This window comes from Oncorhynchus clarkii, chromosome 7 (genome assembly GCF_045791955.1).
Source record: "Oncorhynchus clarkii lewisi isolate Uvic-CL-2024 chromosome 7, UVic_Ocla_1.0, whole genome shotgun sequence".
Classification (NCBI taxonomy): domain Eukaryota; kingdom Metazoa; phylum Chordata; class Actinopteri; order Salmoniformes; family Salmonidae; genus Oncorhynchus; species Oncorhynchus clarkii.
The window spans coordinates 44,848,616-44,909,563 of NC_092153.1; the positions used below are offsets into that span (position 1 = coordinate 44,848,616).

Genomic DNA, 60,948 nt, shown 5'->3' on the forward strand with positions numbered 1-60,948 from the left:
GACATTATCAGTGGTCTTGTATGTCTTCCATTTCCTAATAATTACTCCCACAGTTGATTTCTTCAAACCAAGCTGCTTACCTATTGCAGATTCAGTCTTCCCAGCCTGGTGCAGGTCTACAATTTTGTTTTTGGTGTCCTTTGACAGCTCTTTGGTCTTGGCCATAGTGGAGTTCGGAGTGTGACTGTTTGAGGTTGTGGACAGGTGTCTTTTATACTGATAACAAGTTCAAACAGGTGCCATTAATACAGGTAACTAGTGGAGGACAGAGGAGCCTCTTAAAGAACATGCCCCACTTAACATGCCCCACAGTATGTCTCAGCCTCCAGTAGTTATGCTGCAGTAGTTTATGTGTTGGGGGGCTAGGGTCAGTTTGATATATCTGGAGTACTTCTCCTGTCCTATTCGGTGTCCTGTGTGAATTTCAGAGGGCTCTCTCTAATTCTCTCTTTCTCTCTTTCTTTCTCTCTCTCGGAGGACCTGAGCCCTAGGACCATGCCTCAGGACTACCTGACACGATGACTCCTTGCTGTCTCCAGTCCACCTGGCTGTGCTGCTGCTCCAGTTTCAACTGTTCTGCCTTATTATTATTTGACCATGCTGGTCATTTATGAACATTTGAACATCTTGGCCATGTTCTGTTATAATCTCCACCCGGCACAGCCAGAAGAGGACTGGCCACCCCACATAGCCTGGTTCCTCTCTAGGTTTCTTCCTAGGTTTTGGCCTTTCTAGGGAGTTTTTCCTAGCCACCGTGCTTCTACACCTGCATTGCTTGCTGTTTGGGGTTTTAGGCTGGGTTTCTGTACAGCACTTTGAGATATCAGCTGATGTACGAAGGGCTATATAAATACATTTGATTTGATTTGATTTTTTGCCCCACTGTATGTCACAGATCCAAGTAGGCAAGATGAGTTGCACTAGAAGAGACAGAGTACCTTGTGAGTGATGTCAGGCCCCAGATGCCTGAGGGACAGCCTGGGACCCACTGGTCTTTGTACAGAGACAAATCCTGGGATGGTTACTATAGCTCCATGTGCTCTGATATGATAGGCAAGTCTCACTGTCCAAAACAGCCTTCAACACAATACTGGCCAACGCTTTCCATCTGTTCATCTTGGAAGGTTTTCAAAAGACCACATTGTCATCAGCATACCCAAATGTCACTGTTTTGATATAATTTCTTTACATAACAACATTGTGGTAAAACTCAACTGTTATCTCTGAAACCAATTTATTGGAAAAAGGTGCATTGGTCTGGAAATATCTGACATGAGAAACTGGTAGAGAATTATACATGATGTATGATTTCCTTGCATTGTTCATAGTCTCTCTAGTCTATAAGTATAATAGGAAATGTTGAAATATCCAATTATTCCAAATGTAAATAAAAAAAATTCAAACATCCTCATTGTAATCTGATGCAAATACAACATTTAGCACCAGTTTGATGTTGTATAACCCAATTCCTTATCTCCTTAACTCAAACATTTTCCTTCGCTAGTATCTTTTGTCACCCTTGAAATATATTGGCAGACACTTTATTTGCATTAATTAGTCAATTTGAGGAGAAAATAGTTCATTCTTTTCAGGTGAACATTATATTGTATGGTGTTTTGGTAAATAATGGCTCTCAAAAGCTCACAGATATCATAGAGAAAATATGACCAAACAATCTTTTTTGAGAATTATTTATCAATTCCATAACAGCTGCCTTCAGAAAGGCCTAATGACTGAGTCTCATTATACAGTATGTTCCATCCCAAATATTGCTTGCACTTAACCAAACAGAGGAAATGTATTATTTAAAATAATATAGTAAACAAGCCATGGGTTCTATGGCATTTAATGGGTCAGCATTATTAAGACAAAAACAAAACTGCAAGATGTTTAAAATGTCACTTCAGAGTAGACTTTTACTTCCAGGAAGCATACTGTATTCTAGTACTATCTAACTCATGCCAAAAGCACACATATTTGCAGTGAACCAATATCTGTCAAAAAATGTGTATAAGTCCCAGATAATCGCTTCACTTTGCTAATACAAAATGACTCCGCATTTCAAACCTTTAACGAGTGTGAGGACAAGCAGCACAAATGCTCAACAACTATCGGCACAACTGCACTTTACTCAGATCTGGGGCAGTGAAGGAAAAAAACTAATCTCAAATCCAGGAAAAGAAAAAGGGAAAATCTGGGATAGCAGTGAGTTGCTGACGGCATGGCTGAGCTCCAATCGCTCTCTCCTTTTCCTGTGTGTGATTAGCAGGAGTCTGAGATGAGGTGAGAACATTTGGAGAGAGGTGTCACTGGGTCCAGAAATAGGGTAGAGTAAGAGAGGCTCATTAGAACAACAATGTAGCAAGACACCACCCAAGGGACAGAGAACCACTGGCATGATGTATCTTTCTCCATCTCTCAGATGATACTGCCTGGTTTTAATTGGCAGTCACATATTGGCAGTCGCATACTTCACCACGCCATTGTGGTAATATGGTATTGATTATAATTCACGAGGTGTTTTGAACCCACCGTCAACCTATTACATGTCGTATAAATTAATTCTCAATCAAATAACAATTAAGTTGTGTCAAGGCAAGAGGGTAATGTCAGGTTACAATATGTGTGGCTTGTCTGGAAGAAACCCCATTATAATGTACAACTAACTGGAATGGCCAAACATGTCCTTATCGTGTACTCTCTTGCTGTATTTAACAAGCTGTATCTGTCAGTGGAATGTGACGCGTTCTCAGGACTGGGAGACAATATTTCAACAAGTTATTATTCATTATAACATGATTGATCTTTTCTGGGGGGTTCGAATATTTACTGTAACAAAAGGGCAAGCTCCTCAATGTGCATACCCTGAGTATACTACTGATGAAATCACTGTGACACAATTCCCTACTATAACCTCAACCCACTGTGCTGGCATTTCCTTAATTACAAAAAATCCAATCAAATATACTGTAACTGTAACCTTACAGCTTACTTACTGCACAAGCTCTTTCCCAATAATGCAGAGTTAAATAAGAAAACAAAAACACATGAGAAATAAACACACAAGAATGAATCTATATACAAGGAGTACCAATACCATATCAATGTGCAGGGTTGTGAGGTAGTTGAGGTAGATATTTCACGTAGACAGGGGTAAAGTGACTAGGCATCAAGATAGACAATGATAACAGTAAAAAACAAAGTTGCAGCAGCGTGTGTGTGTATGTAGGTGAGTGTCTGTGTGTGTGTGAGAGTGTCCGTGTAAGTGCGTGGCTAGAGACCTGTGAGTGTGCATAAAGTCAGTGCAGATTGTCCAGGCAGCCATTGACCAGCTATTTAACAGTCTTATTGCTCGCAGACAGAAGCTGTCATAGAGCCTGTTGGTCCGAGACCTGATGCTCCGGTACGACTTGTAGTACGATATCAGAAAGAACAGTCCATATCTTGGGCAATTTTATGGGCCTTCCTCTGACACCACCTGGTATAAAGGTCCTGGATGGCAGGGAGCTCAGCCTCTGTAATGTACTGGACCATACACAGTACCCTCTGAAGTTGTCATGCTATATTTGGCTTCTCTTATTGTTTCATTGACCACAGACAGGAATCAGAGAAAGGTCATACCATGTTTTTTGTTCGTGGGAAATTCTACTTGAGAACAAGAACATGAGATTAGTTGTTATCAAGAGCTGTGTCTGTAGCGTACATATTGCAACTGTAGCGTACATATTGCAATGACCACCTTAGCTATTCCTATGTTATTGAATCATTGTGAATTTAGCTGGCAGGGGTGTGCTCTGCAGTCCTACCTCCGCTGTCATTTTAATGTTGTAATTAAGTATTATGTTAAATCCAAATCAAATCTAATCATTATTATGCGCTGAATACATGCGCTGAATACAACAGGTGTAGGTAGACCTTACAGTGAAACGCTTACTTACAAGCCCCTAACCAACAATGTAGTTTAAAAAAATATGAATAAGAATAAGAAATAAAATAAACAAGTAATTAAAGAGCAGCAGTAAAATAACAAAAGCAAGACTATAGGGGATACCAATACAGAGTCAATGTGCAGGGGCACCGGTTAGTCGAGGTAATTGAGGTAATATGTATGTAACGGCAGATTTCCTCTTCGTCTGAAGAGGAGTAAGGGTCGGACCAAGATGCAGCGTGGTAAGTGTTCATGGCGATTTATTAAAAACGAACTGAACACTGAAATACATAACAATAAACGATGTGATGAAAACGAAAACCGAAACAGTACCGTGTGGCGACAAACACTCACATGGAAACAAACACCCACAAACCAACAGTGAAACCCAGGCTACCTAAGTATGATTCTCAATCGGAGACAACTAACGACACCTGCCTCCGATTGAGAACCATACTAGGCTGAACACAAAAACCAACATAGAAAAACAAACATAGACTGCCCACCCCAACTCACGCCCTGACCATACTAAATTAAGACAAAACAAAAAAAATAAAGGTCAGAAAGTGACACCCCACTCCCCGTGTGCCACCCCCCCCCCCCCCCCCAAGAACATTTTGGGGCTGCTTCTCGGGCTTCCAGCCGCGCTGCCGTGCTGCCTCCTCATACCAGCGCCTCTCTGCCTTCGCTGCCTCCAGCTCTGCCTTGGGACGGCGATATTCCAATGGCTGTGCCCAGGGTCCTTTACCGTCCATAATCTCCTCCCAAGTCCAGGAGTCTTGTGTTCGCTGCTGCTGCTGCCCGTTACCACGCCGCTTGGTCCTTTTGTGGTGGATGTTTCTGTAACGGCAGATTTCCACTTCGTCTGAAGAGGAGTAAGGATCGGACCAAGATGCAGCGTGGTAAGTGTTCATGATGATTTATTAAAAACAAACTGAACACTGAAATACAAAATGGTGTAACTGAGTCAGGTTTGTAAGCCTCCTTGCTCGCACACGCTTTTTCAGTTCTGCCCAAAAATGTTCTATAGGATTGAGGTGATGGCCTCTCCAATACCTTGACTTTGTTGTCCTTAGGCCATTTTGCCACAACTTTGGAAGTATGCTTGGGGTCATTGTCCATTTGGAAGACCCATTTGTGACCAAGTTTTAACTTCCTGACTTGAGATGTCTTCAGATATTGCTTCAATATATCCACATAATTTTCCTCTCATGATGCCTTCTATTTTGTATAGTGCACCAGTCCCTCCTGCAGCAAAGCATCCCCACAACATGATGCTGCCACCCCCGTGCTTCACGTTGGGATGGTGTTCTTCGGCTTGCAAGCTTCCCCCTTTTTCCTCCAAACATAACGATGGTCATTATGGCCAAACAGTTATATTTTTGTTTCATCAGACCAGAGGGCATTTCTCCAAAAGGTACGATCTTTGTCCCCATGTGTAGTTGCAAACTGTAGTCTGGCTTTTTTATGGTGGTTTTGTAGCAGTGGCTTCTTCCTTGCTGAGTGGCCTTTCAGGTTATGTCGAGATAGGACTCGTTTTACTGTGGATATAGATACTTTTGTACCTGTTTCCTCCAGCATCTTCACAAGGTCCTTTGCTGTTCTTCTGGGATTGATTTGCAATTTTCGCACCAAAGTACGTTCATCTCTAGGAGACTGAACGCGGCTCCTTCCTGAACGGTATGACGGCTGCGTGGTCCCATGGTATTTATACTTCCGTACTATTGTTTGTACAGATGAACGTGGTACCTTCAGGTGTTTGGAAATTGCTCGCAAGGATGAACCAGATTTGTGGAGGTCTACTATTTTTTTCTGAGGTCTTGGCTGATTTATTTGGATTTTCCCATGATGTCAAGCAAAGAGGCACTGCGTTTGAAGATAGGCCTTGAAATACATCCACAGGTACACCTCCAATTGACTCAAATGATGTCAATTAGCCTATCAGAAGCTTCTAAAGCCATGACATAATTTTCTGGAATTTTCCAAGCTGTTAAAAGACACAGTCAACTTAGTGTATGTAAACTTCTGACCCACTGGATTTGTGATTATAAATGAAATTATAAGTGAAATAATCTGTGAATTATAAGTGCAATAATCTGTCTGTTAACAATTGTTGGAAAAATTACTTGTGACATGCACAAAGTAGATGTCCTAACCAACTTGCCAAAACTATAGTTTGTTAACACGAAGTTTGTGGAGTGATTGAAAAAGGAGTTTTAATGACTCCAACCTAAGTGTATGTAAACTTTCGACAACTGTAATAACAGAGAGTAGCAGCGGCGTAAAATATGCGTTGGGGGGGGGGGGGGGGCATGCAAATAGTCTGGGTAGCCCTTTGGTTAGATGTTCAGGAGTATTCTGGCTTGGTGGTAGAAGCTGTTTAGAAGCCTCTTGGACCTAGACTTGGCGCTCCGGTACCGCTTGCCTTGCGGTAGCAGAGAGAACGGTCTATGACTAGGGTGGCTGGAGTCTTTGACAATTGTTAGGGCCTTCCTCTGACACCGCCTGGTATAGAGGTCCTGGATGGCAGGAAGCTTGGCTCCAGTGATGTACTGGGCCGTACTCACTACCCTCTCTAGTGCCTTGCGGTCGGAGGCCGAGCAGTTTCCGTACCAGGCAGTGATGCTAGTCAGGATGCTCTCGATAGTGTAGCTGTAGAACCTTTTGAGGACCAATGCCAAATATTTTCAGTCTCCTGAGGGGGAATAGGTTTTGTCGTGCCCTCGTCATGGGAGGACCATCTCTGTGTAACACTGGATCATAATTATACTCTGTTTTTTACAGGGACGTGGGAGGGCCATGGTTGCACCAGAAGTCAGATGAGACAGATTGGAGGTTTACATGTGCATACTATAATATGTGATCCAGATTCTTGTAACTATGCCCCCAACTGTGGTTTCCATTGTCAATAGGAAATCATATACAGTATATCACCTATACAGCATATCACAAAGTACACCACTCACATTTTTGTAAATTTTTGAGTATATCTTTTCATGTGACAACACTGAAGAAATGACACTTTGCTACAATGTAAAGTAGTGAGTGTACAGCTTTTATAACAGTGTAAATTTGCTGTCCCCTCAAAATAACTCAACACACAGCCATTAATGTCTAAACTGCTGGCAACAAAAGTGAGTACACCCCTAAGTGAAAATGTCCAAATTGGGCCCAATTAGCCATTTTCCCTCCCCGGTGTCATGTGACTCGTTAGTGTTACAAGGTCTCAGGTGTGAATGGGGAGCAGGTGTGTTAAATATACATAAATGTGAGTGGTGTACTCACTTGTGATATACTGTATATACAGTGCCTTGCGAAAGTATTCGGCCCCCTTGAACTTTGCGACCTTTTGCCACATTTCAGGCTTCAAACATAAAGATATAAAACTGTATTTTTTTGTGAAGAATCAACAACAAGTGGGACACAATCATGAAGTGGAACGACATTTATTGGATATTTCAAACTTTTTTAACAAATCAAAAACTGAAATATTGGGCGTGCAAAATTATTCAGCCCCCTTAGGTTAATACTTTGTAGCGCCACCTTTTGCTGCGATTACAGCTGTAAGTCGCTTGGGGTATGTCTCTATCAGTTTTGCACATCGAGAGACTGACATTTCTTCCCATTCCTCCTTGCAAAACAGCTCGAGCTCAGTGAGGTTGGATGGAGAGCATTTGTGAACAGCAGTTTTCAGTTCTTTCCACAGATTCTCGATTGGATTCAGGTCTGGACTTTGACTTGGCCATTCTAACACCTGGATATGTTTATTTTTGAACCATTCCATTGTAGATTTTGCTTTATGTTTTGGATCATTGTCTTGTTGGAAGACAAATCTCCGTCCCAGTCTCAGGTCTTTTGCAGACTCCATCAGGTTTTCTTCCAGAATGGTCCTGTATTTGGCTCCATCCATCTTCCCATCAATTTTAACCATCTTCCCTGTCCCTGCTGAAGAAAAGCAGGCCCAAACCATGATGCTGCCACCACCATGTTTGACAGTGGGGATGGTGTGTTCAGCTGTGTTGCTTTTACGCCAAACATAACGTTTTGCATTGTTGCCAAAAAGTTCAATTTTGGTTTCATCTGACCAGAGCACCTTCTTCCACATGTTTGGTGTGTCTCCCAGGTGGCTTGTGGCAAACTTTAAACAACACTTTTTATGAATATCTTTAAGAAATGGCTTTCTTCTTGCCACTCTTCCATAAAGGCCAGATTTGTGCAATATACGACTGATTGTTGTCCTATGGACAGAGTCTCCCACCTCAGCTGTAGATCTCTGCAGTTCATCCAGAGTGATCATGGGCCTCTTGGCTGCATCTATGATCAGTCTTCTCCTTGTATGAGCTGAAAGTTTAGAGGGACGGCCAGGTCTTGGTAGATTTGCAGTGGTCTGGTACTCCTTCCATTTCAATATTATCGCTTGCACAGTGCTCCTTGGGCTGTTTAAAGCTTGGGAAATCTTTTTGTATCCAAATCCGGCTTTAAACTTCTTCACAACAGTATCTCGGACCTGCCTGGTGTGTTCCTTGTTCTTCATGATGCTCTCTGCGCTTTTAACGGACCTCTGAGACTATCACAGTGCAAGTGCATTTATACGGAGACTTGATTACACACAGGTGGATTGTATTTATCATCATTAGTCATTTAGGTCAACATTGGATCATTCAGAGATCCTTACTGAACTTCTGGAGAGAGTTTGCTGCACTGAAAGTAAAGGGGCTGAATAATTTTGCACGCCCAATTTTTCAGTTTTTGATTTGTTAAAAAAGTTTGAAATATCCAATAAATGTCGTTCCACTTCATGATTGTGTCCCACTTGTTGTTGATTCTTCACAAAAAAATACAGTTTTATATCTTTATGTTTGAAGCCTGAAATGTGGCAAAAGGTTGCAAAGTTCAAGGTGGCCGAATACTTTCGCAAGGCACTGTATATAATGTTTTGGCAGCTCAACAGCAAGATACAATCCCATTTTTGAATAAGAAAACCGACATTTCTACAAATGTTTCCGTTTGACTGGTCTGGCCCTGGTGAGAGCTATTAACCAGAGGTAACAACACATAGGGGCTTGCCTGCTTGTGTTCACTGGAGTCAGTGTGGCAGAGGGATAATGGTAATTTGCCAGGTGTTGCTCTGGGACAGTTCGTAACCTCTGGGTGTGACTGTAGCATGCCCAGTGAACTTAGCATGGCATCGTACAGTACAGCAGGATTTCTGGAGCCAATGGCAACACAAGAAGCACCAGAATATCTGACATGTTGTTGTCTAATTCTACCTCTGTCATTCTGTCATCTTTCAACCATCATTTGTCATCAGTGTCTTGCTAAATCATTCTCTTTTTGTTTCTTCTCTTTCAAAGATGGAATCATACGCTGGCAAACATAATTGAGGAACAGCATTTTTGGTGAGGTTTTGTGTTTTGTGACTGTTTTAAAATCCCTGGGTATAAGTCAGCTTTAGCCATTTATTTTTGTTAATGAAGTTGTTGACTTCTTAGATGCATATTTAATGGTTGTGAATATAAGTTATTCCAATAAAGGGCCATCCAAAGATTTGTATTCCCAGGTCAAATAGATTTACATAATATAATATGCAAATATACACACACACACGCAACTCTACTCAACTCTAACCCCAACACCAATCAAAACTTTAAAGCTATTACTGACACATCATCAAGATAACAACTGCAATTTAATAGGGAACACATCAAGAATGAACCTGGTTAACAATACTGTACACATTTTGAAGTAAACACACATAATTTTAAGGACTTGTAATAATAAAGTGAAAGAAGAGGACTGTTTGAATGCCTTATGTAACGGTCACCTAAATAGCTCTGACACTCCACAGATGTGTCAGGAGAGGTAGGCAGCCGTTCCAACACTATTTCAACATAACAGCGGTAAGAGCTCTTATCCCTCTCTGCAAGCCCACACTCGGACAGGGGCTGAGGCACTTGGCAAGCACGAGCAACAGCAAGACCAGATACCATAATTAAAAATGGATGTAATAGTTATAGTGTCCAGACATTTTTTTTTTTTTGCGATTTGACTTATTTTTGATAAACTTACCCCAGCGTTGATTTTCTCATCCTCGTTCTTCAGTATGGGGGCTAAAATAAAAAATATACAAAAGCTCCAAAGCATACAAATAAGTAATTTTAGAAATGGACAGTATAGTGACGTAGGTCTTTGGATGTTGTACACATGAAATTATATTCCAATTTCTTTCCTATACAGAGCTGTAAAAAAATGTTTTTATATATATACATGTAACTCCCAATGTTTATTGACTTAATTATTCCTGTCATTCTTAGTTTAGCTAAATGGTATAGTCGTTGTAGAGCTCAACACCTGTTAAATATGTCCGGTGTCAGTAAACGTCGGCAAAAAAGCATAATTAAATTGTTGCCAGCAGCACAGTTACAGTCACCAACGCTTTGGATAACATGAAAACTGTCTAACCAGCTCTGCTAGAATGAGTAAAATGGTCAGAGTGGTCTCATTTGTGTCTGGAAGTAGCTAGCAAGCTAGCCAACGTTAGCGTTGGTGCTTGACTGCCGTTGTAAGGTCAGAAAGCTCAAATCAACCCTACTCCTCGGCCCGAGTGTCCAGTGTGCACTCCAAGAGCGAAACACTCTGAATTTACAAACGGACAATCTGACAATGCGCTGAATTGAATTTAAGAACACACCCGAAGTCGTATAATATCTAACTAGTAATTTATGCTAACTAGCTAGCAAGAGGTTGCATAGCAACAGCATCAACTTATGGTAGACAGGCGAAGAGCTAGTACGCTCAACTGAAATTATAGCGTTTGTTTACAGTATACTAAAATTAGCTAATAGTATGTATTATAAATTGGGTGGTTTGAGCCCTGAATGCTGATTGGCTGACAACTGAGGTATATCACGGGTATGACAAAACATGTATTTTTACTGCTGTAAATATATTGATAACCAGTTTATAATAGCAATAAAGCACCTCAGGAGTTTGTGATATATAGCCAATATACCAAGGGCTGTGTCCAGGCACTCCGAGTTAAAAAGAGAACAGCCCTTAGCCGTGATATATTGGCCATATACCACACATCCTCGGGCCTTATTGCTTAAGTATATACTCATTAAGTGTGTAGTAAACAGTATGTTAGTATGGGTATTCGAACACAGCTATGGTCTCTTTGTAGTTTTTTTGGGGTAAGGCAGCTCCAAAATGAAGGTGTTTTAGCCTAGCTCAGTGCTTTTTGTGGTCGTGGGGCAGACAGAGGAAAATACTGAGCGTAGGGTTTGGTAATGTTCTCTAATTGTGCCATGATTGGCTCAGTGTTCTCACTCATGGGGACACTACGTCACCGCCAAATCTAAGGGTAGAGCTTGAAAATTCAAGCCCCTTGGATGCTGCCATGGAGTTACATTAGAAGTGACCATCCAAAAAGGCTCAAGGTCATTGGCCACAGATAAAATGACGTCAAATCATGTTATATCTACATTAGCTTTGATTGGACTGATCATGTCAACATCATACTTTCAACATCTTAACTAGCAGTCATCATCATGAATCAAGTCGACAATCTACTGCCAAATCCTTTTTAATCATTGTCATATGAAGAGAAATAATGAAGAGCATTGGACATAAACATTTCATAACAAGTTGGAAATCGCAAATTCAACAATGAGTGGTTTGGAAGGAATCAGTGGCTAACTGCAAGCATTGCAAAGCAATCACTAGCCCGCTATTCAGTGGAGTGGCTGTGACAACCTGTCATTCATCACAAACTTTGTGAATATCTTGGTTTTCCCTCTTCACAATGCAGAAAGACGGCATTTAATCAGTGGACACCATTAATTTTTATTACAACACACCTGTCATCATTTTTTTATTTTTATAAAGTAGAGGTTTATTATTGTTTTTATTGCTAAAGGTACTACATAGGTGTAAACATACCTTTTTAGCAAGAGATAGCACTTGTATAGCCTAAGAAAGTAGCAGAAATGTGCAAAGTAGTTTTGAATGCATTTTATTGAGGGGAAACAATAACAGTCTTGAAATTTTTGGGCAACATAGTGATATATTCTTATATACTGTACAATGAGGAATTCAACTACAAAATACACGTCTTCTCCCATGTTTTGAACCATTGCCCCCACCCACAAGGTTTATAAACAACAACAATAAATAAGAATAAAATAAGATACAAATAATAGATACAAAACAAAAACGTGAAGAACATAAATCAATCAACTCTAATTAGCACCTATGGGACAGTATGCAAGTGTGTGTGCATGGACTTTGCAGATGTATTTCTCACATGTGCAGCACATAGTATTTGTGGGGATAGTATTTCTGGGATGTTGGGAAAAAACGAGCTCCGTCTGGGAAATACGTTTTGAACGGTCATCAAACTCAGAATTGTACATCGGGAACTCATGCCTCTTTCTAGAGCTATAACCTGAAGATCACTGACGTCATCATGATTTGACCTTGTTTTTTCCCAGTTGTCTTGAAAGCACCATAAATCCAGAGAATTCCAGACTTTAATTACAAAGTTTGATGACAACATTTGCCCACAGAGGATCGCTTCCTGTTCAAGTGAGCACAGCACAACAAGGTGGATCCAAAAATGTCTTGTATGTGGCTGCATAAATGATGTAATATAACAGGGAGATATGTATACTGTAGCTAAGAAAGCAATACTAAGTGGATGTTGTGTAGTAAGCTGTTAGTAGCCCATGTGCCTCACCCTAATCATTTGGTCTATTTTCCACTCTTAATGTTGCCTACTGTTCTAGCTTGGTGGTGCACATGTAGCCTGTTTTAGAGAAATGTAATCATTGAATATTGTAAGAGCATTCATTGTCTGCTTAAATGCCACCTTTATTTATCATACGGTTCTGATTTAGTGTACAGGGAGACCACTGTAAGAACAGCCCATGTTCTGAATTATGTCGCTGTACATTTCAAAAGTGCTGAACAAATAGTTATATTAACCACATCCGTCCTAGCTCGCTCATAAATGTCTGAATTGAAATTACGGATTGCCTCTTATGCGCTTTTCTTCCCCTTATGCCATAGTTTGTCTCAATTGTCAGTAGAAACCACATTGGTTTAAGCAAGTCAGCCATATCAGCTATGTTTAAAAAAAAAAATGCAAGACAAGGCACTGCTGATAGCCAGGTGTAGCAGGGGTAGGGTGTTGGGACTGCTGTTGGGACAGCTTTATGTAGGCCCTAACATTTTGTGGGCACCGTTTGTCACCGTTATAGTGCAGTTACTGTATTGTTTAGTGTTGTGTAGTGGTTTTGCTGGCATGCATCCCCAAAATGTTTTTGTTTGACCCACCAAGATTTACATGCTTAAATCACCACTGTGTACAACATATAAAGACCTTCATCACTATACTGAGAGCATGTCCATTTCTAAAAGTATTATTATTCATTTTTCATACTGCAGAATGAGGATAAGACATTCAATCGCTTGTTGGGATAAATTGCTCAAAAACAAGTGAAATCGCAAACACTTCTGTAGCATGCCATTTACATCCAAAATATAGATTTGGTTGTAAGAAAGTATACTTTCCTTTAAAGAGACAGTCCAGTCCCTTGGTAACATCCACATGATTGACGTTTTTTTTTATTCCATAATAAATGTCTCAGCTTGAAATTATACAGTACTTCCAAAATCAATCCAGTCTATATATGGTTATAATGTCTCTCCTGTATTTTATGGTGCAATGTATGCCATTTTTTTGTATTTTACTAGGGATCCAAATTACCTAAGGCAGCAACTACTATTCCTGGGGTCCAAACACATTAAGGCACTTACATTACACATAAAACAAAATCTAAAACAGTACATCATATACAGTGGCTTGCGAAAGTATTCACCCACCTTGACGTTTTTCCTATTTTGTTGCCTTACAACCTGGAATTAAAATTGATTTTTGGGGATTTGTATTATTTGATTTACACAACATTATGACCACTTTGAAAATGCAAAGACTGTTTTACAAACAAGAAATAATACAAAAAGACTGAACTTGAGCGTGCATAACTATTCAACCCCCCCACCCCCCAACCACCTTTTCAGACACCTTTTGCAGCAATTACAGCTGCAAGTCTCTTGGAGCATGTCTCTCTATAAGCTCGACACATCTAGTCGATGAGATTTTTGCGCCCATTCTTCTAGGCAAAACTGCTCCAGCTCCTTCAAGTTGGTTGAGTTCCACGTGTGTACAGCAATCTTTAAGTCATACCACAGATTCTCAATTGGATTGAGGTCTGGGCTTTGACTAGGCCATTCCAAGACATTTAAATGTTTCCCCTTAAACCACTCAAGTGTTTCTTTAGCAGCATGCTTAGGGTCAATGTCCTGCTGGAAGGTGAACATCCGCCCCAGTCTCAAATCTCTGAAAGACTGGAACAGGTTTCCCTCAAGGATTTCCCTCTATTTAGCACCATCCATCATTCCTTCAATTCTGACCAGTTTCCCAGTCCCTGCCGATGAAAAACATCCCCGCAGCATGATACTGCCACCACCATGCTTGACTGTGGGGATGATATTTTCGGGGTGAGGTGAGGTGTTGGGTTTGCGCCAGACATAGCATTTTCCTTGATTGCCAAAAAGGTACCAGAGTACCTTCTTCCATATGTTTGGGGAGTCTCCCACATGCCTTTTGGCAAACACCAAACATGTTTGCTTATTTTTTTCTGGCCACTCTTCCATAAAGTACAGCTCTGTGGAGTGTATGGCTTAAAGTGGTCCTATGGACAGATACTCCAATCTCTGCTGTGAGAGCTTTGCAGCTCCTTCAGGGCTCTCTGATTAACACCCTCCTTGCCTGGTCCTTGAGTTTTGGTGGGCGGCCCTCTCTTGGCAGGTTTGTGGTGGTGCCATATTCTTTACATTTTTTATGGATTTAATGGGTGCTCTCTGGGATGTTCAAAGTTTCTGATATTTTTTTACAACCAAACCCTGATCTGACCTTTTCCACAACTTTGTCCCTGACCTGTTTGGAGAGTTCCTTGGTCTTCATAGTGCCGCTTGCATGGTGGTGCCCCTTGCTTGATGGTGTTGCAGACTCTGGGGCCTTTCAGAACAGGTACTGAGATCATGTGACAGATCATGTGACACTTAGATTGCACACAGGTGGATTTGATTTAACTAATTATGTGACTTCTGTAGGTAATTGGTTGCACCAGATGTTATTTACGGGCTTCATAGCAAAGGGTACATATGCACGCACCACTTTTCCGTTTTGAATTTTTTTTTGAATTTTTGGAAAAAAGTTATTTTTTTCATTTCACATCACCAATTTGGACTATTTTGTGTATGTCCATTACATGAAATCCAAATAAAAATACATTTAAATTACAAGTTGTAATGCAACAAAATAGGAAAAACGCTAAGAGAGATAATACTTTTGCAAGGCACTGTAACACTGTCACACCACCACATATCCAAAACACAAAATGTGTGATACCACCACACAACAATATTACAATGTGTGTAAAGTGCATGTGCTAGTAGTTTAAACAAAAATCTCGGTACATTCAGTTTGTCAACACTTCTTACAAAAACAAGTAGTGATGCTGTAAATCTCTCCTCCACTTTGAGCCATGAGAGATTGACATGCATCTCATTAATGTTAGCTCTCCATGTACATTTAAGGACCAGCTGTGCTACCCTGTTCTGAGCCAATTGTAATTCTCCTAAATCACTCTATGAATTTGAAGGGAAAGGAACGTTCTGGCCTCGTCAAAGGGTGTACAGGAGAGAACAGTTTTTATTCAGCAGACTCTTTTGGTGTTTCTCTCTGTCTCTCTCTCTCTCTTACTCTGAAATGCCGACACACAAGTTCTTTTGATTACAGAAAAACATCTGAAACCTTGAGCAGTGCTGACTGGCTTTACTTTTCCACAGATATTTCCACAGGCGCAGGCCTCTAAAGGATAAAAAACAAGCCAGTGCCTCAAACAAATATACTCATACGCCTCTGAAACAATCAAGTCTTACTGGCTGAATACATTTGAATTCCATTCTTGCATTTTTCCCTGAGGTCATTCTGATTCACTGTAATAAGATGGAGGTTCATGCTAAGGCTGACTGTCTACATGCAATTTCTGTAACAAACCCTGACCTCCAGCACAGCAGATGAGTATCTGCTACTCAACATAATCCATTAGCAAATACTCTTGTTGGCACTGAGGTGATGTGAGGATAATGTGGATGTTGCAAATCTGTTCGCCTACTGAAACCATTTCTTGTGAGATGGGGAGTGGTTGACTTATCACAGGAGAACCCTATCACATACAGTACCGTGATAAAGTCTCATTTTGCACAGGTATTTTCAAAAACTGGATTGTAATTATAGGGCTTGTTCAGTAGCTGGTTTCAGCTGCCATTTTATTCAACTCTTATCATCCCTTGTGTGCACAAGTTTGCATATTAGAGCTTAGAATCCCTATGTGTTAATTGTAGAACAAAATTATTGAAAGATAATCGGATGAGCACAGGGACAACATTTTTACACATGTTAGCTACATGTTTTCTGGCTCAGTTCGTGTGAAGCACAGGCAATCTCACGGTGCTATTGCGAGATAATTTACTCTGGGGTGATTCAGTCCTGTTGTTGGACAAACAAACACCACACTTTAGGTCACTGTGAAGCCAATGAGATGGTGAGTGACTAAGTGTTTGCCATTGTAAATTATTCTTCCAGTTCCCCAAACAGTTACATGCTGAACTGCTCGCTTGGGGGTTTATTGTACTTTAGCATGGACGTTAAGCAGTGTCAGTAATTATTAATAAAACAGGCTTTTCATGACATAAAGAGCTGCACGGCCATATCACAAACAAGATACAGTGTACATTATAAAGATTGTATGGATTGGGACGAAGGGGCAGACTGAACAAGGTGGTCAGTTTGACCTGTCCTTGACTCAATTCGAACACATGTATAGCAAGGTTATTATAGCAAACTGAAAATGAAAACTAATCATGATAAAAAAAAATGTAGTAAACTGAAATAAAATAATTAACAAACCCTGATTGAAAAACTAAAACTGCACTGAAACTATTATCTTTGAAAACTATTATCTCCAAAACAAACAAAAATATAATGAAAACCATCATGAATTATGTTCAGTTTTAGTTTTGGGGGGGCAAAATGTAATGCTGTTTTCAAGTATTTTTTTCTAATGGTGTTTTCAAGCTTTGAATCTGGCGGTGCATATTTACCTTTAAATTATGAAATAAATCTCGACTCAGCATGATGTTGCCACAAGCATCACCGCAGATATTGGGAGCATTTGAGTGGTAAGGCTAAAGCAACCGACTGTAGACAACAGTCGAGGAGTGAAGTCGGGGAAAGTGCATCAGCGACAGCCGAAAGTCTGTTTTCTAACAGCAAGGCTCAGATCAACATGGCAGTGTTGCCATTGTTTATAAACATATTTTTTACCCAGAGAAGAAGGAAGTAGGGGTGCGGGTATGTGGCAGCAGGGGGTGCTGCCGCATAACCGCACCCCTACTTCCTCCGCACACTCACTAGACTATATAGAGTATACACACCATATACACACTCACTCACACACACTAAATTGACACTCCCACACAAAATCCACACACAGGAACATACACTAGATATGCATACACACAGTGCCTCCAGAAAGTATTCACACATCTTCACCTCTTTTTCCACATTTTGTGGTTTTACAGCCTGAATTTAAAATGGATACAATTAAGATTTTTTTGTTACTGGCTGTCACAACTTCCGCCGAAGTCGGTCGACAAATAAATGAGCTTAACAAGTCACATAATAAGTTGCATGGACTCACTCTGTGTACAATGATAGTGTAGGCATGATTTTTGCATCCTGATTGCGACAATGCACTAAGGTAATACTGCAAAAAAATGTGGCAATGCAATTAACTTCTTATCCTGAATACAAAGTGCTATGTAGGGCAAATCCAGTACAACACGTTACTTAGTGACACTCTCCATATTTTCAAGCATAGTGGAGGCTGCATCATGTTATGGGTATGCTTGTAGATTAAAAAACATGAGCTGGCGCACACCCAGACAAATTTGCTTGTGTGGAGGCGCTGACCAACGGTGAATAAACTATAAACTATCAAAATAAAGAGAGTCGCACACTCCATACCAGCAATTTAATGCGTATTTACCAACATCACTGTGCCTTCTTCAGGGTAATGTCATGAATACTTGAACCAGGTTATATAGACAAACAGTGCAATTAGTGCAACCAATGACAATGGTGAGGGGTGTGTCATAATGATTAAGTTAATTAAAATGAATTTGTGCAAATGTTAATTTACATTTTTTTTTATGGCATATTAAATGTATTACGCTATTATCATTTAGAAACAATTGAATATCGTACAGTATTGTTTAATTCAATATCACATAATTGTTTCGTATTTCATTTCATATTTGTTACATGTAATCTTTTGGTTTAACCTTAATATCCAATGAGCATTATCAACAGGGGGAACATATTAGATGTACGCTAATAAGCGTACAAGAATATATCAATTTCTAAGACTTGTTCATAAAAGAAAGATTTGTTCATAAGAAGGGCTGAGATCAAAGTCAATATTTAGACCACTAGGGGTCAATGTTTTTAGATAGGATCTCCAGTAAGCCTCCCTTTGTAGTAGTAGGATCTCGATGTTACCTCCTCTCCTTGGTAGAGCAATATGCTCAATGCCTGTGTATTTGAGGGAGGAGACTGGATGGTTAGCGTCAACAAAGTGAGCTGCTACTGGATAGTCAATGTTCTTACACCTGTTTGAGCTGCGGTGTTCAGCTATGCATTGTTTTAATTGTCTTTTAGTTTGTCCTACGTAGGCTTTTCCACGTGAACAGGTGATGAGATCGATTACTCCTTTGGTCTTGCATGAGATGGTACCCCTAACAGGGATCTTTCGACCTGTATGTGGGTGTCTGAAGAAAGACGTTTTATAGTGCTGTTGCACTGTGCGCATGAGCCACATTTGTAGTTCCCATTTGGGATAGGTGTCAAGAGTGTCTGAGTGGGCTCAGGGGGCAGGTCAGATCTCACCAAGCTGTCTCCAATATTAAGACCACGCTTATAGACTACCAGTGAGGGTTGCTTGAAGAGGTGTGCAATATTTATTTATTTTTGTCTGATTGCAGTATATGCCAGTGCTTTATCAGGATTGCTTTCATTTTCTCCGAACCCTTGGTGTACTTAGTGCAAAGGACGGTTGCGTTGTTTTTATTCTTTGGTTGAGTTTTTAGTAATTCCTCTCTTGGTTTTTCAGATATGTTCATCATTGCAGCATCAAGAGTTTTGTCCTGCATAATTGGCTATATGGTAGACCATTCTTGAGGGGAAGGGGATGCATACTATCCTCACATAGCAAGGTGTTGCGATCTTTGGGCTTTGTATATAAGACTGTGTGTAATGCATCATTCTCTTTAATAATCCATAAATCCAGGTAGTTTTTTCTCTCATCAGTCTGCATGGTGAATTTCAGAGCTCTCGTTCAGTAGAGTTTGTAATTAATTTAGTTCCTGCTGACTTCCTTCCCAGAGCACAAAGACATCTATGTATCTCTTCCATAGGAGTATTTTAGAAAGTAAGGGGTGTGTCTCTGTTTTATGAAGGAATGCTTCTTCAAATTGTCCCACATACAGGTTTGCATAGTTGGGGGGAAAGGGGGAGACCATGGCTACACCCCGAATCTGAAGGAAAAAGTCTGACTCAAAGACAAAGTAGTTATTGGATAATACCAGTTCAGTCATTTGTACGATGCAAATCATTGGATGGAGCAAAGGAAGAATCTCTCTGCTGAAGGAAGTGTTGCAGCGCCTGCAAGCCTCCAGTGTGTGGGGTGTTAGTGTACAAGCTCTCCACATAAAAAGTGGCCAGCAAGGTATGCTTGTAATCATTAAGGATTGGAGAGAATTTTCACAATAAAAAATGAAAGGAATGGAGCTAAGCACAGGCGAAATCCTAGAGGAAAACCTGGTTGTCTGCTTTCCACCAGACACTGAGAAATTAATTCACCTTTCAGCAGGACAATAACCTAAAACACAAGCCCAAATCTACACTGGAGTTTCCTTCCAAGAGGACAGGGAATGTTCCTGAGTGGTCGAGTTAGTTTTGACATAAATCTGCTTGGTTGTACCGGAGCGGTACATAACCTGAAAGGCCACTCAGCAACGAAGAAGCCACAGCTCCAAAACCGCCAAAATAAATAATAATAAATAAATACTTATTTTCCACCATAATTTGCAAATAAATTCAGTAAAAATCCTACAATGTGATTTTCTGGATTTTTTTTCTCATTTTGTCTGTCATAGTTGAAGTGTACCTATGATGAAAATTACAGGCCTCTCTCATCTTTTTAAGTGGGAGAACTTGCACAATTGGTGTCTGACTAAATACTTTTTTGCCCCACTGTAGATCTGGTACTGGTACTCCCTGTATATAGCTCCCTTCTTGTGTATTCTATTTTATTCCTCTAGTGTTACTATTTTAAACTCTGCATCATTGGAAAAGGCTCCTAAGCAAGCATTTCATGGTAAAGTCTACACCAGTTGTATTCACCACATATGACAAATAAGATTTGGTTTGGGATCATGACGCGCGCAGACAGCAGTGGACATATAAATCAATTCAGAATACAAGTGTGCCTAATGAAATTGCCGAATGTCATTACATTTTCAGTGTTCTAAGATGAATGGCAGATGCACAGTGCACTGTTTTAGATGCTGGGATCAATATAAAGGTGATTGAACGTGCGCAGGTAGCCTACTTTTTGAAGTGATTTGTTTGACAATCAGATAAAAACATCATGCCTCGTTTTGTTCATGCCAAAAGTGAATAGATTTTTTTTAAGGTTAAATGACGTCTTTACTATTATGCACAATGGAGGTCCCGCACCCCCTTTGAAAAAATCCTGTTCTAACCCCCATGTCACATACTCACAAACTGAAAGCATAATATAATATTGTGTACACATTGTACAATCAATTAGTGAGAGAACCTCATATCACATTCATTAGTATATATAAACTGTACACAAATCACAGCCAATTGGTTCCTGTTTCAGTCATGTCTTTGGTCACGTTCACGTGAGTCAAACAAAAACACCCTAATGATTGGTTGACAATAGAGCCTCCCACAATGCAGGTGATGGCAGCAGGATGAAGTTGGTGAAGAGCAACTGCAGAAACTTGCAGTCAAAACTTCATGAGCTTTGGTTGGATTTAAACACTTCTCTTACAGTGAGTCAGACACAGCAGTGTTTTAAACACAAACCCATGTTCTTTCTTAAACACTACTACTTGAGGTGAGAATGGGCCTGAGGATTTACTGCTGTCCAGGGATAAAGTTTGCTAAAGACTGATGTCAGCAAGAAATCATTAGCCCTGCTCCTCCATCTTCGATTGGGACATACCATGAAGTCCCAGGCCAAGACCATTTGAGGGTTGAAAAGAGGAGGAAAATGCTAGACTCTGACTAGTATTGTTGGAGGACAGATGGGTCAGAACCACTGAGGGACCTTATGTTTAAGGAAAATATATGGTACTTCTTCAGAATGCATCAGACAAGTTGTATTACCATAATCAATCATTTACTTGGGAGAGACGGCATTAATCATTGATTTGTCTGTGCCTGCTTTTAGGATTCCAATTTCCTAATCCACTAACTGTAATGAGCAGGATTACAGAGGTAATCAATTTGGAAAATGAAAACAACTTTCAAAATCTGAGACAAAATATATTTTGGAACTATGCAAACACTAAGCAAACAGTGTCTTTCCATTCACCAAAACCATACAGTTTATGGGTTTTTCACCTGGAGTGCAGCATTTCAAAGACAATATGTATATTCCTAAAGCTATAGGTGCCAAACAATATTCCTAATCGGATTCTTTACACTTAATTGTTTTTACATCTCTTCTCTCTCAATCCATGCAAAGTGTTTCCAAATAAATTAACAATAAGATTTATTGACCTCTTGCTGCAAATAATTCAGACATGTTGCTGTGAAATCAATAGCTTTTAACATCACCATATTTCAAACCCATCTTCCCGGACCCTGGACCAATATCGGCTTGTCAGAATGAATCTCCTCTCTGCTGTCAACACGGTCTGGAGAGAAAAGGTTAGATTTTTTTGCTCCACTTTCAAAAAATGTGTAAATTATTCATGGCTTGTATTAAAGATGCAGACTGGATCTCTCTGGGGAGTAAAGACTTCTTCCAGATGAAGAACTGACGTAGTCCTAACAGTGTGCATTCTTCTCATCTGCTCTGTTGAGCTCAAGCCCCAATCAGCAGAACTAGGCAGGCTCTGTCAGAGGCCTATACACTACTGATGGACGGCTGGATCAACACTGTCAGTCACTCACCATACCTCTTACATTACTGAATTATATTCTGACACATTGCTTTGTGCCGCAAGAAAATAACCTTGTTTTACCAGCAACTGGCCAAACGCATTGATAATGTGGAATTATTGTTACAAAATCAGCAAGCCAGCCTTCTGAAATGTCTACTCTCGCTGTGTCTAGGGTTCTAGGCATAACTTACTGAACCTATCTGAATGTGTGCATTTAAAACGTTAAAGTAAGAGTCTAGGGACAGGGTGTTGGATGCATGTGTCTAGCCAACAGCTTACTCACCAGGGTCCAGGGACAGCTCTGTCCGGACTCCAACAGTCGGGAAACCCAAGCAGGTTATGTTCAGTTGGGTGACAATAAAACAATATTGGGCTCCCGAGTGGCGCTGCCGTCTAAGGCACTGCATCTCAGTGCTAGAGGCGCCACTACAGACCCTGGTTCGATTCCAGGCTGTATCACAACCGGCCATGATTGGGAGTCCCATAGGGCGGCTCCCACAATTAGCCCAGCATCGTCCGAGTTTTGTAATTGAGAATTTGTTCTTAACTGACTTGCCTGGTTAAATGAAGGTTAAATCAAATTAAAATTAAATAATGAACAAAAAGATGGCATTCTGACACTGAAGATATAAACAAAGCCAAAATCCAGATGCTACTCTTCAGCCTCACTGCTCTGCATTCACCTAACACTCCCAAATCACCCACACGGTGCGTAATTATTCACTTATCACGGGTAGCTGCTGGCTGCTGACTCCTAGATGTGGGTTGTGGAAGGGTACCTTTTACCTGTGCACCTAAGCACTTACTTACCTCCATTCCTGACAGTGATTACACTGATTACACTAGCTTACGCTATAATCATACCGCAGTGCATGATACTATGTCTATAGCATTTGTTGAATCATTAAAGATATTGTACAAACTATAGTTTCAGATGAGAATGCACTTGAATGAACATGTATTGAATGTGTTTTGCCTGTACATGGCGAGAATAATCCCTCTATAATAAGAGACCCAACATTGAACCGACAGAGGTTCTTGGTCAGATAAAGATGAAAAGGAGAAGCATGCAGGTTGAGATGTGGGTTGCAACACACTGGCTCAGATTGTCGTGAAATAGACACATATTACTTATTTGTGACAGGCACAAGATTTTCTTCATAATGCATTCGTGTCCAGTGCACGATTTTCGTGTCCACCACACGATTTTCTTCATAACACATTCCATTTTTCTTTGTAGCTAACACGTTAGCTAGGTGGCTAATGTTAGCTAGACCAGGGGGTTAAGGTTAGGGGTTAATGTTAGGGTAAGGGTTAGCTAACATGTTTTTGCAAAGTTGCTAAATAGCTAAAATCCTAAAGTTGTCGATCATGTGATTCAACGGTTGGATTACTACTTTAGATCTTAGCCTTTTACGCCCACCCATCCTCCCTGACCAACCTCCCTCCTATCGTTTCTGTCTTAAGTAACCTACTTCTTTAACCCTTCTCTTGTGTTCGTTTCATGTTAACTAATTCTGTGTTCCCGGTCCAAAATTACTGCCGCATTATAGCTGATTATAAATCCATAATAATACATATAATATCACCTAATGTTGTCTTAGATCTTTTTATCAACTTAAGTTCTTGTGAACATTACACGTTTTGAACTTCTATTTGCTATTTATGGCCTGTAGGCCACATTGACCTGAGCACATACAACTCATTTTTGAGTAAAAAAAAGCAGAATGTATGAATTATTTTGACTATCCATCGATAAAAGACAGTACTGTGCAGCTGTCTTCATCGACCTGGACAAGGCTTTCAACTCTGCCAATCAACGTATTCTTATCGGCAGACTCAATAGCCTTGGTTTCTCAAATGACTGCCTCGCCTGGTTCACCAACTACTTCACAGACAGAGTTCAGTGTGTAAAATCGGAGGGCCTGTTGTCCGGACCTTTGGCAGTCTCTATGGGGGTACCACAGGGTTCAATTCTCGGGCTGACTCTTTTCTCTGTATATATCAACGATGTCGCTCTTGCTGCGTGATTCCCTGATCCACCTCTACGCAGACGACACCATTCTGTATACATCTGGCCCTTCTTTGGACACTGTGTTAACTAACCTCCAAATGAGCTTCAATGCCATACAACACTCCTTCTGTGGCCTCCAACTGCTCTTAAACGCTAGCAAAACCAAATGCATGCTTTTCAACCGTTCGCTGCCCGCACCCGCCCGCCCGACTAGCATCACTACTCTGGGGGTTCTGACCAAGAATACGTGGACAACTACAAATACCTATGTGTCTGGCTAGACTGTAAACTCTCCTTCCAGACTCATATCAAACATCTCCAATCCAAAATCAAATCTAGAATTGCCTTTCTATTTTGCAACAAAGCCTCCTTCACTCACGCCGCCAAACTTACCCTTGTAAAACTGACTATCCTACCGATCCTCGATTTCGGCGATGTCATCTACAAAATAGCTTCCAATACTCTACTCAGCAAATTGGATGCAGTCTATCACAGTGCCATCCGTTTTGTTACCAAAGCGCCTTATACCACCCACCACTGTGACCTGTATGCTCTAGTCGGCTGGCCCTCGCTACATATTCATCGCCAGAACCACTGGCTCCAGGTCATCTATAAGTCTATGCTAGGTAAAGCTCCGCCTTATCTCAGCTCACTGGTCACGATAACAACACCCACCCGTAGCACGCGCTCCAGCAGGTGTATCTCACTAGTCATCCGCAAAGCCAGCACCTCCTTTGGCCGCCTTTCCTGACAGTTTTCTGCTGCCAGTGACTGGAACGAATTGCAAAAATCGCTGAAGCTGGAGACTTACATTTCCCTCACTAACCTTAAACATCAGCTATCTGAGCAGCTAACCGATCGCTGCAGCTGTACATAGTCCATCTGTAAATAGCCCACCCAATCTACCTACCTCATCCCTATATTGTTTTTATTTATTTTTGCTGCTCTTTTGCACACCAGTATCACTACTTACACACCATCATCTGCTCATCATCATCTGCTCATCTATCACTCCAGTGTTAATCGGCTAAATTGTAATTATTTGCTACTATGGCCTATTTATTGCCTTACCTATATATCATTGAAACAATGTTGCGATTGTTGGTAAGTGTGTGTGTGTGTGCGTGCGTGCGTGCGTGTGTGCTCAAACACACATGTATGTGGGGGTCTGGGAGAGGAAGTGTGTCCATCTGATGAATGGGCATGTGCCTGAATTCAATTGTATACATTAAGTGTCGTCTCACCCATTCATTTCTAATGACCAGTCATTTTTGACCGGGAACACCACAGGTGTACAATAGTTAAGAAAACACCCAAAATGTAATGAAAATCATAATCATGTATTTTGTGTGTTCAGATGCCCTGTGTGGACAAAGTTATGGAACCATATAACAATCAGATAAAAATAACAACATTTTTCAGAGCGAAAATTCAACTGGATTGCAGCATGTTTAGTTTAGTTTATTAGGATCCCCATTAGCTACTGCACATGCAGCAGCTACTCTTCCTTGGGTCCACATAAAATGTACAAATACATGACAAAGTACAGAACAGTTATAGGCAAGAACACCACAAGATATTACATTAAATTAAAAATGAACAATAGACAGTTATATAGTGTAAAGACACCAAGAGACATCCAAAATACTTATTACACACTATTCATGTATACATATTAATGTTCTTACACAGTGCCTTCAGAAAGTATTCAGACTCCACTTTGTTACGTTACAAATTGTTTTTTTCCCTCATCAATCTATACAATAAGCCATAATGACAAAGCAAACTTTTTTTTGTTGAAATTGTTGCTAGTTTATTAAAAATAAAAAACTTAAATATCACATTTACACAAGTATTCAGACCCTTAACTCAGTACTTTGTTGAAGGACCTTTAGCCGAGATTACAGCCTCGAGTCTCCTTGGATATGACGCTACAAGCTTGACACACCTGTATTTGGAATAGTCTCCCAGTCTCTGCCGCTGTAAAACATCCCCACAGCATGATGCCGTCACCACCATGCTTCACCGTAGGGATGAAGCATTCTGATGCTTGGCATTCTGGCCAAATAATTCAATCTTGGTTTCATCAGACCAGAGAACCTGAGAGTCTTTAGGTGTCTTTTGGCAAACTCCAAGCAAGCTGTCATGTGCCTTTTACTGAGGATTGGCTTTCGTATGGCCACTACTAAGGCCTGATCGGTGGAGTGCTGCAAAGATGGTTGTCCTTCTGGAAGGTTCTCCCATCTCCACAGAGGATCTCTGGAGCTCTGTCAGAGTGACCATCGGGTTCTTGGTCACCTCCCTGACCCCCCTTCTGCACCGATTTCTCAATTTGGCCAGCTGCCCAGGTCTAGGAAGGGTCTTGGTGGATCCAAACGTTTTCCATTTAAGAATGATTGAGGCCACTGTGTACATGCGGACCTTCAATGCGACAGAAACGTTTTGGTACCCTTCCCCAGATCTGTGCCTCAATACTACAGACAATTCCTTCAACCTCCTGGCTTGTTTCTTTTGTTGACATGTACTGTCAGCTGTTGGACCTTATATAGACAGGTGTGTGCCTTTCCAAATCATGTCCAATCAATTGAATTTACCACAGGTGGACTCTAATGAAGTTGTAGAAACATCTTAAGGATGATCAATGGAAACAGGATGCACCTGCGCTCAATTTATTTCGAGTCTCGTAGCAAAGGGTCTGAATAGCTATGTAATTAAGCTATTTCTGTTTTTTATTTGTAATACATTTGCAAACATTTCCAAAAACCTGTTTTCACATTGTCATTATGGGGTATTGTGTAGATTTCTGAGGAACAAAAACTATTTAATCCATTTTAGAATAAGGCTGTAACGTAACAAAATGTGGAAAAAGACAAGGGGTCTGAATACTTTCCAAATGCACTGTATACAGTACAGTTAAATTAGGTATTTAGAAAGAGGAGAGGCGCTGTGACACAAGATGATTTTATCTGTTTTTTAAAGCTAAACTTGCTTTTTTCCTGAGTAACCTCTGGTGGCATAACATTCCACGATGGCATGGCTCTATAGATAACTGAGTGATGCATTAAATCTGTTTTTGGTTTGGGTACCATGAAGAAACCCATAGTGGCATGTCTGGTGGGGTATGTATGTCTGTTTGAAGTGTATGCAATTGGATTATACAAGTAGTTAGGCATTTTCAACACTCAAATGTTTCTTAACTTTTTACTGCAGTTGGCTAAATCAGGGTCACACAGAGTGATTATACAAATCTACTTTGAAACAAAAGTATGCACCTCACACACATGGTTATGGGCTTAACAAAAAAGAAGACACCTGTACTACGACAGAGTTTGCACCCCAATATTACACTTCATATACATCACAGAAGAAGAGAAATATAACAAAACCATTTGATATCAACACCAGATTGTTTTCTGTAATCTGTATTCATTTTGAAACTATGAAAAATATGAATAACATTCCACCCATGAGGCCATTGACTGCAGGAACGGGCTACAAAGACGATAAGATAAGTACATTTCTCCTCAACCATGAAAGACTATTATGCATGCTGTTGATGTTAGTTCTGTGTGTGCAGTTAAGGGCAAGGCGTGCTGTTTTGTTTTGAGCCAGCTGCAACTTTGCTAGGTCTTTCTTTGCAGCACCTGACCATATTACTGGACAGTAATCGAGATTGGACAAGATCAAAGCCTGAATCAAAGTTGATCTTTGTGTCAAAAACACAGAACGTCTTTTTCATAACAGACATACCTCTCCCCATCTTCACTACAACTTTGGCCATATGACTTGACCATGATAACTGACCATCCAATGTCACTCCTAGGATCCGATGTTCAATGGTTACACCCTTTACGCACAACTCAAGTTTAGGTTTAAGTCTAAGAGAATGCTTTGAATCAAATACAATACTTTTGGTTTTAGATATATTTAAGACCCATTTATTATTATTACCCATTCTGACACTGACTGTAACTCTTTGCACGCACACAGGCAGGCAGGCAGGCAGTGCGGTGAGAGAAAGAGCAGGCTCTTCATCCCCTCCTTCTATAAAAACCCAGGGTTCTGCCCTCCCCGGTACCCAGACACATTTTTTGACGATGTGCGTTTCTCTCAGAACGAATCAAAGTCTCCGCCATCTGGGAATTCACTTTTGTTCTTTGGTAGCTTGGAAATAAAGAAAAACTTTATGTTTATTTCCCTCTGGTTTTATTTGTCTTTTATTATTTTTGTGTGCAAGAAGCAGGATTATTGTGACTTCTTTTTCAACTTTGCTGCTATTTTCCACAGAAAGTCAGCTCGTCTTTGGATGAGTGTTTTATGGTTGTTCTTCCCATTTATTCATTACAAAAACAACTCATGAGCTACTGATGCATGTTTTTCAATGAGATGTCTCCATTTTACTTTATGGTGTTCAGAAAATGTGATTTACATATTCAAGTGCTGTGTTTTCACCATAGTTCTCCAGTGTTCTAGTAAAACACTGGCCTCTAGTGGAAGTCTTGCTCAATGACAGTCCTGATGGACAACTCATGAGGGTTTGCCAGTGATGGTTTACACAAGTCTCATTTGTATCTGTTACTGTAAGTGTACAGTAACAATGGATGAAGCCACCACATGGGAAGAAGCTCATGTTAAAAAATAAATACTACTTAAATGACAAATGAAGAATCTAGAATAAATATGTCAATTTATTACACTATCTAAAACACATTGTGCATGTGTAAAGGTGCAATTCAATTGTTACATTCCTGAATAAAATGGTTATTACGCCACCTCCTGGTAGATTAGTGTGTTTACATTGTCTAATACACTCAGTGATAAAGGCATGGGATTCTGGTTAATCCACAGTAGATTTATGGAGAATTTCTATGAGTGAGTTGAAAATTGAATGGTCCCGGGATAGAAATGTAATAAATTGACATTACATCATAAAATCCAGATTTTACATCGTACATTAGCAATTTATGTTATTAGTAACTACTATTGTTGGCTTGGCATTAAATAAGCCACTCTATATTTGTTATTTGCGGAATCTCAGTTTTCAAGCTAAAATTCCCACTTTGACATTGGTAGCTAACTCGAAAATGCATCTTCTTTAGGAGTGATATTTATATCTTGTAGACTACTGACCATTGATCCATACTGTGTGTGTCACATCATTGCAGCTTTGGAAATAAATGAACTATCCATCCATTGCTCCTTCCTGTGTTGACTCACTGACTTGAGGGACGGGACCAGGAAGGTCACACATTAAATAAAAGTAACAATGACAGGTCACTGTTAAAACGTTAGGGTCCATTTTGTTTTGTAAAAGTATGATCCAAATGATACAGTATAATTAGATTACTTTATCTCAAAAACAATTAAGAGAAAACATATGGACATTACATCCACTCTTATAATACAAAAAACTTTGCCAGGTAGTATACTATAATATGAATGGGGGAAGAACTTTCAAGTCCCTTAGACTTTGTGCATTGCAACTGCTTCCTATCGACACTAGGTAGTAAAAGATAATCAACAACCTTTAGTTAGACTTTTTGAGGTCCTTGTGCTCATAGCACCAAACCATACTACATGTACCTGTCCTGGTGTGACATCAGGACACTGAGCGTGTGTCTTCAGTGTCTGAGGAATCACACTCGTCTGCGGACTCAGTGAGGGCGGGATAGGGGCGTGGCTGGTCCAGGTTGACATAGGTGACCTTGAGGTTGATGTAGTGCTCCCCCTCCAGGCCAGACAGGATGGTCAGGACAGCAGACACCAGCGTGGCGAAGCTGGGCCTCACTTCTGGGTCTGGGTCCCAACACTGCAGCATGATGGCATACCTGGAGAGAGTTACATATAGCACTTAAATCAAATGTAGTGCCTTGGACCGCACTTACAGTTTTACTCAATCGCGTACAAGCATTTTTGGATCTGTGTTGAAATGTAACTATACAACTGACATTAAATTGCTTGTTACTGGGTAAGTACTTAGTAAATATGTGTATATCCATTGCAACAACATTGTAATTACAGAGTTGGTTGTTAAAGATTGTTATATTGTAAGTACAATGTAACTAAGTAATCTTATTGTCGGCAAAGGTTGTTTCATTTCAACTACATAGTAATTATAAAGGTTATACCCTACTGGGTTTCACTTTACATTGTTGTTGTTGTTAGCTCCTGGGTTGGTACATGAAAATTACAAGTATATCTTATGTAACTACATTGTTCTTACATTTCACTTTATTCAGTATACCGTTTGAGCCGGGTATGTATTGAAAGTAAATACATGTATTATTAAGTAAATACAGTGCCTTGCGAAAGTATTCGGCCCCCTTGAACTTTGCGACCTTTTGCCACATTTCAGGCTTCAAACATAAAGATATAAAACTGTATTTTTTTGTGAAGAATCAACAACAAGTGGGACACAATCATGAAGTGGAACGACATTTATTGGATATTTCAAACTTTTTAACAAATCAAAAACGGAAAAATTGGGCGTGCAAAATTATTCAGCCCCCTTAAGTTAATACTTTGTAGCGCCACCTTTTGCTGCGATTACAGCTGTAAGTCGCTTGGGGTATGTCTCTATCAGTTTTGCACATCGAGAGACTGACATTTTTTCCCATTCCTCCTTGCAAAACAGCTCAAGCTCAGTGAGGTTGGATGGAGAGCATTTGTGAACAGCAGTTTTCAGTTCTTTCCACAGATTCTCAATTGGATTCAGGTCTGGACTTTGACTTGGCCATTCTAACACCTGGATATGTTTATTTTTGAACCATTCCATTGTAGATTTTGCTTTATGTTTTGGATCATTGTCTTGTTGGAAGACAAATCTCCGTCCCAGTCTCAGGTCTTTTGCAGACTCCATCAGGTTTTCTTCCAGAATGGTCCTGTATTTGGCTCCATCCATCTTCCCATCAATTTTAACCATCTTCCCTGTCCCTGCTGAAGAAAAGCAGGCCCAAACCATGATGCTGCCACCACCATGTTTGACAGTGGGGATGGTGTGTTCAGCTGTGTTGCTTTTACGCCAAACATAACGTTTTGCATTGTTGCCAAAAAGTTAAATTTTGGTTTCATCTGACCAGAGCACCTTCTTCCACATGTTTGGTGTGTCTCCCAGGTGGCTTGTGGCAAACTTTAAACAGCACTTTTTATGGATATCTTTAAGAAATGGCTTTCTTCTTGCCACTCTTCCATAAAGGCCAGATTTGTGCAATATACGACTGATTGTTGTCCTATGGACAGAGTCTCCCACCTCAGCTGTAGATCTCTGCAGTTCATCCAGAGTGATCATGGGCCTCTTGGCTGCATCTCTGATCAGTCTTCTCCTTGTATGAGCTGAAAGTTTAGAGGGACGGCCAGGTCTTGGTAGATTTGCAGTGGTCTGATACTCCTTCCATTTCAATATTATCGCTTGCACAGTGCTCCTTGGGATGTTTAAAGCTTGGGAAATCTTTTTGTATCCAAATCCGGCTTTAAACTTCTTCACAACAGTATCTCGGACCTGCCTGGTGTGTTCCTTGTTCTTCATGATGCTCTCTGCGCTTTTAACGGACCTCTGAGACTATCACAGTGCAGGTGCATTTATACGGAGACTTGATTACACACATGTGGATTGTATTTATCATCATTAGTCATTTAGGTCAACATTGGATCATTCAGAGATCCTCACCGAACTTCTGGAGAGAGTTTGCTGCACTGAAAGTAAAGGGGCTGAATAATTTTGCACGCCCAATTTTCCGTTTTTGATTTGTTAAAAAAGTTTGAAATATCCAATAAATGTCGTTCCACTTCATCATTGTGTCCCACTTGCTGTTGATTCTTCACAAAAAAATACAGTTTTATATCTTTATGTTTGAAGCCTGAAATGTGGCAAAAGGTCGCAAAGTTCAAGGGGGCCGAATACTTTCGCAAGGCACTGTACATTTATATTTAAATATGTACATGTATTGACCTACTGGGATTTTAAAAAGACAAGACTAACTTTCTGTTTTGTCTGCTTGGACTCAAGAGATAAATATGGTTGTGTTCATCTTTTTGCATGCAGTTTCTTTTGATTGATGTATTTGCAATTTTGACAGTATAATATATTTTTGACGGCCAAACCTGGGGCAATTGTGTGCCAGCCTATGGGACTCCCAATCACGGCCGGTTTTGATACAGCCAGGAATCTAACCAGGGTCTGTAGTGATGCCTCTAGCACTGAGATGTAGTGCCTTAGACCGCTGCGCGACTCGGGAAATCATCATGATTTAGTGACTGCAAAAAAAATGTATTGATCTACTGGGATTTTAAAAAGAGAGACTAACTTTCTGTTTAGTCTGCTTGGACTCTAAATAAGTATGGTTGCGTTAATCTTTTTGTAGACAGTTTCTTTTGATTATACGAAAATCGACAACATTGTCTTGAGAAAAACTGTTAGGTGGTGCTTTCTTATAGCAATAGGTGTATAATTCCTACAAAATGCTTAGCTTAAATAAAATAGTATTGTACTAGCTATGTACTCATTGAAATGTACAGACCGAAATGATTAAGCAAAAGCGATAGGGAGGTGATTTATGGCTTTTACATATTTGAGATATTGAGACCCATGTTTGTTCCCACATGGAAAAGTCAGTCATTATGTTGTGTTCTTCTTCTCTACAGTTTTTTTCTCAATCGTTAATCTGTCTTTCAACACTTCCTATTTATCACGGTGTGTGTGTGTGTGTGTGTTTGTGTGTGCACTTGCGCATGTGAGGATATCTTTGAAGTGAAGCATAGTGGTGATCATTAACTCTCAGACTACATTGCTTAACCATATTCGGATATGACTGTGGTGGACATTTACGAGTTTAACACTGCAGGTTGACCTTTCCAACATCCTTTAATTACTGGCTAGACTTTCCTGTTCCTCTTTGTTGCAACTGAAGAGGTGGGAAATTCATACTCCATAACTGTCTGATTTGTTTTAAGCCTCTCTGTTACAGTATAACAATATTTACTATAGACATATTTATTTACTTTGAACAGGGCTTTTCTTCTTCTTTTTAGTTCTAATATGAGGAATAAAAAAATTTTAAAAAATGTAAATGTCACTAGACTATCATTACCACTACTTACAAAGGGTCAGGACAGAACTGTGGTTGGGGGAGTCTCCTGCCCTTCAGTAGGTAATGTGTGATGTCATAGGGGTCCACCTCTGGGTAGGGGCTTGCTCCTCTCGTTAACATCTCCCACATCAACACCCCAAAGGACCACTGCCGGGGGCGCATGATGAGAAACTTAGCTTGGTGAGAAAGGATTTGGGGGTAATATAAAGTTGCTCTTATTACTGTGTATGAACACTATAATTATTCAAGTAACAACATAGTCCGTTCTAATTACACAAATGCTGCCTAATTCTTATTGTGTTATCAGAAAGTAATTCCTTCACTTACTACGTCTGACTTGGCAGTGAATTTCTGTGTCTGGAGGCTCTCGATGGCCATCCACTTGACTGGTAACTTAGCCTTCCTGTGGTCCTGAATGCTGTAGTACTCCTTATCAAACACATCCCTGGCCATGCCGAAGTCTGCCACCTTCACGGTGTACGACTCATCCAGCCTGCACAGACAATAACAAGGGCAAACAGAAGGGCCCCAGATTGGTGATCTGTGAAAGCAAGCCTGCAACTATCGTACAGCAGCATTACTAAGTAAAATATAATCCGTTTGCTTATGTCAGGTCTAATGTATAGTTTAAATTGGCGACTAGCCCCAGTTACAGAGAACTGAACTGATTGCTTAAACCTGACTTACATGCAGTTGCGTGCTGCAAGGTCCCTGTGCACAAACTTCATGTGTGCTAAGTACTCCATCCCCTTGGCAACCTGAAGCCCAAAGCCAATCAGGTCCTTCACTGTGGGGTTCTACAGGAAGAATCAATACCACACAAGAATAATGTCTGTCACATAAGCCTTGAGACACACTGTATCATTGAGGTGTTAAGGGAATCCCTTGTATGCTGATGAAAGTGAACAGATGGTAGTTATTGTTTTGTCACTTCCTTACCCTTTTCTCACAGCGTATGAAGTGGCGGAGGTCCCCGTGTTTCATATAAGGTAGTACCACCAGGGGTAGCCCTTCCTGAGGCAACAGGATGCCCAGCAGAGAGAGAACGTTGGTGTGATGGAACCCCTTCATCAGGATGCCCTCCTTCAGAAACTGCTCTACCTCCTCTACATCTGTTATCCCTGATATGACACACACACACATGCATGTACGTACGCAGGGCATACACACATATATTAACGTAAAAACTGCTTATGAACAGTCAACATTTACAGATAAAGCTTAAAAACCCTAAACAAACCACATTTAACCGAGTTTGCATGTTCAATTATCCCTACACACGAGCAGGGTTGTTCCATATTTACCCAGTTGGTCACATGTACAGGTGACTAATGCTCAGTCCACCTGGTTCAGCTCTAGAACATTGTGAAGGAGATACTCACTGTTCAATGACTTGACAGCACAATGGATTTCTCTGTTGTTGTGGTCTGTGAAGTAGCCATGATAAACTGTGCCAAAGTGACCTGAGGGAGATAAGAGAACATTATAATTGGAATGAGATGGGTTTAAGTCCCTATTATTTATAATAATAGGGATAATATATCATATAATATAATAACATAGACTAAAAGGTATGGGAGTAGTAGCCTATGTGCATTTGATTGTTTGTCTAAAAAACGCAATTAAAAAGCACTCTATGTAGAGTGCTGTACACACTATAATGAGACTGACCCTTGCCAATGATCTGGCAATGCTGGACAATGAGCATGTCTGCTGGGATCAGCACATCCTTCACCTCTTCCAGGAGCTCTGGTCTGAAGCTGGAGATGGAGATCTTCTCAGGGGGTAGGAGGGGGGTGAGTGTGGGATCCATTCTGCCTGCAGGGTAGGCCAGACTGGGGAACACCACTGGGCTTCCCAGAGCCGAACTTGGCCTCTGAGGCAGGACTACTAGAGTGGAAAAGGGCAAGGTCAGTAGATTTCCTTCAGTATGTGTAGATAATGCACATACATCAGTATGTGTAGATAATGCACATACATCAGTATGTGTAGATAATGCACATACATCAGTATGTGTAGATAATGCACATACATCAGTATGTGTAGATAGTGCACATACATCAGTATGTGTAGATAATGCACATACATCAGTATGTGTAGATAATGCACATACATCAGTATGTGTAGATAATGCACATAAACCAGTATGTGTAGACTTCAACCACTGTTGTTGAAACCTAAGAATAGAAACTGATCGAGACACAATATATATTAGCCAATTAGAGTCTCACCTCTTCTGTAGTCAGCTACAGATGACAGTTCCAGACTACTGCTGTTGGAGCGGTTGTGGTTTTGGGCCAAACGGGTCTCCACCTGAGAGTCTGGAAATGTCACAAGAGTTTTCAATCGTAAACCACGGGAGAAGGAAAATGCATCAAAAGTCAGCAAGACAATGTTAGCTACCACTGTCACTGTGCATGGCTGTAGATGTCCTACGTTAAACCAGTTGCATAAGACATCCTCATTACCAGTCATGGGGTTGTGTAAGATGACCTGATCAAAGTCCAGACAGACAGGGAACCCCACCTTTCTTCTGCTTCCTCAGGTGCTTCATGACTACGAAGGCCAGCACAGCCCCCGCCACCAGGGCCCCCAGTATCCCCAGTACGATGCCCACCATGTAGTGATTACTGACCAGGACCACAGCCCCAACGTTGTGAACCTGCCCATTGATGGAGATCTGGGGAAGGAGAGACAGTGGGTGGGTCTTGATTGATTGATTTTATTTCCTAGTTTTTTAAAAACACATTCACACATAGATACAGACATATTTCTTTTGTCAGCTTTTGACATTCTTTTTAAACTAAGTTATGGTCTGCATGGTCACACACTACTGCCAGAGACTGCTGTCTTGTTTTCCTGTAATTTCACCACACATGTAGGGAAAACAACCAAGTGCAGACCAATAGTAGGATGTTTATTGTTAACATACCCTAATGTTGAATGCACAACATAGTGTCCAGTAACCAACAAACCTTCACAGGCAGTCCTTCACTGATGGTTACGTTTCTGGGGATCCTGCAGGTGATTTCATTGTCCAGGACTTTCGCGTCACAATCCACTCCTCCCACTGTCATAGTGATTGACATGCAGGAACTCACAAGGTTCAGTTTCTGGTGCTGTGATGGGGAAGAAAATGAGACTTCTGAGTTTTCCTTCTTGAAAATGTTTAAACAACACATAAGCAATGTAAAACTATATTCCTACTCCTTCTGACAGTAAGTAGCAGTCAAATAGACATTAATAAGGTGTGTTGTTATGGCACTGTTGCACTTACATGCAGTGACACTTCATCTTGCCCATGGTACAGCCTAAGTACATGGCCCTCAGTTTCAAAGGGTATGGGCTCGCCATAGGGGTGGTAGGAGAACTCTCCATTCCACAGTCCAACAGCTCCATCCATATCAAAGGAGAGCTCCCCTTCCTCTGTTTCTTCCCGGAGGAGAGCAGGAGTTATGCACTCCATCCGTGTAGGCAAAGACTTGCCTTTGCACACCTGGAGGGAATTATAAAAGAGTTGTATGCATCTGATTACATGAAAAAAAAAATGTTTTATCTCTATCATGTATACAGTATGTGGTTGTACAATATTTTATTGGCCCGTACTCTGATGACAGGCTTCAGGTGTCCCTCGTTGGGCTTAAAGCGGATGATGGTCCTGTAAACAGAGTCCAAGTTCTTCCCTTCAATGATTATCTTTGACCCCCTGGAGTCGACAGAGAAAAACAATGGAGAGTGGAGCGAGTGACAATAACAGATTCTACAGAAACCCACCAGCAGGGCTTAGATCTATCCACCTTTTATTTTGGTAGAGATGGTGACAGATTGTAAAGGCTAGGCCTACCTGTCGAAACTGCAGTCTGGGAGGACAGCTGTGACCTCTGGGTTTTCTTTGTAGTAGAAGACTTTGGTGGTGAGGACAGGGGACTTGTCAATGAACACAGTGAGGGGGACGTCCCTCACCTCCGCGATGGGCTGAGACAGACAGATGATGGAGGACATGTTCCCTCTGGGCGCTGTGACACTGGAGGCAGGTGAAGTAGGGAGGAAGTCCAGGGTTAGTATACTCCTACAGGTAGGACTTATGGTCACCTCACTCCACATGTGGCTTTATGTGTTTATCACCCCACAACATGAAAATGACTACTTAGAAGATATGTATATTTTGAAAAGAAATAAAATGATACACCACACTGAGTTAGTCATCACAACTACTAGTTTTTCATTCACTCCCTGTAATTGAACGGTTTAAAATATATATATATATAATAATAAAGTTGTCCGAGCACAGTCAGATTGCGATCAGTTTGCGATTACTGTACACACACACACATGCTGAGACAAGCATGGGGCACACACAGGTAAATAGTCAATAGTAAATGATGTCATACAGGCAGGTATTTTAGAAGTACAGGCTAGAGGAAACAGGCTTTGGGTGAAAACATCACAGGAGAGCCATAATGACATAACCAGTAACTGGATCGTTCCACGAAATGAGTGCCTTTGCATCCTTTGATATTTTAATTAGACATTTTGCACCAAAATTGAAATTGCAATTAAAAGCCAGTTATATTCAACTAAGTGACCTTTAACATAGACCACATGGAAAATTGAATAAATGTGTTTACTTTTAATAAAGACTTGATAACGGGCCAAAATCATGATTGTAAAGCCTTAGTTATTTTGTTTCTTTGACAAAGTCATTTCTGAAGATTATTATTTCTTTCATGTGATTAATGATTCATTTGATTAGGGATTCGTCCCATTTTTTAAGGTCAACCATGTTACGTGAATTGAACTCTCGTTTTAATATGGTTAAACAATTCCATTTAAATATTATTTTCAAAAGAAACATTGAACATCTAATAGTCAAATCATAGTGTAAAAGCAGGTGAGCTGATCTGTCAATTTTCTGATGTTTTGTGATGGAAAACATAGTGGGCCAAGCATAACAAGTCAACCCTGTTACCCATAGTCATTTTGTTATTTAACCTCTTGAGATGGAAAAACCTGTTTTTTATTCAGTTGAACATGCGCTTTATGGCAATGTAAAACATTTTTGAAATCAACTGTTTCTTTTTCACCAAGTTACACATCTCAAAATGCACCGAATTGGTGGAATGACCAAACTTCATCCACCTGGTGATTGGGCAGGGATCTCCATTCAGAGTGACCCTCCTGTTCTTCCCAGCGTCCAGGTGAGGCCCAGTCACAGTAATCAGAGTTCCCCCAACACGAGGCCCGTAGTTGGGCTGGATGTCTGTGATGTTGGGAATCTGCCAAAGGGAGCAAAATGTCACCAATTTAATCCTAAAGCCATTCATAAAGTACCCCTGAAAGAGTGATGGTGACTTTGTATGTACAACAGAGGATACTTCCAAACTCACTTTGATATTTACAGTATGTCTCTGTTACATGCAATAATACATCGTATTATTAACAGAGACATAATCAAATGAGTCACCCAACTGAAAATAGGTAGTGCAATCAATTGTAGATTCAAATTACCACAAAGGTAAATCCTGGCATTTCTGATTTTCCGTCGATGGAGTAGCGGCCCTCTATCTTCTCCTCATGCACCTCCACAGTGATGTTAACTGATTTGGACAGCTCAATGGGCCCAGAGTGGATCTTACACACCAGGCTAAGGAGCGGCACAACAACAGTGTCAAAGTAACATAAAATGTAAAAAAAGATGAAGCAGAAATCACCATGAGACGTTTCAGTTGAGTTAACATCTACAGTATGTTTCCTTAATGGCCCATACTAGTTGAGTAAAACCTACCTACTGTACATACAATAAACCTATACAGTGCCTTGCGAAAGTATTCGGCCCCCTTGAACTTTACGACCTTTTGCCACATTTCAGGCTTCAAACATAAAGATATAAAACTGTATATTTTTGTGAAGAATCAACAACAAGTGGGACACAATCATGAAGTGGAACGACATTTATTGGATATTTCAAACTTTTTTAACAAATCAAAAACTGAAAAATTGGGCGTGCAAAATTATTCAGCCCCTTTACTTTCAGTGCAGCAAACTCTCTCCAGAAGTTCAGTGAGGATCTCTGAATGATCCAATGTTGACCTAAATGACTAATGATGATAAATACAATCCACCCGTGTGTAATCAAGTCTCCGAATAAATGCACCTGCACTGTGATAGTCTCAGAGGTCCGTTAAAAGCGCAGAGAGCATCATGAAGAACAAGGAACACACCAGGCAGGTCCGAGATACTGTTGTGAAGAAGTTTAAAGCCGGATTTGGATACAAAAAGATTTCCCAAGCTTTAAACATCCCAAGGAGCACTGTGCAAGCGATAATATTGAAATGGAAGGAGTATCAGACCACTGCAAATCTACCAAGACCTGGCCGTCCCTCTAAACTTTCAGCTCATACAAGGGGAAGACTGATCAGAGATGCAGCCAAGAGGCCCATGATCACTCTGGATGAACTGCAGAGATCTACAGCTGAGGTGGGAGACTTTGTCCATAGGACAACAATCAGTCGTATATTGCACAAATCTGGCCTTTATGGAAGAGTGGCAAGAAAGCCATTTCTTAAAGATATCCATAAAAAGTGTTGTTTAAAGTTTGCCACAAGCCACCTGGGAGACACACCAAACATGTGGAAGAAGGTGCTCTGGTCAGATGAAACCAAAATTGAACTTTTTGGCAACAATGCAAAACGTTATGTTTGGCGTAAAAGCAACACAGCTGAACACACCATCCCCACTGTCAAACATGGTGGTGGCAGCATCATGGTTTGGGCCTGCTTTTCTTCAGCAGGGACAGGGAAGATGGTTAAATTGATGGGAAGATGGATGGAGCCAAATACAGGACCATTCTGGAAGAAAACCTGATGGAGTCTGCAAAAGACCTGAGACTGGGACGGAGATTTGTCTTCCAACAAGACAATGATCCAAAACATAAAGCAAAATCTACAATGGAATGGTTCAAAAATAAACATATCCAGGTGTTAGAATGGCCAAGTCAAAGTCCAGACCTGAATCCAATCGAGAATCTGTGGAAAGAACTGAAAACTGCTGTTCACAAATGCTCTCCATCCAACCTCACTGAGCTCGAGCTGTTTTGCAAGGAGGAATGGGAAAAAAATTCAGTCTCTCGATGTGCAAAACTGATAGAGACATACCCCAAGCGACTTACAGCTGTAATCGCAGCAAAAGGTGGCGCTACAAAGTATTAACTTAAGGGGGCTGAATAATTTTGCACGCCCAATTTTTCAGTTTTTGATTTGTTAAAAAAGTTTGAAATATCCAATAAATGTCGTTCCACTTCATGATTGTGTCCCACTTGTTGTTGATTCTTCACAAAAAAATACAGTTTTATATCTTTATGTTTGAAGCCTGAAATGTGGCAAAAGGTCACAAAGTTCAAGGGGGCCGAATACTTTCGCAAGGCACTGTATGTCAATATGACTAATATGATCCACTGTGCATCTCAAATCAAATCAAATCTTTCACATGCGCCGAACACAACAGGTGTAGACTTAACCGTGAAACGCTTACTTACAATCCCTTTCCCAACGATGCAGAGTTAAAAAGTAAGAAAAATGTGCACCAAATCAAAAGGAAATAGTAACAATAAAATAACAATAGCAAGACTATATACAAGGTGCACCGGTACTGAGTCAATGTGCAGGGGTACGAGGGAGTTGAGGTAATATGTACATGTAGGTAGGGATAAAAGTCACTAGGCAATCTGGATAGATAATAAACAGAGTAGCAGCAGCGTATGTTAAGAGTGTGAAAGTGTGTCTATGTGTGAATGTGTGTGTGGTGTCCATAAGCATGCATGTGTGTGTGTGTGTGTGTGTGTGTGTGTGTGTGTGTGTGTGTGTGTGTGTGTGTGTGTGTGTGTGTGTGTGTGTGTGTGTGTGTGTGTGTGTGTGTGTGTGTGTGTGTGTGTGTGTGCGCGCATGCGTCCGTGCGTGTGTGTTGGCGTCTCAGTGTTGTATGTGTGAGTGTGTGGTTAGAGTCCGGGGAGTGTGCATACAGCCGGTGCAAGAGAGTTAGTGCAAATAAAAAGGTAGTCAATGCAAATAGTCCGGGTAGCCATTTGATTAACCATTCAGCAGTCTTGGCACTCTGGTACCACTTGCCGTTGAGTAGCAGAGAGAACAGTATAAAAATAAAAAAAACTGCCTTCTAGCGCCTTACAGGATGCCAAGCAGTTGCAATAGCAAGCGGAGATGCTCTCAATGGTGCAGCTGTAGAAGTTTGAGAATCTGAGGGCCCATGCCAAATCTTTTCAGCCTCCTTAGGGGGGAAAAGTGTTGTCGTACCCTCTTCATGACTGTGTTGGTGTGTTTGGAACATGAGCGGTCCTTAGTGATGTGGACACCGAGGAACTTGAAGCTCTCGACCCGCTCTACTACAGCCCCATCGATGTGAATAGGGGCGTGCTCTGCCCTCCATTTCCTGTAGTCTACAATCAGCTCCTTTGTCTTGCTGACGTTAAGGAAGAGGTTGTTGTCCTGGCACCACACTGCCAGGTTTCTGACCTCCTCCCTATAGGCTGTCTTATCATCGTCTGTGATCAGGCCTACCACCATCATGTCATCGGCAAACTTAATGACAGTGTTGGAGATGTGCGCGGCCACGCAGTCGTGGGTGAACAGAGAGTATAGGAGGGGACTAAGCATGCACCCCTGAGGGGCCCCCGTGTTGAGGGTCAGCGTGGTGGATGTGTTGTTGCCGACCCTCTATCATTGTGAGTGGTACTCACTGTGTGTTGTTGCTCTTCAGTGGCAGCACGGCGCAGGCTGTCTGTCCCAGTCTCACCAGGTGGGTTCTGGAGCTGATGGCAGGCCTCAGGGGAGACTGAAACTCCCAGCCACACAGAGTCAGCTCTGATTGACCATCAGGGGGAGCTGTCTTAGGGAAGAACTAGGCCAAGCAGGAACAAACAGATTCAGCATATGAACTTTCAATCACAACCTATCATTATCACAACATACAAATACTATACAAAGTTATGGTCACGTTATGGTTATGCCCAGGTAATCTGTGACTATGGACAATCTCAAACATATCTTTATGATAACCATAAAGATATGTTTGGCATTTCTTTGAATTCATCAACACATTATTACACATAGAACCTAGCCAGCAGTAAGATCCATTGTATGGTAGGGTAGCTAATTGCTCCAATCCAAACCTCCCTGCACAAAACAAACACATTCCTCTCCCCAGTTCTTCTCACCTCTGTAATACCAGGGGGGCAAGACTCGTTCCTCCAGTGGCCACTGCACTCCTCCTCCCAGGAACACTCTCCAGAGCACCAGCCACAGACCATAAACTCAGGGGCTGTCAGGCACATGGCACAGGTCATGAAGTGCTGGCAGCCTGGCCCCCTCTGAGGCACCTGGATCACCTGCCAGCCAAAGAGAGCGATTTGATTAACTTTGATTCAATCAAAGAGTCACTTTGATTGCTGTTTTTGCTAACTGTAACTGATTTTGAACTGGCTTTTCCAAACCTTGTCTCCAACCACAAACAGTAGAGATTCTGACGAGTACACAGCAGCAATTGGGGAGACCCTCTGGTTCTCTACCAAGGTGTAATTGGCAAAGATAATAGGGCTTGATCTTCTCAAAACAAGCTGCCAAAAAGACAGAGCAGACCGTTAATAATATATCGAAGAAGAGAAGAACTATAGTATGTTCACATTTTTCATTTAACTCTATCTTGGATTAGATCATCTTGGATCAGGATCACACTCTGTTGTGAGCTGTCCCCCTCCATACCTGGAGGAGCCGTCCAGTGGAGGTGCCAATGTGTGCCACGGTCTTGTTCTCTATGGTGGTGACAAGCAGGGAGGTGAGCAGGATGTCATTCATCTGCCTGTTGAAGAGGTCCACTCTGTAATAGGGCTTAGACACCATGGTGGGATGGTCCCTGCAGGTGGCGTTGTTCTCCATGCTCTGGTCACAGGGAGATGGGGCATAGTAAAATAGGGAGATGTACGTTCTGAGTAGGGCCAGGAGTTTTTTCTGGTCACGAGCCTAGAGCGGGAAAATAATTGGGCCCTAGCTCCCAGAGTTTTTTCTGGTCAAGATTGATCAGAATAATTCTGGGCTGCAAACCAAGGACTCATAGGGGCATGTGTTATTAAATCTACTTGTGCTATTCAAATAACATATTCAAAACTACTTACACAATACTTAGATAATACTTTTTCAGCTTTTGGTAATTTAGTGTTATCTTGATCCATGTACAATGTGTTCACATGTTGTAAAAAAAGAAATATTACAAAAGCTCTCTATCTACAACCTGTTAAAGTGCAATAGTAAATGTAGGGTATTATATCTGGTACTTGACATCAGGCCTTGAGGCACTAAAGCCTACTGCTGTTGTTTCGTGAACAGATGTTCTCGGAACAAGGAACTGGGTGAGCAGCTTACCTGATGCCAAGTGAAAAAGGAAGAAAAGGTTTTAAAGCAAATGCACCCTAGCTTGTGTAATGCTTTAGAAGGGAACACTTTGAGAACACACTGACCAATGAGTTCCTCCGCAGCTCTGATAGTATTATATCAGCTATAGACTGTGCAACTTTATTGACTGGTTTTGCCCACCTTCCTCATGGGACCAGAAACGTTCCTGAATGAACCACAATGGCGTCTGACCTCAGATGACAAAGACCCATGGTGATTCATAGCTCTCGCTACTATATTATATTTATCATACTGACTTGGTGCAAAGAAACTCCATCTAAAGAGGTACAAATAACATGTTAAAAAGAACATAATCAATTGTCTCAGATCTCAAGTTCCAACAGTCATTGTCATGAATATGCACAAAAACTAGAAGAACAAGGATATAACCAAGGGACAGTATGTGATTATTAGTTCAGGTTCAACAGAACTGTTGGTGCTATTTGGGAATCAGAATTTGTACTACTGATACAGATGCCAAAATGGAATATGCCTTATCAGTGTATTTTTCTGACACTCTGTATGTATATGTTTTCTCCCACAATACTGTACTAGAAAAAGGTTGGCGAAGGAGGATTGGTTTCCATGGCTTCATAACATCTGGGCATGCTGGAGGTAGACAGTGTGGCAAAGACCAGACAACAATAAGCACTCAATGCCAGGAGCCAGTAAAAGTACACATAAATAGGCTTCAAATTATATAATAATTATATAGACAATGACACTCATGGGAGGTGTAGTTGTTCTTGTGAGAAGCAGGGTTATTGGTAGCAGCTGTGAGCTAACGTTGGAGAGGGAGGGACCCGGATTTCAGATTCCTGTAAATTCCAGCTGGCAGGCCACTCCTGTCCTGAATTGTGAAAACACAATGAAACAGCCAAGTACTGTGAAACTGCGGTTACGTTGGTCGTACTGGGGTACGGATGTAAAAATCCCTCAAAATCTGCTGTTGATTCAAATTAGCCCCCCTAAAGAATTTCAGAGCCAGAGATCTGTAGAGGTCGGGGAATATTTGGGGAGTCAAATGTGATCTCATAGTGGTAACACTCACTCACTGGCACGTTTTCAGCTATTTGCTGAGTAAATAAAAATTTTAAAAAGAACAGTCAAAAATGTAAATGGTCATTATGGCAGACACGCAGTTCAATTTCACAGTATTAAAACATGTTCCTTCCCAGATAAATGAGGCATACAATTCATTTGACTGACAATAAAACATTGCCAAAGGCACCGTTCCATGAGAGATTTATTCAAAGATGCATATCCGGAAACAAGTTTAAAAGCTAACTAACTCCCAAATACGTTGGCCTCTGTCCAAAATCATGTTCTTTTTCAGCTATTTGTGTTGCTATCTTGTGTTGGCTGTTGTCTTTTGTTGGCAAACTGTTGTGTCCTTTTTCCATGAAGCAGTTTTCCATCCCACAAAAAAAAGCTTCCAAACAAATGGATTGCTCTCTAGAGGAGTCAAGCGCCAGTGAATGCTATTGGTTGCTACAGGAATCATGTTACAACTGTGTTGCCTTGTCTATCCTGAACCTGATAAAAAGGATAACAGCCTATTTAGATTTCAAAGACACTGTTTGGCTTACTGCTAAATATACATGTAAACTGACAACTAAAGAATTTTGATTAAGCCTAAATCACAGTTTCCTTTTTATGGATATGTCATCTGGATCATGTGAGATATAGAGGATGTGTGCATAGTGGATCGACTACCCAAGGCAGAGAAGAAAAATAACTTGAACACACTATAAAGTCTCTGCTTTGGACTGGGCAATACAGAAACATTTTGTGGAGCAATTGCATTATGACCTCAATGGATTTCTCTCTGTGCCTAGATAGCTGTTTGCACATGAAAATAGAGATAAAGGATTTTTTGTTGTTGTGATTAGTGATTGCTGTCGGAATCAAAATAACTCCTTCCTTTCAACCCTCCTCTGCTCCTGTGTAAACCAAATTTAGCAGGTTGAGACAACCTATTGCGTGATTAAATACAGAACATTAAACTCTGACATGCCTGCTTTTGTTTAACATCCTTGGCATGTCCATGCACTTACTGTAAGAGAAAACATCATCCTTTACTTACCACCCACAAGAAATTCCATTGGCTCTTACTATACCTAGCCTACAGTGGCGGTCGGTGTCATTTAAGATGAGGGAGGACGATTATTTTTTGGGAGCATGGCCTTCTTTCTATTACAGCATACTGGATGACTGTCATTCAAACTCCATTCACCCAGTTCAATGTAACATTGATAAGTTTAGGCTACTACATGCTACTCAAATATTGCCTATACCCATCATGAGATTGTGACAAACGAGCCTAAGAATTAAAGTTTTCAGTGTAGGTGCACAGGTTGAGAGAAATTTGAGTAATCAAGGGGACAGACATTGACACATTCAATACTGCCTGGCACAATCCTGCCTGCATCTAGCTGATCTAGGATGTAATCATTAGTCCAACAGTTGCAAACAAGAGTTTCTATTGGACAAATTCACGTATGTTTATCCCCGTTTCATTCCGTTTGCTTCCGTTTAAGAAACTTTTTTTCCAACAGAATTGGCAGAGTGAATACACCCCTGATCACACACAAACACAGTTCACTTTCATAGCAGCCACATACAAATAGCATGATTCCTTTTATCATTGGGATAATTCCTTCTCACATCTACACGCTCTCCTCCTCTCACCTATTCCCGTCGCTTGTGGACTTCAGTGCACAACACATCAGCTGTCTGTGACATGGTAAAAAAAACTTTCCAAGCCAAACCTTCAAAACCTCTAACCCCTACACACAGCCTACATTGTTGTCACCATATTAGCTAACATAGCTACTAGAACTAATGTGTTAGTAAAGCCGCTACATTCATACAGTACAGTGCACAGTTTGCAAGCAATTTAGCAGTTACAATACATCGGCGGGCCCCAGTGACAATACATTAAAGTTAAGCTTAACTTGACTTGGAAGAATTCCAGTGTTGGATAGCCATAGCCAGCTAGGTAGCATAGCATCCCTCTCTGTTTGAGCCAGGTGTTTGAGTAGGCTAAACAAGCTAGCTGCATTTGCTAGCTAAGAAAGTGAATATACAAAATACAGCTAGCTCTCTCTCTCTCTCTCTCTCTCTTGCTTCTCCTTAATTTTTGAAGAAATTAATTTGTTCAAAACTGTTCAACTATTGTCTTTCTCTCTCTTTGAGTCAACTGCTCACCACATGTTATGCACTGCAGTGCTAGCTGGCTGTAGCTTATGTTTTCTGTACTATATTAATTATCTGATCCTTTCATGGGTGGGCAAGAGCTCTGATAGGTTTGATGACGTCCTCCGGAAGTTGTTATCACTACTGTGTAAGTTTATGGAAGGCGAAGAGAACCACAAGTCTCCTAGGTTTTGTATTGAAGCCAGTGTACACAGAGGAGGATGGAAACTAGCTGCCCTCTGGCTACACCATGGTGCTACCCTACAGAGTGCTATTGAGGCTACTGTATACCATCATTGCAAACAGTGTGTTTTAATCAATTATATGGTGACATGAGTATATTTAGGATATCTAAAAAGGACATATTTTTTAATGTTTCACTAGTTTAATTGTCATAAAATTCACTGAGGAGCCTGGTCCTCCCATTCCTCCTCTGAGCAGCCTTCACTGATACACAGGAATGAGAGTCATTGAAATAATCTGTTTTCTGCCGAAAGAGAAGTACAGGATGTTCCATTACTCCTCTGGAGAGTCCACTTCTTCCTGGTTGGAAAATAGCTCACACTTTTGTACAGTTGTTTTTTTTATTTTATCACTGGATCACCCACTCTCGCTGACTCCACAGACATCCAAGTCTCCATTTTACCAGTCCAGCCAGACATGTACGTAACGCATCTAGGCTCAGGGCCGGTCCGTCCTAGTCAAGACAAATAAATTGCCGTCACTACTAGAATAGTCCCAGTAAGCAAAATGACGTTGAAAAGATATCTAAAATACATATTTTCCAGATATCAAAGTTGGGTTCACTTTAGGTTCTGAATGAATGTGAAAATATGTTTTTTCCAGATGTTGAAATCAGGTTCATTTTCAGTTCAGAATGAAAGTTGAAAATATGTATTTTCCCTACATTGAAAATATGTATTTTCCGGGCATTGAGATCAGATTCAATGAAAGTTGAAAATACCTATTTTTCGGACATTGAAAATACGTATTTTCCGGATGTTGAAATCAGGTTCATTTTCGGTTCTCAATTAAAGTTGAAAATACGCTGTTTATAAACATTTATGTTTGGGCCAAATCAAGGCTGGTCCAGACGGACAAAATCTGAACGTCCGTGGACGTGGAAATCAAGGCCGGTCCGGACTGCACCAAAAAAGGATGTTCAAAAGTATTTTAGGAATGCCGATCTATGTGGTAAGCCTACCATATGTGACCGACCGTCTAGATTCGGTCTTATGTAGTGAACATTTAAAGGGTGTTGACTGACTAAATAAAAGCAGGGCATCCTACTGGAGAATTTTAGAACTTGGACACTGTCTCATTGACCTAACGTTATATCCTAATTTGACTTTGATGCAGGTCATGTTGTTCTTCACATTACCTTCTATGGTAAACACACACTATATCAAATACAATCTACGTTTATTTGTCACATGCACAGGATACAGAAGGTGTAAACGGTACAGTGAAATGGTTACTTGCATAGTGGAGTCTTTTGTTTAGACATGTAGCTAGCTAGCTAGCTTAACAATGAACCATAATCCCAACTCATAACATTACTACCCTGTATGAATCTACTGGTAGCTAAAGCTAACCAACTAGCTAGGTTCAATGTGAGCAAGCTAGCTAGCTAACATTAGGCTATAACTAGAAATGCAAATGGCTCTGAGATACGAATAATATTAGTACACAGATCATACACGTAACATTAGCTAGCGAGCTAGCAAGATAACGTTAGCTAGCTAGCTAACAGTACGCTTTAACTTGCAATGAAAACGACTTTCTGACTAAATTAGAAACATATAATATCTGATAATATAGCTTTTTTTACCCGTATACATGGATGAACACTTCTCCCTCTCTGTCATGGATGCTATGGTTGCCCTTAGTTTGAAGATGTCATCCGGAGACAGGTGTTTTATACAACAGCCTTCTTCTGTGTGTTCTCTTTTCGACTCCCTCCGCAAATTCATAGCGGCAGATATGAGACCCTTCTCTGTGGTAGAGAATGCGGGGTTCAGAAAAATGTTTAAAGTGGTCGAGCCGCACTTCACTAGTCCTTCCCGTACACATTTTGCCCAGACATTAATACCTGCCTTACACAAAAAATATATATAACAACTTGAGAGCGAGTTGTCAGAAACGTGGTCTGTTGCTCTAACCACAGACAGTTGGACATCTAGAGCTACCTTCCTGTAACGGCTAATTTCATTACGGCAGAGTGGGAGATAAAAAGCCATATCCTTCAAACACGTCCCCTTGAGAGTAGTCACACCAGTGTAAACTTGGGGGAAGAGCTAAGGGAAGTTGTTGCAGTGTGGAAGTTGGAGAAGGATAATGTAACGATTCCTGTGACCACTGATAACACTAGAAATATTGTAAATGCAGTTGCGCTACCTGGATTAGGGCCACAGATAGGGTGCTTTGCTCACGTTATTAATCTAGCATCTCAAAAAGCAATGTCAGTGAATCCAAACTCTCGCCTCCTAGCAAAGATCAGGAAGGTGGTATCCTTCTTTCATAAAACCACAACTGTTGCACATGTTTTCAAGACAAAACAGGAGATGCTGGAGCTGCCAAACCACAAACTAATCCAAGATGTCCCTACTAGATGGAATTCAAGCCATGACATGTTTGAGAGATGCCTTGAGCAGAAAGTTGTTGTGTATTCTACACTGACTGATCAAGCTGTGAGGAACAATGTCAAAGATATTGTGACTTTGTCTGAAAATGACATAAGACTAGCAGAGGAAGTAATCAAAGTGTGCAAACCTCTCAAAACAGTCACAACACTGATATGCATTCACTGAGTGCATTCCATCAGTTTCCATGTTCCTGCCTATGAAAACAATGATCCTTAAATCAATGGTGGCATCTGATAAAGATGAACCCGTAGTAAGGGATGTCAAGACTGCTATCAGAGTTAACCTGGAGCCTAGTATGCTGACCCTGGTGTCCAAGACTTCTTACACAAGAGCACCGCTTTGGACCCCCGGTTCAAGTCCCTGCTGCACCTAGATGCTGCTGCTCGTCTGAGAGTCTACAATGAACTCACAGCAGAGATTGTGACCAATATACAATTGTGTTAATGTGACGTTTATTTTATTAATTAGTGATTTAACAATTCATTATAAAGCAATAACTGTAATTGTCATAATAGTGTCTGATATATATATATATATTTCTAACAACAAATCATATTTTTAAAGCCACTTCAGAGATTGTCATCTAATTTAATTCTGCCAGGTCAAGCCACAGATACCACAGGAGCCAATCCCTCTCCAGAGACGACAGACGACAGGGGTTCTCCTCCAGAAAATAAGTCTGCCATGGCTGAGCGTTTTGGGGAGTTGCTCACGACCCAGGAGCAGGGAACCAAGTCGAAGGTCAAGGTCGTAGAGGAGTAGGTGACCTCATACAGGGAAGTGGACCTTATTCCTCTGGATGCTGATCCACTTACATGGTGGAAGACCAAAGAGTTAATATACCCTCTCATGTTACCATGTTAGCAAGGCGCTACCTGGCTGTTCCTGGGACCTCTGTCCCTAGCGAGAGGGTATTCTCCACATCTACCTGGCTGTGTCTGGGACCTCTGTCCCTAGCGAGAGGGTATTCTCCACAGCGGCTGACATTGTCACAGTAAGCCGATCTGTGCTCACTATTGATAATGTGGATAGACTAATCTTCTGAAATAAAAACTAGAAAATCGGATTATTATTATTATTATTTTTTTTAAGTAACCAGTCTCAAGTGGTCCTATTTTGTTTAATGCACTGCTATGTGACTTAATTTTGATATATGCTGCTGGACTAAACACTTGTTGAAGTTCTGTTTTAAATGACTATATTATTTCATGTTATAAGGCAGGCACTGCTGATTTTTGTTGTCCCATATCCTCCTGAGAATTCAAGCTACCCATGTTTACTATTATAATAAATGGAAAATCTAAATACAAATGACATATTTCTGAGGCATTTATTTTGTCGATGTATCGAAACCGTACCGAACCGTGACACCACAGTACAGTATCGTACCGAACCATGAGTTTTGTGAATCGTTTCACCCCTATTAAGTAGCCAAACTAACTAACGTTTACCCAGTCTGTTACAAATATTACAGTGAAGTGAATAACTCTCATGCCATCTATGCATTGTGAAGACAACCTGAACAGACTGTGTACGCATAATGTATATAACACAATTTACCAACACCTCTCTGGATCAACCTGCGTGAGTGAGTGTTGAGTTGGTGGGCTCACCTCATGAGGACAGCTCTCGCAGGCCTGGAAGTGGCAAAGTCCCCGGGACAGCTGCTCTGGGCCAGACTTACAGCAGTCATCCACCCCGTCATCAATGGCCTTGTTCACATTGTCCATTGGAAAGGCACAGAGGGCTGAGTCGTGCTCTGTGACCCTATTGTCATCTGTGACAGCGAACACTCCATACAGGATGTCATCCTCTTCCTCTGCTCCAAGTTCATCCGCCAGCTCACTGCCTGCCTTCCCAAAGTGGGCGGCCTGCACCATGTTGTACACCACATCCTTAAAGGCCTCACTCCCGCTTACCGTGTTCCTTCTCCTCCGTTTGGGTTCAAACCGGCACTCCAGAACCACCTCCCGGTACCTCCTCATCTCCCACTCATTCCTCGGCAGGCGGCCCAGCCGCGTCTGAAACGGGGAGAACTCTTGGTCAGGGCTCTCTCTCTGGACGGATAGGAAGTAGACAAACTCCTGGGTGAAGAAGCTGTAGACATACTCAATGTTGTAGGTCCTGCGCAGGCTAGGCAGAACGGTCAGTCCCCGCACGTCATTGTAAAAACCGTCTTCTGATGCCAATGGTCGGCGCACTGATATGGACTTCCTGTCATGTCTCTGTGTCATGCTATCATTTACAGTGGAAGCCACAAAAAAGTATACAGTCTGTCCCTCCTCCACCATGGTGACTTTGGTGCCCAGCGGGCTGGCAAGGCAGTCAGGACAATAGGCAGCAGAGTTAGATTCTTTTCTGAATAAACATTTAGATGAATTCTTATTGGGTGGTTGTCCATCTGTCTTAAGTTGGTGGAAATGGCATACACCATATTGAGAACTCCCACAAGAGTATAAATACATAAAGAATGTATCCAACAGTAATACCTCATTGTCAGTGTTCTCTAGGAAGTTGTGATCCTTGTCAACGTCACACAAATCACAAATCTTACACTCAGGGCCGCCCACTGGGCCTGTAGGAAGCTCCCACACCTTCTCCAAACTCATGTTCACAGCCTCGATCACATTCTGAGATGCCACATACACTTCCTGGTACATTGAGTTGGTCACTATGTTTTGGATGGGGCTCTTTGTTTGGAAGAAGGGCATGGTGTAGACCACAGAGAAGTTGACAGGGCTAGGGGTTGTGGAGGGGCAGGTGTCCAATGTGGAGGTCAAGACAGTCTGGAGCCAGACACATGTCAACCACTGTGTGGCCCAGTGGACCATCTCCACTCTCAGATGCAGAGAGAAGGGGGGACTGACGTCCTTGCGTTACCTCCAGGTCTGATTGTTGGACAATGTCATCCTTATTGAGACCAGCTGCAGATCTCTGAGGAAAATAAAACATTATGATTAAAGTGGTCCTGACTGTCCACAAGATTGCAATCAATATGATTCCTAAGCTATAAACATAATGGGATTCTATCTAAAATAACGTAGAGTATAGTACTTTCTGGTCGAGACAAGTATGAGAGAGACAGTGATGAAGAAATGTGGTCATAAGGAAGCAATGTTAAAAGCTTCCGCTGTCTCATAGTAAACAACAGCCTAATAGGAAATGTTTAGATACCGGTAGCCAAAAAGAGCTGTGTTGGTATTACACAGTATGTGTCTGTGAAACCTCTTCCATCATGACATACAAAAGCCTTTTTTTAATTAACAATCTGAAGTATTTCAAAGTGCCTGAAAAGGTCATGCTCTGTCCTTTGAGCTTGAAAATGCCTTGCTAAAGCACAACCTAATAACATAAAAAGCCCAGGTAGTGTCGAAGCATCTACCCCAAATTGTGCCATGTTCTCATACAAAGCAGGTAAAAGTCATTCCAACCCTCTGTCTTTCTAGTGCAATACAGATCAATAATCCAGACATCTTCTAATGCAAGAGAATAGCGATTTCCCTAGAAGCTTTCATTTCCCTAGAGGTCTTTACGTTCGAATGATGAATGGGTTAAACACATTCTAATTGCTAATCAATACTGAGCCATGACATGACATACATGTAGCTACTGCTGAAGTTGACCAGAGCACTCCATGTCCCGGACATTGTGCATTTGCATTGAGCCACATCCCCTGGGTTGATGATTAACCGGACATATCACAGCCAGGTCACAGGTAGCACTCAGGAACCTGGGCCTCTCTACTTTGCATTCCTGTCACAACCACTACATGCCTTTCTGGGAAAAAGATGCACACGGATTGATGGCCATTCAATATGTGCCTCTTAAGTCCCACATGGAAAGCGGGACTTCTCAAAAAACGAGTTGTAGAATTTCAACAACAGAAGCATTATATATGTGGTTATATAACAGTCTTCAAGATACAGTAAAAAAAATATATATATTATAAAGTTATTAGCCTTTAGACTTGATGAAAAGTTGGAAATCTTAATTTAATTTATATAAATATATATATATATATATATATATACAGTATATCAATAATTCATCAATAATTCATAGAATAGCATTGGCATACATGTTACATTTTAACACCTTCAACTTCATGTCAAACAAACAGAGGTTTAGTGTTTAAAAGCAGCAGGGACATGGGTGTAAGGACTGAGTGACTTTCTTCATGCTCATGGTTAATAAACTAAAGGTCTGAAATGTAGTTTCCATTCGTTGCCATTTACAGGTAGGCATGCAACGCATTGCAATCTGGTCTTGGTCATTGAAAAGTCACAAATAGCATTATCTTCATTCAGGTGCTTTCTGCAAAGGTCATTTGAAGAGTAGAGCATTTCAATATGTATCAATGAATAGAGTGGAGTTCAGTAGTTCTGAGAAACCCATGATTTGTCTCTGCAGCTTGGTCTACTGTCTGAGCTTGTGAACATGTCCAATAGCGCTAATACATGTTTTAGCTATTCAAAACTACAGAGACGTGATTAATAGGTTTATAATTCCCACAGACACCCTGTTAAACATGGAATAACGCAATATGAGTTTATCTGGCTTGCAGGAAATGCCATGTGTATATCATATTGAAACAGTTATGATAAGGTACACAATTCCTCATAAATCCAGGTCGACACATACGGTCGTAATCAATACACTGATAATATATAATTTGGGGATTTCAGCAAATATCAATCAAATTCAAAGACTGATAAAAACAACAAACCGAATAAATGTTCTGTCATTCAAGTGGAGTAGATATAAACAGAATATAGAATACCATATAAACAGAAAGAATAGAGTTAACACGTTAGAAGCACCCCATGTAGGAAATGTTTCAGATTATTAAATCAATCAGTGTTCACAATATACATTTTAATTCACTATAAAGTTGAATATATTCGATGATGTTGTCTAAAAATCATAATATAGATTTTTGGGTGAGAACCACAAAGAACGAATAAACTCAGAACTCTGCAAAATTATGTAACGCATGTTACTAAACCATAACTTTTCGCTACTTACCTGTTTGAGGTAATGCACGAACGTCACGAATCTCAGAGTTGTCCTCTTGACAGCATAACTGACAATTCCTTGACCACGCGCGGACTTCGAAAAGTTTTCCCTTCACCAATATTTATTTTCATGAAGAATGTGCTGTATGCGTAGCCTACGCTATTTTTCAAACAATGAAAACAGTTTTTATTTCCAGGCGAAAGGTGAATCATAGACTGCAGTGCACCAGACGGTTTGCTGTATTCCTCAACTGAGCGCACGCATTCACCTCCTCTTCGCGCATAATACAGCGTGCCAACTTCCAAGTGCATAAAATGACAGTAAGGTAGATAGATGCAGCTTGCCACTTCACTTAAAACATTTATTTCCAATTTCATTATTCTAAAATAGTCATTGTCATTTTTACCAGTTCCTGTTGGATATATTCGGACATTTTGGTTGAACATAAATGGTTATAAGCCTACTGTACTTTGTTTCGGTCTTGTTCTTGGAACAATGAAAATCTTACAAAAAAAGAAACAAAATCTATACGATCTCTTTTTATTTTACATAATAGTTTGTTACACTCCAGATACAAACGAACAACAATTTACAGACACACAAACAATGACTACATCTCATCTGGCCGGACACGCATGCTTACATGCGTTGGTGGTTGACATGGTGCCATGAGATCGCCTAGGGCTAGGCTGAGAGCTCTTGTAAAAAATACAATTGTAAAACTTTCAAATCCATAATTTTTTCGTTGCTAAATCTCTTTTTTGTAGAATATTAAAACATACAATCTACTTGCAGTGAAGACACTCAACATTTACATTACATTCAGTCATCTAAAAGACTCCCATCCAGTGCGACCCACAGAAGCATCCAGGGTCAACGTCCTGCTCAAGGGTACATCGACAGATCTCCCACAAGATCAAAAACGAGGGCCGAACCAGCGACCTATCAGCCACAGGCCAAAGCTCCCATCAGCCTCAGGCAAACAGGCATTAGATGTAACAACGTTACCATCAGTATCATTCAAACTTAGGTATATTTGTTTTTATGTTGACTTTATTTTTTTGAGAAAAAAACATCTGTCTTGATATATGGTGGTCTTCAAAGTCAAAGTTAAAAGACTTTCATGTTAAATCCATTTGTTTGCCCTGAATAGCCAGCTGTTGCTTTTTTTGCTACACCTGCTGGTTGGAAGGTGGAGATGGCTGTGTCTGAGATGTTAGAGAGGCAGCGGGACTGTTCCTGATCACCGCTGATGTGTGGTTGAATTTCTGGTTCTTTACTGCAGACGATAAATCACCCAGTTGGGTGCTACTGTTGGCAATGAAGGATCAGCTACCTAGGGAGGAGCGGTACTGAAGGAACTGGGAACGTTGGACAAAGCCATGGGCCCTGATGAAGAGCTCCTGGCTTATCTGACAGACTGACTTGCTCCATGGCTCTAATGTTGGCTTACCATCGATGCACCCTCTGCTCAAGCCATACTGACTTTTCTAAACTGCCTCAACTCCATTAGTTTTCTATGTTTAATTTGTTGTTCATTGATGGACAAGAGGACCACAATGGAAATACGTTTCAACACTTTTTTTGTGTTATATTCAATGGTTTTTACATACATTGTATCAACGTGTGGTTGAAATGTGTCTTTATTTATTTTTCTAATAAATCAAATATATACACATACATATATCCTATACACCCCCGTCACTAGTGCCTGCATTATTGTTTGCCACCTGGCCTTAAATTGTACCAATTACTTTTCCTTGGGCACTCATGCTATTTCAACAATAAATCATTAGATTTTCCATTGTGTCAATGATGGCGGATTGATTGACTTCCAAGTTTTTTGTAAAAGTTTTTTCAAGATGTGTGATGAGAAGAAAATCGTCCAGCCCATTGGACAACATTCACACTTCTCACATCTAGTAATCTCCCACCTGCACACTGCTGCAACATGAACATAAGAATGGCACCTAAAACACTGTAGTATCTTCGGAACAAAAGCTCTCACAGGATACACCCCCATATGCCATGTCTTGAAATATGCATTGTAATACCACAGACAGAAGGGGTAACCCAGACAGGTCACATGGCTATAAAGCTGAACCATCCGTTTAGAACGTTTTCTCGTTATCCTGTGAGAGCTTTTTTTCCGAAGATACTACAGTGTTTTAGGTGCCATTCTTATATTCATATTGCAGCAGTGTGCAGGTGGGAGATGTGAGAAGTGTGCGGGAGGGCATGAGATTAAGGAACGTGTAGTATCGGTGGAGAAAGTTGTGTGTCTGTAAGCTGTGGGGCTGGAGATCAGAGGTGTCCGGTCAGGGAAAGGCAGGTTGAGGTTGCCAGGGTCAGAGTAATACAGAAAGTGTCATATGCTGAAACAGTGAAGAGAGTGGTAGAGGAAGATGGGTACAGGGTAAAGGATCCTGAGAGGATTCCTGTGAGTAGTCAGAGACCAATAGAGAGGGATGGGAATAATATGTGCTTCGGTCAGATGGGTTTCTTAGCATTCATAGCCATGATTGTCAACAGTACTGCAGAAATGGAATGTAGGTCACAGAAAATAGAGGTTGTGGTGGCAGCTACAGACAATTACTTGGGATTGCAAGGTTTTACTGCAGAAGATTTGTTGGGGGTGTTAAGTGGTAGTGTTCTGTTCTTGCAGAACATTGGCCTGGAATAGGGTTAGATAGGGCTAAATAGTGGAATGGGGTCCAATCCCAAAGAAGAAGAAGAACCTTTTTTTCTCACCATCAAATATGGTAGTGAGAGGAAGTCCAGTCCCAGGCAATGGGAGAGGATGGATTTTTGTGAAACTGGGACAACATTCTGCAAATCTTCTGATCAATGAAACATCTGATCTCAATAAATGTTTCTGTTTCCAAAACTAGAAACTGTTACAAACACAGTGCACTAAGTTTTATAGACCTGACGCTTTGCCAAAGTTTAAAACAATATATAATTAAGTGTTGTTTAGAAGGAGTGCAAGGTTGAATTAAGTTTGTGCACATGCACACTTCACTGAGGAGGCATTCCCTAATGGAAATATGCAATTCATGCTACAACACGCCAATTGGATCTCAGAAGCTCGTGATTGGCTTTGCCAACCTCCTTGTTGTTCTGCTCACTATGCTTCTCCCACAGTAAATGACACAGGTGAACTGTCTTAAATTAGCGATAAATATCTTTGGTTATACTTCTGACAGACAACGTCCTAGCTCCACCCACAACTTCCAGACTTTATAGCATTCCCAGAAAGCTTGGATTATTGAGTCATTATTGGTTTTACACTTAAGACATTACTACTAGTGTGCTGTAGAATTTGTGAATGTTGTCTCTTGTATAATGCATTATATACATTAGTTTATACTGGATAACATGTTCCAACTTTCCTTCCATCTTGTGCCAACATCAGTTCTTTTTAAGTCTCGGTTCTAATAGTTTATATATTTGTTCTAAGATATTGTCAGTTGGATATGCTCTCTGCAAGATTTTATATGTCTTCCCTGTCATATGAACATCCTTTTCTGACTCAAATAAGATTTCAAAGACACTTTTGGCTTGCTGCTAAATATAAGGTGACAACTAAATAATTGTTGATGAATCCTAAATCATCCTTTTATGGATATGTAATCTGGATCATGTGAGATATAAATAAAAGTGTCCATATGGGATCAACTACCCCCAAGCAGATAAGAAAAAGAACTTGAACACACAATAATGTCTCTGCTTTGGACTGGGCAATACATGTATCACCAGGCCAGAAAAATGTTGTGGAGCTTGCATTATGTGGTCAATGGATTTATCTGTGTCTAGATACCCGTTTGCACATGAAAACACAGTTAAAGGATATATTTAGTGATAAGTGATTATTGTATGTTGGAATCAAAATAAACCCTCCTCTGCTTCTGTGTAAACCAAATTGAGCAGGTTGAGACAAACCATTGCTTGATTAAATACAGACCCTTAAACTCTGACACCCTGGTTTTGTCTGACATCCTAGTCAAGTCCATACACTTACTGTAAGAGAAAACATAATCCTAGACTTACCACCACCATGAAATTCAGTTGACTCTTAACATACCTAGCCTACTCCCTGAGTCAGCAAGGGAATGGATGACACCCAAAAACAGTTCAATTGAATGCCTTTCATGCACTTGAGTATGATGCCAATCTTGACCCATTTAATAGATCACACTGTACATCATGAAAAATACCATCTAAAAATCATATCACATATAGAATATACATTATCTTATACTGTATCTTCATATACACAGGAATGAGAATCATTAAAATAATCTGCATTCCTGCCAAGAGTAGTACAGGAAGTTCCATTGCTCCTCTGGAGAGTCCCTCAAGGTTGCTCTGTTGTCCAAAAGATTTCAAATCAAAATATTATGATATGTAACTTTTAAGTTGCATGTACAATTTTTGAAACTATTGGTCAATCCAAAACAACTTTTTAATTCTGTCATGGAAATACATGTATTTCCTGTTACCAAGTCATTTACGGATTCTATGCCTTTAGTCTTCAATGTGGACCAATGTATTGGGGAATTCTGAAAAGCTCTCCAAGGATTGCTCCATAAGGTTTTGTTTTCAGGGTGTTATATTGGTTCTTGAGAATACGTTTCATTTTCTTCCATGTTGTTATAGTGTTCTTCACTATGAAGTTGTTAATGTTCTTAGCTTTATTGTTTATCCACATAAAAAGACCCTGGAGATGAGCATGCGCATCTTCAATATGTACCCATTACTCCTCTTTAGTGCATTTAATATGTCGCAAGTAGAAGCCTTGCAAGTAGAAGCCTTGGGTGGCATGTTGATACCATTCCAAGTCTGGAAGGTTACAACCACTATCCTTTTTATTAATATAATTTTATTTGCCCATATGAAGTCTATACTGTCTCTTGTAAGTAGCCTATGTGGTTGAAGTGGCAACAGCAGATGAAACAATAAGTGTCCCCTGCCACTGCTTCGCTAAAAGGCTGAGGAGAGAAATGTAACCACTATCACATTTATAGACAGAGCTATGGATACAAGGACTGACCATCCATGATATCAACATTATAGTTTTAACCATGTTTTGAAGCGATATAGTGTTTGTTTACATTTACTTTGTGTCACGCCCTGGTCTTAGTATTTTGTGTTTTCTTTTATATTTTGGTTAGGCCAGGGTGTGACATGGGTTTATTATGTGGTGTGTTTTGTCTTGGGTTTTTTGTAGGTATTGGGATTGTGGTATAGTGGGGTTGTCTAGAATAGTCTATGGCTGTCTGGAGTGGTTCTCAATCAGAGGCAGGTGTTTATCGTTGTCTCTGATTGGGAACCATATTTAGGCAGCCATATTCTTTGAGTGTGTTGTGGGTGATTGTTCCTGTCTCTGTGATCGTTTGCACCAGATAGGCTCAGTCACTTTGGTTTTTTCTTTTCACTTGTTTTGGAAGAGAAGAGAACGAGCGCCATTCTCCTTGCGGAGATGGTGCTAAATACATCAACACGGTCGGTCCCTGGGATTGGGCTGGCTAACACGATTAGGTTTGCTTGGAAGGAAAAGGAGATGGAGCCTTTAGGACGGGAATCTTTTGGAAGGATAATATTGATGGGGATTCTAAAGCTGACAGTGAAGGACGTGTTTTGTTTCCAAGGCAACTCGTTGGAGGGAGCATACGACGTGGCACTATATACAGAGGCAAAACACGATGATATCCTGAGAAGGGCAAGAGCAGTGGGAGGTGAGAGGCCGATGTGCCACTACGAAATAACAAGCCTGGCGAAGAATAATTTTAGGGTTGTAACTGTCAACATTTACAACCCTTACGTTAAGGATGAAGAGGTGAGGGCTTTTCTGGGGAGATATATGGATAACGTCTCCTCAGCAAGGCACCTCAAAGACTCCCTTGGTTTTTGGAATGGGAGGAGAGGTTTCCAGGCCCTCCTCAGAGAGGATCCAAAGGGACATGGTGGCTACCTCCATCCTCCTGCTATGTTCTCCCTGGGGGCTGACAGGGGGACGTTGTTTTATGCACGTCAGCCCCCATTTTGCAGACGCTGTATGGCCTACGGTCACATATTCGCCTCATGCAGTACAAGAAAATGCAGATTTTGTGCATCTGAGGATCATGAGGCGAGGGATTGTGACAAGCCTAAGACGTGCCATGGGTGTGGCTCGTCAGCACACCTGTGGCGGGGGTGCCCGGCCCGTCAG

The 60,948-nt window shown here is 40.9% G+C and overlaps 1 protein-coding gene across 1 annotated transcript; it reads right to left on the reverse strand.

Moving 5' to 3' along the window:
• Positions 1-29,487: 29,487 nt before the first annotated feature.
• On the reverse strand, positions 29,488-54,975 carry LOC139414264 (macrophage-stimulating protein receptor-like). The gene is made up of 21 exons (XM_071162165.1): positions 54,747-54,975; positions 51,335-52,655; positions 43,192-43,368; positions 42,924-43,046; positions 42,648-42,818; positions 42,171-42,331; positions 38,930-39,065; positions 38,561-38,697; positions 37,266-37,445; positions 37,028-37,127; positions 36,699-36,917; positions 36,397-36,540; positions 35,948-36,101; positions 35,653-35,742; positions 35,093-35,311; positions 34,804-34,884; positions 34,361-34,542; positions 34,109-34,218; positions 33,749-33,914; positions 33,432-33,568; positions 29,488-30,163 (listed from the first exon to the last, which is right to left on the reverse strand). Exons 2-21 carry the CDS (start codon positions 52,550-52,552, stop codon positions 29,935-29,937), a joined length of 4,134 nt encoding a protein of 1,377 aa, XP_071018266.1. The 5' UTR covers positions 52,553-52,655; positions 54,747-54,975; the 3' UTR covers positions 29,488-29,934.
• Positions 54,976-60,948: the final 5,973 nt, after the last annotated feature.

Bases quoted from the DNA above. Each gene is read 5' to 3' on its own strand.
- LOC139414264 (XM_071162165.1), bottom strand. From the start codon at position 52,552: ATGGTCCACTGGGCCACACAGTGGTTGACATGTGTCTGGCTCCAGACT. The intron at 33,569-33,748 runs GTAAGTGAAGGA...CGCCCCCGGCAG, and splicing joins TCACTGCCAAGTCAGACGTA to TGGTCCTTTGGGGTGTTGAT. The intron at 30,164-33,431 runs GTAAGTAGTGGT...AACTCTCTCCAG, and splicing joins CAGTTCTGTCCTGACCCTTT to GTATGCCATCATGCTGCAGT.